General features: G+C 38.4%; 3 protein-coding genes across 4 annotated transcripts in view; 1 reads left to right on the top strand and 2 right to left on the bottom strand.

Moving 5' to 3' along the window:
- ZNF214 (zinc finger protein 214) overlaps window positions 1–7,521 on the top strand; it is a 16,681-nt gene extending 9,160 nt beyond the window's left edge. For both annotated transcript variants that reach the window (XM_040457005.1, XM_040457006.1), the window contains 2 exons: window positions 4,309–4,470; window positions 5,569–7,521. In XM_040457005.1, the coding sequence (XP_040312939.1) occupies window positions 4,309–4,470; window positions 5,569–7,265 (1,859 nt within the window). In that variant the 3' untranslated portion in view covers window positions 7,266–7,521. The remainder of the gene's footprint in view (window positions 1–4,308; window positions 4,471–5,568) is intronic.
- Window positions 7,522–21,009: 13,488 nt separating this feature from the next.
- Window positions 21,010–52,749, bottom strand: ZNF215 (zinc finger protein 215). The gene is made up of 5 exons (XM_040457007.1): window positions 52,440–52,749; window positions 42,520–43,090; window positions 34,447–34,532; window positions 32,920–33,052; window positions 21,010–22,911 (listed from the first exon to the last, which is right to left on the bottom strand). Exons 2-5 carry the CDS (start codon window positions 42,917–42,919, stop codon window positions 22,004–22,006), a joined length of 1,527 nt encoding a protein of 508 aa, XP_040312941.1. The 5' UTR covers window positions 42,920–43,090; window positions 52,440–52,749; the 3' UTR covers window positions 21,010–22,003.
- Window positions 52,750–58,835: 6,086 nt separating this feature from the next.
- Window positions 58,836–59,945, bottom strand: OR2D3 (olfactory receptor family 2 subfamily D member 3). The gene has a single exon (XM_040457017.1). It carries the CDS (start codon window positions 59,928–59,930, stop codon window positions 58,986–58,988), a length of 945 nt encoding a protein of 314 aa, XP_040312951.1. The 5' UTR covers window positions 59,931–59,945; the 3' UTR covers window positions 58,836–58,985.
- Between the last annotated feature and the right edge of the window lie 2,611 nt (window positions 59,946–62,556).

The raw sequence follows: 62,556 nt of genomic DNA on the forward strand, positions 1-62,556 counted from the left end.
CGCCTCTTGTTTCATTTTCTTATAGTATTTGTCAGACCTTTGGTATTATGTTGAAAGCAACAGTAATGGTAGTCATTCTTGTTTACCATAATAAAAGGAACACATACAAAGATTCTACATTCAAGTTCTGATTTTGATGAAGGTTCCCAATATGTAACCTTTACCTATTTAGGGAGTTTATTTCTACTTTGCTAAAAGTGTTTATTTTACTTTATTTTTTATTTTTATTAAATTTTTTAAAAAGTTTATTTGCCTATTTTGAGAGACAGACAGAGATAGACAGCATGAGCAGGGGAGGGGGGCAGAACAAGAGACAGAGAGAGAATCCCAAGCTCTGACAGTGCAGAGCCCAATATGGGGCTTGAACTCACAAACCATGAGATCATGACCTGAGCTGAAATCAAGAGTCGGAGGCTTAACCAACTGAGCCACCCTGGCGCCCTTGCTGTAAGTTTTTAATTTTTTTTTTTTTTTAACGTTTATCTTTGAGATAGAGAGACAGAGCGTGAGTTAGGAAGGGCAGAGAGAGAGACGCAGAATCTGAAGCAGGCTCCAGGCTCTGAGCTGTCCGCACAGAGCTGATGCGGGGCTTAAACTCACGGACCGTGAGATCATGACCTGAGCCGAAGTCGAAAGCTCAACCAACCCACTGAGCCACCCAGGTGCACGCGCACCTCCCCCCCCCCACCCCGTTGAAAGTTTTTAAAGATCGTATATAGGTGTTGAACATTATGAACTTTATAACATGATTTTTCTGCATCAGCTAATTATGGTTTTCTTCTATAGTCTATTAATATAGTGAATTATGTTGATAGATTTTCTCTATCATGTTGAACTGTCCTTCCTTCCTGTAATAAACCATGCGTAATCATGATTCATATTTTTAATATATTCCTGAATTCAATTAGTTAATACTTTATTTAGGATTTTTATAGATTTATAAAATTTACAAGTGGGATTGTAATTTTACTTTTTGATATTGTCTTTATCTGCTCCTGGGGTCAAGATTACACTAGCCACATACTGAGCTAGCAATTTTCACTTTCTCTTTTCTAAAACAATTTGACTGTAATAGTAATTAACCGCTAACAGAATGCTTGGTAGAACAATGGTATGTTATTTATTTATTGCAGTTTAAAATAACACACATTTTTTCATGTCACTCAGTTTCTAAGGGTCAGGAATCTGGGAGCAGCATAGCTGTGTGGTCCCAACCCAAGGTCTCGCACGGGGCTGCAGTCAAGCTGTCAGCAGGACTGCAGTTATCGGAAGGCTTCACTGGGGCCGGAGGATCTTCTGCTAAGATGTTTCACTCATGTGGCTGTTGGCAGAATGCCTCATTTCACACTGAGGACAGAAGCCTCAATTCCTTGCCACATGTCCTGTTCAAGGCTCCTAAGTATTTTCACCACATAGAAGGTAGCTTCTTCAAGAGAGCGTGATCTAAGAAAAAGGGCAAGGAGGAAGCTGCAGTGCCCTTAAGAGCTAGTCTTGAAAGTTGCATACCATGTCTTCTTCCCCTTCTGTTTTTTTATGTAATATTCCTCAGAAGTGAGTCCCTAAGTCCAATCCACTTTCAAGGGGTCGGGAACACTTCTTGGAGGGAAGGGAATCATATAATTTGTGGACATATTTTAAAACTACCGCAAATAAGATGGACGTATATATGTACTGAAACGTGAAGTTGTACATTATATATTACATGAGAAGTGCAAACCAGAATTGTCATGTCTTTGTTAAGAGAAAATTTCAGTGGGGTGTGTATGTACGTTTGTGTGTATGAATGAATAAAGGTCAGAAAGGACACAGTAAAAACTATCCTGGTTACTTCTCAACTTATTTAGGGAGGGTAGACTTTCAGTTTTTACTTTTTATTATTATTCAGAATTAATGAAAATTTTATGAATTTGTTTTCAGTAAGAGTGACTAAACTCTGATTCTCTAGTGTATTTTTTAAAGCAATTCTTAAACATTTTTAAAAATAATCAAAGCCAATAACAACAGGCCAACAGACTGAGTTTTACTTTTCTGTACTTTTTACAAAATAAGGAACCAGTGGGTTCATTTATTTTCTGTTCTAATTCCAGTTTTCACTCCTGTAGTCTGGGCTTCTGAGCATCGCAATTTACTTATTTCATCTAGCTAGCTAGCCAGATATCTATGTATATTCATTTGTTTATGTTAAAAGAGACTTACTATATTTTTTTAAGTCTATTTTATTCATTTTGAGAGTGAGAGAGAGAGAGAGCAGGGAGGCTCAGAAAGAGAGGGATAGAGAGAGAATCCCAAGTAGGCTGTGCACCATGTAGTCTGATGAGGGGCTCAAACTCACAAACTGCGAGATTGTGACCTGTGCTGAAATCAAAAGTTGGACTGACCCACCCAGGCGTCCCATAGACTTATTATATTCTACATTTTTAACATTTATGTTATAAACATTTAAAAATGAACAGCATTGAATTTTCTCATTCTTGAGTTCTTATTTGTGGTTAATATTTCATTGTTGACGCATGGATTTTCATGTAGGTTTTTTGGAAAACAGTACCTGGGTGGTATACTTTAAATCCTTGAATATTTCAATACATCTTCCTTCTGTCCTTTTGTTAACACAATAAGGATGTACTTGGAAATCTTGATTTACATCCCTTCACCAAGTTGTGTTTTACTTCTTTTACAGTAGGCCTGGGTTTAAAAACCACTATTTTGCAACTGAATGACTTTATACAAGTTACTTAATCTTGCTAAATGTTGGTTTCTGGGGCACCTGGGTGGCTCAGGTGGCTGGCTAAGCATCTGACTTTGGTTTAGGTCATGATGATCCATGAGTTCCAGCCCAGTGTTAGGGCCCTCCAATCTCAGGACAGAGCCTGCTTTGAATCCTCAGTCTCCCTCTCTCTCTGCCCTCCACCCCCCACCCCTCAAAAATAAATAAACATCAGAAAAGAGAAATTTAAATGTTGGTTTCCTTATTCCTTTAGTGTTGATAATTATACCTTCTAGGATTGTTGTCATAGTAAATGAGATAACAGCCCTTTTCACATAACCTTTGGTATTTAACTGCTATAATTATAATGACTTGATGGTCATGATATTCTAGTTTTCCTCCATTAAAAGTATGTATTTTCTTTATTGTAGTATTTACTAAACATTTTTAATTGAATTTTAGAATTGAGACTATGTCATCAAAGAAATGTGTCACATAACCAACTTATGAGCTGTTCTTTCCACTAAGAGAAGTATTTTTAGGCAGTCTGAATACATACATTTATCTCTTCTTTCTAAAACTGCATGATGATAAAAAACTAAAAAAAAATGATGAAGTAAAGAGCCATTAGCAAATGAGAAATTTCAACAGTAACTTGGAAGGCAACAGGAGCAACAGTGGGAAGAGCTGCATAGGGCTAAAGACATTCCATCCTGGAATGCTCCACAGGGGAATAAGCATAAGAAGGATTTGATGAGCCCTGTGAACTTCAGGGAAGCTGAGGATACATCTTTAACATTGGAAGCAGAGGGTCAGTCAAAAAAGAGGATCCTAAAGTATTTCCAGAAAAGAAAGAAAAAGTTGGTTGCAAAGGAATTAAACAAACAAAAAGTCTTAGAAACAACAATGAAGGCTTATGAACAGTGAAATGATTCTGAGAAAAATTCTTTTTGCTCTAGAATTCAATATCCAGCCACGTGAATGATGACAAGGACTTCAAACATGCAGTGTAACCATGCTTGGAGATTCTCCTTTAAACCAAAAGTGTATCTTGAAAACCTTGTCTGTGTCTCACCTTTGCTTTTTTCAGTGGCCGTGGACTTACCATTCATAAACTAGATTGAACTAATTTGGGCCTGTGCCTCCCAATTAATGGAGAAATTCACAAAAGAGGAAGAATCATATAATCTTGAAAATGGAGCACTAAAAAGAATAGCCAGCCCAGATTGGAGCAGGAAGATGAACATTTCCAGAATAAAAAGGGTTGGGGGGAATTGACTTAAGTTTTTTCAACTATTATTTACTAATTTTTAAAATAGGGATGATAATCGTATCTACGAGAGGGTCACTGTGAGGACTACTTAAAATAATATGTGAAGTACTTAGCCCAGTGGTTAGCAGACAGATGCTATATAAGTGTTTCTTAAGATGGAAAGCCGGGTATCCAGCTTCAGTGACTGGATACATTATTTAGCCATCTGCTATTGTTATGTCTCCTCTTACCTTTCTTGTTTTTCTTCATTATTAAAGTTCTTTATTTTTTTATTTGCTTTGTTACTTACATTACGTGCTGAATGGCTTTTGCTTTCCATCTTCTCATTTAGATCTCTTCTTCCTGGAAAATCTGATCTTTGACCAGATGGCAGTAACATTTGAAGATGTGACAGTTATTTTCACTTGGGAGGAGTGGAAATTCCTGGATTCTTCTCAAAAAAAGCTCTACAGAGAGGTCATGTGGGAGAATTACACAAATGTCATGTCAGTAGGTAAAGTTATCCCACCTCTTAGGTAATAGAGTTAGTTTCTTCTGGGACCAGTTTTGTTGAGTATTTTGGTTCTTTGTCTAGGTATTGTATTGAGATAGGAGAAGTATCCTCAGAAATGGGTCTTAAATCAGATGACAGATAGAAGATAGAGCAAGACATCTTCTAAGACACCCAGGCTATGTATTGATAGGTATTTGTGATTATTCTTATTTATTTTCTGGAATTCACTTAAAATACAGATCTCCACACATAATTCATTCTGTGTGGTTCTAAATTTGTTCTCTCTTCATACTATTTGTACAAGTTAGCTTTTGCTATATAACAAACTACCTCAAACTAGTGACTTAAAATAAACCTTATTATTTTCCATGATTCTCATTGGTTAGATGGAACTTCTATCATAGAGTGATTTGACTGGGGCTGGATGGTCTAAAATGAGGCTGGACAGTCTGACTCACATGTCTGGCAGTGGGTCGATATCAGTAGGGATAATGGAGATGTGTTGACCATAATCCTTCTTCAAGCAGGTTAGCCCAGGCTTGTTTACATATTGGTGGTCACAGAATTTTCAAAACCAGCAAGAGAGAGGACAAGCCCCAGTGTACAAGCACTTTCAAGTCTGCTTGTATCACTTTTGCTATTGTCCCAGTAAAGAAAGCAAATTGTATAGCCCAGCTAAAGTCAGCATGGAAGGGGAACACGCAGAGGTACAGAATTAATACAGCCATTTTTTCACACAATCTATCACACTCTCTAGAACAAAAAAATAGAAATATTTTATTTCTCATAACAATGCCCAAATAGAGTAATCTAATTAAATCTGTTTTTAAGATGATTTCCATGAAGCAGTCAGCCTTATTTTTTGATATCTAATAGTACGTGGTAGTAGTAGATGCTTAGGATACATATATGGATCGAATGAATAAGTGAATGAAGGGATTCACATATGAATAAACAAACACATGAATTTCAGACCTAAATCCTAAGTCCTAATCCTTCTTTCTGGATACACATATATTTCTGGAGGTCAGTGAGATACTTGGAAATTTTTTAACACCACCTTCATCTCACCACTGGATAATCTGCTTATTCTTCTAGGAAACTGGAAAGAGAGTTACAAACCCCAAGAAGAAATATTCAGATATTTAGAACATGAAAATCATCCCTGCTGGCAAGGCTGGAGGAGTGCCAGCACTCAGATATATAAGAATAGAAGCTATGTGGAAACCATCCAAGGAATAGATTCCAAAGACCTCAAGCAACAAGACCTTTCCCACCGTCAAGAATGGTTGATACTCTCCACGCAAGTACCAGGGTATGGGAACTATGAGCTGACTTTTGAAGGCAGAAGTCCCAGGAACTTAAAATATACAAAGTTTATACCCTGGCAGTCCTTAGAAACAAAACACACCCCTCAAGACTATGCTAGAGAAATCTACATGAATGAGTCACATGGTTTTCAAGGAAGCAGATGCCATCTTGGCATATCTAAGAAAAATCTCTCTCTGGAAAAAGAACAGAAGCTCATAGTTCAGCATTCTTGTGTCTCAACAGGGGAAGCCCGTCCAGAGTACATTGGGGAGATATATCAACATGACTTACTGAAAGACCGTATGGAAGAGAAATACTGTGGATGTAATAAATGCAAAGAAATTTATTATTGGAACTCGCAGTGTGTTCTCCACAAGACAAATCAACTTGGAGAAAAGTTCTATCAGTGCTCCATCAGCACAGCATGCTTCTCTCAGAGATCAGACCTATATAGACATCCAAGAATTCACATAGGTAAGAAGCTGTATGGATGTGATGAAGTTGATGGTAACTTCAGTCAGAGCTTAGGTGTTCACTTTCATCAGAGAGTCTGCACAGGGGAGGTTTCTTATATATGCCACATGTGTGGTAAGAGCTTCAGTCAGATCTCTAGCCTTCACAATCATCAAAGAGTCCATACAGAAGAGAAACTCTATAAATTTGAGTGTGGTAAGGACCTCAGTAGAAATTCATTACTTCACATTCACCAGAGACTTCACATAGGAGAGAAGCCTTTTAAGTGTGATCAGTGTGGTAAGAGTTTTAGTCGGAGTTCAGTGCTTCACGTTCATCAGAGAGTCCACACAGGAGAGAAACCATATAAGTGTGATGAGTGTGGTAAGGGCTTCAGTCAGAGCTCAAATCTTCGAATTCATCAGTTAGTCCACACAGGAGAGAAGTCCTATAAATGTGATGACTGTGGTAAGGGCTTTACCCAGCGCTCAAATCTCCAGATTCATCAGAGAGTACATACAGGAGAGAAGCCTTACAAATGTGATGACTGTGGGAAAGACTTTAGTCACAGCTCTGATCTTCGCATCCATCAGAGGGTCCATACAGGGGAGAAACCCTATACTTGTCATGAATGTGGGAAGGGCTTCAGCAAGAGTTCAAAGCTTCACACTCATCAAAGAGTACACACTGGAGAGAAACCCTATAAATGCGAACAGTGTGGTAAGGGATTCAGTCAGCGTTCACATCTTCTCATTCATCAGAGAGTCCACACAGGAGAAAAGCCCTATAAATGTGATGATTGTGGAAAGGGCTTTAGTCACAGCTCTAATCTTCACATCCATCAGAGGGTCCACACAGGAGAGAAGCCTTATCAATGTGCTAAGTGCGGCAAGGGTTTTGGTCATAGCTCAGCTCTTCGAATTCATCAAAGAGTCCACACAGGAGAGAAACCTCATAAATGCCATGAGTATTATAAGGGATTTGATCCGAATTCACATCTTCACAATAATCACGGACAGGAAAGCTTATAATTATGTTCATTTAGTTAACCGCTTTAATCAAAGCTTAACTTTAAGCCCAATAAATGCTGCTGGGAAGAAAATTCTATAAATAACCCAAGTAATCCCAAGCAACGTTTATAGTTTTCCCTAACTCCCACTAAGAAGCATTTGCTTCAAGAAGAAATCCTTAGGAGGATGCCTATGTATTTAAAATTAAAGTGTATTTACTTTTTCTATTAATATACATAGCCATTATAAAATATATGAAAGATTCAAGAAAACTCTTCATCCTGTTCTAGTCTTTTTTTATACATTTTTATGTGCATGAAATCATACTGTATATTTAACTTTGTATTTTCACTGACTTCAAAACATTTACTTACACTTTGGTTTGAATGGAAATTGGCTAGCTAGCTATGAAACAGCATCTTGACTCCCTGTAAAGTCCCTAGGAAACCACAGGAAAAAAACACAAAACTTGAAACTTAACTGAGCAATAGATAACCTATTGCTCAAATGTGGGAGCATTAACTACAGGGCCAGTACAATTCAGTTGCTTATGACATAAGGTAAGAAAACATTGCATGACCCTTTATCTGAGATAGGATGTCTTAGAAATGTTATCTCTGTCACTCAAAAGCCAGGAACCATTCTTTTGTTACAGGGGTGCTGTGCTGCATTTGAGGTGCACTCTCACACGTCCCCCTTCCCAGGTATCCCTCTCCCCAGGTTTCCACATTTATTCATAGGTTCAGACACCACGTAACAAGAAATGCAAAATTTAATGTGTCTAAATACGGGGTGAAAGATGTTGATAAAAGCTGATAGAAGTGAATGCTAGATGGGGCACCTGGGTGGCTCAGTCGGTTGAGCGTCCAGCTTCGGCTCAGGTTATGATCTCGTGGTCTGTGAGTTCGAGCCCCACATCTGGCTCTGTGCTGACAGCTTGGAGCCTGGAGCCTGCTTCTGATTCTGTGTCTCCCTCTCTCTCTGCCCCTCCCCCACTCATGCTCTGTCTCTCTCTGTCTCAGAAATAAAAAAAATTTTAAAAAGTGAATGCTAGATCTGTTCAGATTTGTTCAGAATTAGAGATTTAAGCAGTAGACTCTGCTTTAATCTCAGTAGAACAAAGTGGTAATAGAGAAATCGCTACTGGAAGCAGAACTGAACTCAGAGCTATGTGCAAAATTGAATAAGCTAATGATGTAAGATGAGAGAATTTGGCCATTATAAAATGGAGTAGTCAGTAGGAATACACAAGTCCTAACTACTCATAATATAAACATGTTTAGATATCACTGCCCAAGAGAAACTAAATTAAGGGGACCTGTTCAGGGAAATAACAGGAATTGCAGTACCAAAGAAATAAAACCATTGTGAAGAGTTAAAAATCGATAGCCCTGAAAATCAGCTATTGCAGTCTCCTGGAGAAATTGTCAAAACAATTGGTGTCCTGAGTAGCATGAGAGAAAACCTGTAATCAGTAAAACTAGAGCAGAAATCCCTAAGTAGAGAAGAGCCTCTAAAATAAAAAGAAAACGAAGGACTACAGGGAAATTTAAAATGGATCAAAGTGAAAGGCAGTAAGGAGTAATTTGAATTAGCACTACAGAATATCAAATAATGAATAAATTAAAATTTTTTCTTAATATTTTTATTTTTGACAGAGTGCCAGTGGGGGAGGGGCAGAGAGAGAGGGAGACACAGAATCCAAAGCAGGCTCTGAGCTATCAGTACAGAGCCCGACATGGATTTTAGACTCACGGACCATGAGATCAGACCTGAGCAGAAGTTGGACGCTTAACCGACTGAGCCACCCAGATGCCCCTAAATAATGACTAAATTTGAGATTTTCAATGTATACAAAAAGGATAGTGAGATGGGAATAATGAGACAAGACAGATATGAAGTGCAAAGAATGGAGATTCAATGTAGGAATTAAAGGTGTTTTTTTTTTAATATGAAATTTATTGTCAAACTGGTTTCCATACAACACCTGGTGCTCATCCCAACAGGTGCCCTCCTCAATGCCCATCACCCACTTTCCCCTCTCTCCCACCCCTCATCAACCCTCAGTTAATTCTGTTTTTAAGATTCCTTATGGTTTGGCTCCCTCCCTTTTTTTTTTCCCTTCCCCTCCCCTATGGTCTTCTGTTAAGTTTCTCAGGATCCACATAAGAGTGAAAACATATGGTATCTGTCTTTCTCTGTATGACTTATTTCACTTAGCATAACACTCTCCAGTTCCATCCACGTCGCTACAAAAGGCTGTATTTCATTCTCATTGCCAAGTAGCATTCCATTGTATATATAAACCACAACTTCTTTATCCATTTATTAGTTGATGGACATTTAGGCTCTTTCCATAATTTGGCTATTGTTGAGAGTGCTGCTATAAACATTGGGGTACAAGTGCCCCTCTGCATCAGCACTCCTGTATCCCTTGGGTAAATTCCTAGCAGTGCTATTGCTGAGTCATAGGGTAGATCTATTTTTAATTTTTTGAGGAACCTGCACACTTTTCCAGAGCGGCTGCACCAGTTTGCATTCCCACCAACAGTGCAAGAGGGTTCCCATTTCTCCGCATCCTCTCCAGCATTTATACTCTCCTGATTTGCTCATTTTAGCCACTCTGACTGGAGTGAGATGATATCTCAGTGAGGTTTTGATTTGTATTTCCCTGATGAGGAGTGATGTTGAAAGAGAAAGAAACTGATCCCAATCACAATAAAGGTGTTTCTAAGAAAGATAAAAGAACATGGAACATAATCATTGATCACAGAAATGAAGACATTTTACCTGAGCTAAAAGTATATATACTCACTAGATTTTAGGCAAAACCAATATAAAAAGCATGCTTAGAAACAGCTTAGGGAAAAAAGAATTGCAATCATGCAGAAAGAAAAATTCTGGTCATCTACAAAGCCAGTGAAAAGAGAGAATGGATAAAGAACTCTTTACCAGTAAATGTCAAAAGACTGGAATGACACCTTCAGAATTGTGAGATTAAAAAAAAAACTTGTTATCACCTATTTTTTAAATCAACCAAATTGTCTTTATTGTCCAAATTGTGCAGGTAACAAATAAGAAAACAGAAAACATCATACATGTTCGTTTCTTAAAGAGAGGTCAAGAATGTGGAGATTATGACATAAAACTGGTAATGAGTACTAAAATCAGTTAAGTATGCAGTTAAGTCAGAATTGTTAATTCGTTTACAAAATGTCAAAGATTTTAAATAGCTGTGCAAGAAAATCTTTAACAGTTTATATATAAATGCCTCATTGGGAGAATTGGGTTGTCAGATAAAATAGAGAACACCCAGTTTAGATTTCAGATATACAATGAATTTTTTAATATAATATATCCCAAATATTGCACAGGACTTGCACTAAGAAATTATTTGCTTATGAAATTCAAATTTAATGAGGCATCCTGTGTTTTTATTTGGAAATCCACAACCCTGTGGGGGTAAGAAGAGCAAAAGAAAGTGTGCTACATTTCTGATCTTAAATAGCAGGGACCCTACATGAGTGTAAAATATATATATTTTTTACAAAGTTAGGAATTGCAACTAACAGAACTAAAGCACATATACCTTTCAAAACAGAGGAGAAAATAAAAACAGAGTATTCAGTCCCCATTGGCAAAAGACAGAAAAAAATTAAAGCAAAATTATATTGATCAGTAAGTACCCATTATTGATTGTTCAATATTGATTTACTGGTTAATTTTATTGATATAAAATAGGCAAAGGTTTATTAGGCAAATATAAGGGAGTGCCTACAATATGTTTTTAAAAAGTTTTTTTTTTTTTCAACGTTTATTTATTTTTGGGACAGAGAGAGACAGAGCATGAATGGGGGAGGGGCAGAGAGAGAGGGAGACACAGAATCGGAAACAGGCTCCAGGCTCTGAGCCATCAGCCCAGAGCCTGACGCGGGGCTCGAACTCACGGACCGCGAGATCGTGACCTGGCTGAAGTCGGACGCTTAACCGACTGTGCCACCCAGGCGCCCCTACAATATGTTTTTTAAATTAATAAAAATAACTAAATCCATAAAGCGAGTAAAAATACAAAAACCAATAGTTTCCTGAGCTCTTGCTATAATCAGAAAATATAATGGGTGGAAAAAAATATGGCTTGTAGTAACACTAAAATTTCTTTCTAAAAAAGAACAAATAATGCAATGAAAACAATGAAGAAAATAAAAGAATAGAGAAGTCTTATGATTTTTTAAGAGGAAATGTTCTTAAATTAATCTATAGCTTTATTGCAAATTTCACCAAAATCCCAATGAGATTTGAAATTTAAAAAAATCTAGTCTTTTAAGAAAAACAGACATTGGAGAAGAGCAAAGATAATTTAAGATTAATGAGATTGCCCTAAAATATATTGAAGTTAAAATAATGGAGAATTTTATTGTACACTTGAAAAAAAATGTTCAGAGTGCTGTCAGTAAATCACTTAGAAACAGAGAAGTATATGGATTACATATGTATATGTAACATATTTAGTATATATGCATATATACTTTACGTATATATTATAAAGATCTATGAATAGGAGAAGGATTATTCAGTAAAGGGCGCTGAGAAAATTATTTAACTCTTTGGTGAAAAATAAAATTAGGCTTTCATCTCATGACCTACATCGTATATATATTAATCTAATATATATTAAAGCACAGATTTTCAGGCTGGATTCCACGAACCTCCATGTGGTTTCACGAAAGCTGGTTTATCAGAAACGAACTACAAATTCAACCCCATCTTTATCTGATTCTTTATCTTTATCTTTATCTGAATATGATTATCATATTCAAGATTAGCGTTTCTTTTTAAAGAGGATTGTACTGCTTTAAAATAAAATGTTTAAAATTCACCAAAGTGGGTTTTTTTTATGGTTGAAAACATGCACAACACATACGTATTTTCTGAGAATTAGAAAATATACCTAGGAATTTGGCCACAAAAGTTTTTAAACTGTAGGTGAAAAACACTGAAATCAGAAAGTAGGAAAAATATTTTTCATGATTAAGACAGTTAAGAACTTTTATAAACTAATAAGGAAGATAGATACCTATCTACTAAAGATTGGCAAAAGACATCAGATTAAAGCAATGAAATGCCACTTTTATTAACAATTATAATAGCTATTTTCAGTGAGAGTACAGAGTGATGGATACTTACTACTTACGACGAAGGTAAATTGATAGACTTTGGAAAAGCTATTTGGCTAATCATAAGCCTTAAAATTGTTGATATCCTTTCCCTCAGTGATTTCACGTCTAGGCATATATTTTTTGGAAATAGATTACACATTATTAAAGCATTTCTATTTCCAAAGAAGAGACCCACTTCATTTATCTAATTCAAAAAATAGAGCTATAGAACAAACATGTTTTAAAATCTCACAGAAAAAAATCCAAGGACATAAGCTTTCATATGGGAATTTGCTCTAGAATTAGTGGCCATTAGACAAAGCCACTGTTTCAAAACCGTGTTTCTCTTTGGGTAGCCTCTCTACTGTCTACACACTGACCTACTCTTTGCAGGTCTATAATTGCCACCACATCCATGAATATGTATTTTTTAATTCCATTGCCAACCACTAACTTGTAAACTTCCTTCTGGGTCTCCCCATTCAGATTTCTGAGTGGGAGAAGTTGACTGGCTCACTTTTCATTACTACCTCTACACAAGCCTTTGCGGCAGGCTAAACCATAGGCTACTGGAAAGGCTTTGGATTGGCTAGCTTTGTTGTCAGATGTTCACTCTGGTCCCTTCAGACATGCCCAGGGATGGATAATAAGGCATAAAACATGGCCTTGAAGGGCTGATGTTCCAAAAGGTTTCCCCAGAAAGTGATGGGTCTGAGCCAAGCATTCTGAATTACATTAGAACACAAAGATATTTATTGTTCAAGATATTTATTGCAGTATTTTTTGTTGCCCTCCCCCCCCCAAAACAGGGGAAAAGTTGAATAAATTATGATGCATCTATATGTGTAATGTTATGCAGCCAGTAAAACTTATATTTTCCAAGAATCTTGTAATGATGATATACTTATGGTGTTAATTGAAAGTATAAGATATAGAACTATATATGGGGTAAGATTCTATCTATCTATCTATCTATCTATCTATCTATCTTATCTATGTTTATACACATATTCCCATGGGGAAAAATTGGATATATACCAAAATGTTATAGTGGATAGGATGGATTGTGGCTATCTTTATGTTCTTCATACTTTTCTGTATTTTTTAAATATTTTTATTGGTGTCTTCATAAATAAAAATGGCATTTTTACATATAACATTTAAAATGTTAATGGTTACATGATATTCCATTGTATTACTGTATCATAATGCTCAATTATATTATCAGGGATTTGGAATTTTTTTTTAAAGATTCCATTTTTAAGTAATCTCTACACCCAGTGTGGGGCTCAAACCCACAACCCCAAGATCAAGAGCCATGTGCTCCACCAACTGAACCAGCTAGGTGCCCCTGGACTTTTCATTTTTATATCATGAATTTAACTGCCATAAATATCATGTATGAAGTTTTTGATTATTTTTGTCAATTTTTATAATAATTTTCTATATTCAATTATTGGATTAAAATATAGGTCACAGAAGTATAATTTGTGCAAAGAAATGAAATTATTAAATTACATGATGTAGACAGTCAGCTACAAGTAGCCTAACACTGTTGGTGTATAAAGTGTAAAAGTGAAAGGAGAGGTTAGAGAATGGCCAGATCATGAAGGACTTCCTGTGTCAAGCTAAAAAAATTTCTGTTGGTCATGAAGAGATACTAAAGAATCTTTTTTAAAAAAAATATTTATTTATTTCGAGAGAAAGTGAACAGAGGAGGGGCAGAGAGAGAGGGAGAGAGAAGATCCCAAGCAGGCTTCACACTCAGCATGGAGCCAAATGCAGGACTTGATCCCATGACCATGAGATCATGACCTAAGCCAAAACCAATGCTCAACTGAGCAACCTAGGCACCCCAGAAACATTACAGAATCTTAAACAAAGGTGCAACACTATCATTTTGAAAAGATGACTTTAACAACAATGTGGAGATTGGCTATGTTGTTAGAGTAAGAAGAGAATGAGTAAGAACGGAGGTCACAAGACCATTTAGTCAATGAGTTTTGACAGTAGGAAGCAGTTTTTTATTTTATATAAGTTTTATTTATTTTGAGAAAGAGAGACCCCACGAGCGGGGAAGGGGCAGAGAGAGAGAGAATCCCAGGCAGGCTCTGTGTCACTCACACAGAGCCCGAGGCAGGGCTCAAACCCACAAAACTTTGAGATCACGACTCAAGCCAAAACTGAGTTCAACACTTCACTGACTGAACCACCCAGGCACTCCCTTTTATGTTTTTTAAATTTATTTTCAGAGAGAGAGCATGCACGAGCACATGAGAGGGGGAGGGCAGAGGGAGAGGGAGAAGGAGAGAGAGAGAATCCCAAACAGGCTTCACGCTGGCAGCGCAGAGCCCAGATGTGTGGCTCTAAATCACAGTGAGATCATGACCTGAGCTGAAACCGAGTCTGATGCTTAACTAACTGAGCCACCCAGGCGCCCCAAGCCAATTTTCTTTGTTAATTGTTTTCATTTTTCCCTTAGTGTGCTCACCAGAGTAAATCTGGAAAACATACTCATTAAAAAAATAAGGCTAAAGATAGTGTGAAAAGCCACTGGAGGGTTTTACAGGACATGATTTAACTTTACATTTTAACAGGGTCACTCTGAAGGGTCTCAGAATTGACTGAAGGGAGGGACTGGAGCCAAAGCAAGGATTCCAAGGAGGTACTGCAGTAATGTCTACAAGAGAGAAGTGTTAACCCAGTGTTAACAGAAGTGAGAGATATAAATTTTGGATATAATTTGAATATGATGAATATGTCAGAAAGTAGTTTCAAAATTGGGGTTTAGATAGCATTTTAATACGTAAAAAGCAGGCCAAAATAGTTTACAGACAGGAGGAATTGGTTGTAAAAACTTGTAGTTGAGCACAGTGTTTTAGAAGAGTGAAATTATTCTGTCTAGATAAATGATTTCATGTTGGAGTTTGAGCTACTCCTCAAGATATAGGGTTTTTTTCATCTGGATAATATAAAGCTCAAATTGTGCCATGGGACTAGTCAAACCCAACCTTGGGGAGGAGTTAGGGTGTGATTCTAATCTTAGATTGAATAAATTGAAATAACCTGGGGAGGAGGAGTTAGGGGAAGGGAGTTGGGTAAGTGTTTCAAGCGGAGTGAGCAAAATATGGACTCTTAGGAATTAGTACAGCCTGGTGGTTAAGAGCTAGGTTGCCTGAGCTCACATCAGTTACTATGAAAACAAGATATATTTCTACCTAATGCCAAATTTATAATCATTGGATCAGTGTGAACTGGGAGTCATGCAGACTATCATCAGGCCAACTATCAGAGTCAGGCAGATCTGCTAGAAATGCCTAACAAATTAATTAAATCTTAATACCTACTGAATATTGTACTAGGCTATGCACATGGCTGAAAAAATATGCAATCCACTCCAAATGGTAATGTGCTTTGTTCATCTTCGCATGTTCTAGAACTTAGAATACAGACCACTATGAGTCAAGTGTACAGGTGTCTTCCACTAAACATTAAATTCTAAATTAATTAGAACTTTAACATTTTTTTTTTGAAAAAAGCACAGTGGCTGAAAGACCTGAAGGACTCTGTGTTTAACCTAGGGTCTTTTATTGATGGCATGGCATTCAGATAATCATTTGTTTTCTCTGGGTTTAAGTATCCTTAGCTGTAAATTACAGAGATAGAAGTAGGAGTCTTAAAGCCGCCTAATGAACTTTTATCTCTAGAATAGTGCATACCACATAATAAAGTAGAACTTTCACAGCACACTCATTCTGTGAAATCTTAACAGTTTGATATCATTTCAAGAAGGTCCTATTAAGTGCACACTATAGTCAAGGGAATTCCTGGCTCTAAAATGTCCACCCCAAGTGGAGAGGTCCAGCTGGAAACCTCACAAAATCTTCAGACATCAAATGACAACGGTTTTCATGGCACTGCGGACTAGAGGTCATGGTACACTTCTAATTACAAGTGTAAGAGAAGAGAAGCCCAAAAGTCAGAAGGGTTACCCAATTTTCCGAGGAAAGCTTGTGGTTTCCAGGACCACAAAGCCGACTTGGATGCAGAGGAAAAACGACCTAGTGGGCAGAATCCCACCACGCTCAAGCAAGAGGATGGATGAGTCTACAGTTCTGGTCTCCCTGCCCCGCCAAGGCCCCACGGGGGCAGTGACTTCCGGCTGGGATAAAACCTCAAGGCTATCTTCATTTAAGAGTGCCTTAGGGATAGAGTCCAGTACTGTTTCTATAGTGGGCTGGCCCTTGGAGCCTCCCAGCCTGCCTTGCCCTCTCACACTGGAGGTGCTTCCAGGGCAAGCCTCAGAGGTTTAGGCTTGATTTCTTGTTTTTGTTGATAGGCTGAAGCTATGAATTGTAGACACACTTACTACACATTAGGTCTCAGTCAGAACTTCCAACGTGAGCTCAGAACAAATTCTGGGAATGAGGGACAGGTTTGGAATCCATCTATCCCCTCAAAGGGGTGGGAGTTCAGACCACTTTATAGTGTCTCTCCTAGAGAAGTGATCTCTCAAGACTACAAATGGGGCTGTCCCTACATTCTCCTCCCTCTGCTCCCCCTCTTACACATTTTCATTCAGAAGTCAAACCCGCTGAGATGTTACCATTTTGCCTCAATGAAGATATAAAGGAAAATTCTGTAATCTCTTATGATTTTCCTTACTTGCTAGGGTGGCACATAATGTCTATGGCAATTGTGGATCTTTCTTTTAAGTTTCAGCCATTACAACATCAAAATGAAGTAATGAGAGCAAGAGAAAACAACTTGGATATCAAGTACTTGGTGAATATTGATAGAGCAGAACTAGTACTGGTAAATTACTAAATTCAAAGCTCACATCTATGAAGATGATAGCAAATAGAGCCCAGTAAAGGCCTCTAATCAAATTCAATCATAGTTCAGGGTGAACAATAGAAGTATTTTTTTTATTAAAAGAAATACAGAAACTTGAAAAAAGTACTGATGTTATAGTGGGATCCTTAGTATTCATTTAAAAGCGTCTTCATCATTTTACAATGAGATGTAAAAAATAAGTGGTCAGGTCTATTTCCTACTTACTCAGTACTACTATTTGTTGCTGGCAAGTATAATACTTTTTATGGAATACTTGCCTCCCTCCAAACCACACTAAGTAGTAAGGGGTACAGTCTAAAATAATTGTGAGAGGATTACTGTAATGCTATAGACGTGTAAGTATGTTGAATTTAGCACATAGATTTTCAAGTCTTCTCAGTCTTGTCAGAGGTGGCTTTCTAGAGGAAGAAACCTCTTTAGTTGAACCTGAAGGAGTGAAAAATAGCTGGATAAAGAGGTCTCCATGAATAGGAAATATCATATGGAAAATACTAGAGCTAAACATATGCAGTAGATGGGAAGCTGAAAGCTATTGCATGACTGACACATAGAGTGCAAAGGGTGCAGTGCAAGAACATTAGAACGTGAAAGGCAAGATAAGTCATTTCAGAGTTTAGATTTCACCTAAAAGTTCATGGGGAGTCTTTGAAAGGTTTAAGCATTTATGTGCAATAATCAAAATTTGTATTTCAGAAAGCTCCTCTGCCTGCATTTTACAAATTTTCAAGGCAGAAGCACAGTTGAAGTAATGTAAGGGAGAAGACAGTAACCATAAATAGAAATATAGTACCAGTGTGTGTGTGTGTGTGTATGCAGATAGGTACAAGGAAGAGTATAAAAGATTTAGTGAGTATATTCACTAAGGTACAGGGCAACCTGTGGTGCAAAAGAAACTAACAAAACAAAACCAGTAGGTTATATATGACTGAAGTTTATTTCTAACAATCTGGAGGGAGATGGGTGGGCCAGGATTCCATTGTCAACACTGGTTTCCACTTGTAGTCCAGTGCAGTTACTACGGTTTTCCTTGTTTCCAGCCAGCAGGAGAGGGAAAGGATTCAGAATAGAATGATGCCTAGCTGTTTGAGTGCAAGACCTGGAAGTGACACACAACACTTCTGTTCATAAATAAATATATAAAAAGTTAGGTGGCTGTGTGTCCAGCTAAAATTCTGTAGCAGTGAAAGTGGAGTGAATAAATATATTGGATAACAACTAGCAGAATGCCTTAGTTATTCATGGGTTATGGAGTATGGGCCCAGGGAGAGGAGGCAGGTTTTTGAGTCTGGACAACAGGTCCATTCTCTGCCCTGAGGCTGAATGGCCTATGGGCCATCCCTATGGAGATGTCTTATAGGTCTAGAACCTGGGGAAGATATTTTGGCTTGAGATCCCCCATGAAGAGATAATAATTGAAGACAAGAACCCTGAAGAGCAACACCACATGGACAGATTGTCAGATACCAAGGAGGAACTACTGTCAAAGATGTGAAAGGAAAATCAGGATACTGTAATGACATAAAAACCAAGGGAAGGAAGTACCTCAAGAAAAAGGGAGCCATTAATAGAGTTAAACACCATACGGAGATGAAAGTGAGGGAAGATAAAGGCTGAAAAGTATGCCCTGTTCCAAAAAAGAAGCAGTTGATTACTTTGTTAGCACTCTTTCATTAAAGGTAAGAGGACTATGGGGGCGCCTGGGTGGCGCAGTCGGTTAAGCGTCTGACTTCAGCCAGGTCACGATCTCGCAGTCCGTGAGTTCGAGCCTCGCGTCGGGCTCTGGGCTGATGGCTCAGAGCCTGGAGCCTGTTTCCGATTCTGTGTCTCCCTCTCTCTCTGCCCCTCCCCCATTCATGCTCTGTCTCTCTCTGTCCCAAAAATAAATAAATGTTGAAAAAAAAATTTTTTTTAAAGGTAAGAGGACTATGACCAGATTGCAGGTTGTTGAGGAGTCAGTGGGCAGTGAACCAGTATGGACAAAACTTCCTAGAAGTGTGGCTGGCATGGAGATGAAAGAGAACTGTAATTGCTATGGGTAGGGGAGCAGAGAGGTTTTTGTTTTGCTATGTTCCTTTTCTAATTTTTCAAGGTAGAGGTGATTTAAGCATTTGTATATCTTTTTTTTTTTTAATGTTTATTTTTGAGAGAGAGAGACAGAATGTGAGCGGGGGAGGGGCAAAGAGAGAGGGAGACATAGAATCTGAAGCAGGCTCCAGGTTCTGAGCTGTCAGCTCGACGTGGGGCTCGAACTCATAGGCTGAGAGATCATGACCTGAGCCAAAGCTGCACACTCAACTGACTGAGCCACCCAGGCACGCCGATTTAAGCATTTTTAAATACTGATGAGAAGATGCCAAATATAGAAGCTGAATTTAAAGACCTAAAAGGAGAGGTGATTGTGGGAGTGATTATTCTAAGAAAGTGAAAAAGGCAGGATTTAGAGGACATGGTATGGAAGGACAGTTCTTCCATGGTTACGGAGAACTGCATTCTGAAGGCTTGATGGCAGGATGTGGAGATGGTTTTGTCTGATGGTACCCAACTTCTTCAATGGAAGCAAGCTGATCGTAGGGGAGCTGGGTGTGCTGATTTAAGAAGGTGAGGAGAGCAGGAAGGGTCTAAAATAGGGTGGGAAATGGAAAGGACGGCAGTTGGGGGAAGCAGAAGGATTTCTGGTAAGCATCAATGCCCAGTAAAGAGCTGGATGACTACTTCAGACCGCGCACATGGTGAGGTACATGGTGCCAGAAATGTGTTCACTGTAAAAGCTGAAAGAAGAGTCCTATGTTTGTCTTCTACGAATTCCCTGGGCACACGGCACAGATTTCTCTCACAGCAGTGATACAAGTCTATGGCACAACATGAGCTGTTAGTCCTATCCTTACAATCTAATATAGCTCAGTATTTTTCCCTGAGGACAGTTTACACATTTACACTTAAAAAAAATCAGTTGCCTTCTATACACTATCAGAAAAAGAAATTAAGACAAAAATCTCATTTCAAGGGCACTGGGTGGTTCAGTGGGTTAAGCATCTGAAATCAGGAGATTTCAGATCAGGTCATGATCTCATGGTTCTTGGGTTCAAGTCCCATGTCAGGTTCCCCGATGAGCATGAAGCCTGCTTGGGATTCTCTCACTCTCCCTCTCTCTCTGCCCCTCTCCGTACACATACTCTCTCTCAAAATAAACAAATAAATAAAACAAAATCCCATTTACAACTTCATGAAAAGGATAAAATACCTGTGGATAAGTTTAACCAAGGAGATGAAAGATCTGTACGCTCAAAACTATCATTCATTGATTAAAGAAACTGAAGAAGGCACAAAGATCTTCCATGCTCATTGACTGAATTATTGTTAAAATTAATATTGTTAAAATTACCCAAAGAATATAAAGATTCAATGCAACCCCTCTCAAAATTCCAATGGCATTTTTCACAGAAAAAGAAAAAAATCCTAAAATTTGTATGGAACTACAAAAGATCCTGAATAGTCAAGGCAAACTTGAGAAAGAACAAAGCTGGAGGCATCACACTTCCTAATTTCAAACTATATTATGAAGCTATAGTAACCAAAACAGTATGGTACTGGCATAAACACAGACACACAGATCAATGGAAGAGAACAGCGTGCCCAGAAATAAACCCACACATATGTATGGTCAATTAATTTACCACAAAGGAACCAAGAATATACAATGGGGAAAGGACAGTTTCTTCAATAACCAGTATTAGGAAAACTGGACAGCCACATGCAAAAAAGAAAATGGACCACTATCTTAAACCATACACATACACAAATAAAAAATGGATTGAAGACCTGAAACCATAAAACAAATGAACACAGAATAATTTCCACCTTAACTCATCATAAGTGTTCACACTCCAGTATACCTTTTCTGTTTTTGAATAAGATAGGAGTTTTACAAGCCACCATTCATTCACTGGGAATGTCTCCAATATGAACCTTTTGAGGCAGATTAAGATAAGCCTCCTGGCTGAACACTGTTTGGGATCCTGAAGTAGCTTACAGAAGAAAGAGGAAGTTCTAGTATCCAGAGTATTATTTAATACAGAGCATTAACACACTTTACTGACCTCTTAATGTTTGGAATAAATGATAGACCCAAGGCTATGGATGTCTTTCTAGGCTGTATCCCAAAGAGTACTTTTAAAAATACAGACTTGAAGACTACATGTAGATTTGTTACTCTACTTCCCATTGCAGTTGATAACCCTCCACCAATTCTAGGTCCCACTCAGCACCAGGACAGCCAAGGATATTATCAAGGATGGAGTAATTTGCTGTCACTGTGGTCTCTGTCATTAATTCAGAGTTCAGTTCTTCGTCAGTAGTCTTCCTATATTCTTGTGAGCTCGTGGTTTCTCATGACCTTCTCATAAGGACTGAAAGTTTGAGTTTTATTAAATATCAACTCTAAGGGTATTGCTTGGCTCCTCCCTACTTCAATAAATTAGGTGAATATATGGAAGCCATAGGTCCCATTTATGAAATAGAAATGATGATGGCCATGATATCAAAATCATGATAGGCAAAGACTTTATGGTGATATATATAAACTCCATACCCTTGTGTCTTCCTTTGGGAGACTGGAAAAGCTCAGACAGATATATGCCCAATAAAATATTTCCCTCTAATATAGTTCTCTCATATCAATTAAAGAATAATCCCTGACAAACGTTTTATTGCATTTACTACATTCACAGGATTCCCTCCAGTATAAATTCATTGATGTAGGTAATCCTGGGTTTCTTCCTTCTCTTGAGTATGAAGTTTTTGGTGTTTTTTAAGGTTTGAACTCCTATTGAAGGTCTTCTCACATTCTCTACATTTGAATGGTTTCTCTCCTGTATGAATCATTTGATGTCGAATAAGGGAGGAGCTCCGGCTGAAGGATTTTCCACAGTTAACACATTCGTAGGGATTATCTCCAGAATAAAGTCTTGAATTTTTATTACTATTTTTACTCTCACTGAAAGCTTTTCCACATTTATTGCCTTCACAGACCTTTGCTTCAGTATGAATTTTTTGATGCTTAGTAAGATTTGTACGTCTGTTGAAGAATCTCCCACACTCACTACATTTATAGGGTTTCTCTCCTGTGTGAATGATCTGATGTCGAATGACGGATGAACTCCGGCTGAAGGCTTTCCCACATTGATAGCATTCATAGGAATTCACTAAGGTATGACTTTCTGGGTGCTGAATGTCTATACTCAGGCTCAAGGCATTTCCACATTTATTATATTCTAAATGTTGCTTACCTACTGAATCTAAATTAAATTTGAAGTTAGTTTTAAACTTATCACATTTTGAGAACCCCTTTTTCATAGGAATTCCCTGTTGTATATCAAAAATTGAATTAACTGACTCAACATCTAAGCTTTTCTTATTCTCACTACCTTCAAAGTTTCCCTCCTCAGTGTAGACTGTCTTGTGAACAAAAGCTTCTTCCGGCAAATTTATGTCCCAGTGTTCCTGGTTCCTGTATAGCCAATCATCACTCATCCAAGCATCTGAAGAAGGGGGTCCACTTTTGGTCAGTCTTCTCATAATTTCTCCATGAGACGATGATTCTCCAGAAATTCTCTCCTTTGTAACTGAATCTTGGTTTTCTGAAATTACCTCTCTGTCTAAAAAGAAATTAAAAATTCTATGAGCTAGCAGAGGGAAATTGTTTAATTAGGAAAGGGATGCTAAACCACATAAGGAAATATGCAGATTTTATGGGTCTTAAATACAGAATGGAAATGTGAGGTGAGATTAGAAAAGGAGCAATATAGAAGAAATAAAAGGGACAAAAGTATTAAAAAGGAGGTTAGAAGATCATAAAATATGAGAACAGCTATTCAAGTATATTAATGAGAATACATAGAGCTTGGGTAAAATATCAGCATATGAACTGGGATAGGGAGGCATTTCATAGTTCGCATTGTTACTGGTTCATAACTAGTCTGTGTGGATTACACAGTCTTCCTTTCTCTAGCATCTTGTCTTTGTCTCTTTTAACCCATGCTGTTCATCAATAAATACACCCTTCTGAAACACCAATTTAATCATATCTTTACACGATCTCGCGGTCCCGTGAGTTCGAGCCCCGCGTCAGGCTCTCGGCTGATGGCTCAGAGCCTGGAGCCTGCTTCCGATTCTGTGTCTCCCTCTCTCTCTACCCCTCCCCCATTCATGCTGTCTCTCTCTGTCTTAAAAATAAATAAACGTTGAAAAAAAAATGTTAAAAACACATCTACATTGGGGCGCCTGGGTGGCGCAGTCGGTTAAGCGTCGGACTTCAGCCAGGTCACGATCTCGTGGTCCGTGAGTTCGAGCCCCGCGTCAGGCTCTGGGCTGATGGCTCGGAGCCTGGAGCCTGTTTCCGATTCTGTGTCTCCCTCTCTCTCTGCCCCTCCCCCGTTCATGCTCTGTCTCTCTCTGTCCCAAAAATAAATAAAAAACGTTGAAAAAAAAATTTAAAAAAAAAAAAAAACACATCTACATTTACAGGCTCCACACCTTAACCAGCTAAAACAAACTTGCAATCAGTGTCTCTATTTCCATACAAGCTGCAGTTATTCCCCATATTTAACAAAGGCAGGAAAAAAAAAAACTATAATCAAAGGTAGCAGAGAAACCACCCTTTTTCTGGGCTCAAAATCACTCCTGATTCTAATAGCGCTATGATATTTCTCTAGGTATTTCCTAGAATGCAAAACTTCACCTGTTCTAGTTAAGATTTAATTCTCTTGTTTTCACCTGTCTTCAGTTTGTTTCATTTAATAATGTCCCACTTCCCTTCTCAAAATTGCTTTCTCACTTAGCTTCTGTATAAATACTTACATTCTAGCAACTTTTTAAAAACTAAATTTCACTGACTTCCCTTTATCCTCTCACATATAACTTCAGGTTTATCTAATGCATTTACTTCCATACTTCATTGGTAGCCAAAACATATCTTCCACTTGGTAGTCTCACATATATTATCGACCCCTGTTTTTATCCATCTCCAAGACAATGCCACTCAACTATCCTACTGCTCTCTTCCAACTTAACAAATGAGCCTGAGAATTTCATCTTTCATGTGGAAAGAACTTCCCTCAATGTCCTCACTGGTTTAGTGAGTCACTGTCCTTCTAATATTTACACTAGAGTCCACGAAGAGATCTTGAATAACCATTGCTCTTTAGCTTTCATATCTAATCTGCCCTGAGGTACTATTTTTTTATGAAATGATGTTTACCTCAAAGCAGCTCCACTGATATATCCAACTTTGTCAAATACCTATTAATTCTGCCTGGTTTAGTCTAATTTCTAGCAGAAATTATGTCTGTGTAATACAGTGGAAACTAGACCATTAAGTCAGAATCTCCTGGGGTGGAGCCTAGGAATATAACAAGGGTATCAACTGTAGTTTCGCTGTTTCTGCCTCACCAGCATAAACTGGGTGTGTGGGCAGATAACCTATAGGTCTTCAGTGAGAGAGGAATCTCTTCCAAACCTGGACCTAATTTAGATGGTGAGATCCTGGACTTCAAGCTTGATGCCATAATGAGGTCTTAGGAGAGAATAAATATATTTAATAATGGGGAAAAAAATAATTTGTGGCCAGAGGACAGATTATAGATCAAAATGGCTGCACATTCATAAAAAACTCACAGCTAACATCATACTCAAAGGGCGAAAACTTAGAAGCTTTCCCCTAAGGTCAGGAACAACACAAGGATGTCCACTCTCACCACTTTCATTCAAAATAGTACTGGAAGTCCTAGCTGCAGCAATCAGACAAGAAAGAGAAATAAGAGGCATTCATACTAGTAAATAAGAAGTAAAACTCTATTTGCAGATGACATGATACTGTACATAAAAAACCCTAAAGACTCTATCAAAAAACTACCAGAACTGATAAATTTAGTGCAGTTGCTGGATGCAAAATTAATATACAGAAATCTGCTTCATTTCTATACCTTAAAACAAAGTAGTAGAGAAATTAAGGAAACAATCCCATTTACAACTGCACTAAAAATAAAATATGTAGGAACAAATTTAACCAAAAGGGTGAAAAACCTGTACTCTGAAACCTATTAAACACTGATGAAAGAAATTGAAGTTGACACAAAAATTCCATGCTCATGAACTGGGAGAACCAATATTGTTAAAAATGCCCATATTATACAAAACAATTTATAGATGTAATGCAAGCCCTATCAAAATATCAATAGCATTTTTCACAACACTAGAACAGATACCATATGTTTTCACTCTTATGTGGATCCTGAGAAACTGAACAGAAACCCATGGGGGAGGGGAAGGAAAAAAAAGAAAAAAAAGAGCTTAGAGTGGGAGAGAGAGCCAAAGCATAAGAGACTCTTAAAAACTGAGAACAGAGGGTTGATTTGGAGTGGGAGGGAGAGGAGGGTAGGTGATGGGCATTGAAGAGGGCATCTTTTGGGATGAGCACTGGGTGTTGTATGGAAACTAATTTGACAATAAATTTCATAAAAAAAAAAAGAAAAAAAGAGAATCCTAAAATTTGTATGGAACCATGAAAGACCCTGAATAGCCAAATCAATCTTGAAACAGAAGAACAAAACTGGAGTATCATAATCTCAGATTTCAAGATATACTACACAAAGCTGTAGTAATAAAAACAGAATGGTACTGGCATAAAAAATAGACATATAGATCAATGGAACAGAATAGAGAGCCAGAAATAAATCCATGATTTTATGATCGATTAATCTACGACAAAGAAGGCAAGAATATCCAACAGGAAAAAGACAGTCTCTTCAACAAATGGTGCTGGGAAAACTCGACAGCTACATGCAAAAGAATGAAACTGGACCATTTTCTTATTCTACACAAAAATAAACTAAAAAACGGATTAAAGGGGCGCCTGGGTGGCTCAGTCAGTTAAGCGTCTGACTTCAGGTCATGATCTCACAGTTCATGAGTTCGAGCCCTGCATCAGGCTCTGTGCTGACAGCTTGGAGCCTGGAGCCTGCTTCAGATTCTGTGTCTCCCTCTCTCTCTGCCCCTCCCCCACTTGCACTCTGTCTCTGTCTCTCTCTTTCTCCCTCTCTCTCAAAAATAAATTTAAAAAGGGATTAAAGACCTAAATGTGAGTCCTGAAACCATAAAATTCCTAGAACAAAATATAGGCAGTAATTTCTCTTACATTGGCCGTAGCAACATTTTTCTAGGTAGGTCTCCTTTGGCAAGGAAAACAAAAGCAAAATTAAACTCTTGAGACTATACCAAAGAATCTTTTGCACAGTAAGGGAAACCATCAACAAAACTAAAGGATAGCCTACTGAATGGGAGAAGATATTTTCAAATAGTATATTCAATAAAGGGTTAGTATCCAAATATATATGGAAGAACTTGTACAACTCAACACTAAAAAAACAAATAATCCAATAAAAAAATGCACAGAGAACCTGAATAGACATTTTTCCAAAGCAGTCATTAGATGGCCAACAGACACATGAAATGATGTTCAATGTCACTCATCATCAGAGAAATGTAAATCAAAACCACAATGAGACATCAGCTCGCACCAGGCAGAATGGTTAAAATCAGAAACACAGAAAATAACAGTGTTGGCAAGGATGTGGAGAAAAAGGAGCACATTTTGGGGGAATACAAGCTGGTGTAGCCACTGTGGAAAACAGGATGGAGGTTCCTCAAAAAATTAAAAATAGAAATACCATATGATCCAATAATTCCACTACTGGTTATTTAGCTTAAGAAAATGAAAGCACTAATTCAGAAAGATGTATGCACCCTATGTTTACTACAGGATTATTGATAATAGCCAAGATATAGAGGCAACCAAAATGTCCATTCATAGAGGAATGGATAAAAAAGATGTGGTATGTATATATAATTGAATACCACTCAGTTATAAAAAAGAATGAAATCTTGCCATTTGCAACAACATGAATGGATCTAACAGGTATCATGGTAAGTAAAATAAGTCAAAGAAAGGCAAATACCTTTATGATTTCACTTATATGTGGGATTTAAGAAACAAAGGAAAACAGAAAACAAACAAACAACAACAAAAAAAAGAGTCTTAAATATAATGAACTGATGGTTACCAGAAGGGAGGTGTGTGAGGGAATGGGTGAAACAGTTAAGGGGATTAAGAGTATATTATCATGATGAGCGATGAGTAATGGAAAGAATGAATGAATCATTATGTTATGCACCTACAACATAACACCATATTTTAACTATACCTCAAAAAAAAAAATGGATGCACATTCTTTTACACTCTCCTATAGAGCAATGGAGTTAATTTTTCTTCCCCTTGAAAATGGGCTCCTTCTGTGACTGCTTAGCCTACAGAATGTGGTAAAAGTGATACTATGCCACTTCTGGGCCTGGCCTTTAGGAGACTGACAATTTCCAATTCCTCTCAGGATACTCCCTCTCAGAACCTGGCTGGCATGCTATGAGAAGCCCATGCCTCAAGAAGAGGCCACATGGAGGTACTCTGGTCCATGGGGCCAGCTAAGTTCTCTGTGACAACCAGCCTCAACTTCCAGCCCTGTGATGAGCCATTTTGATCATTCCATCCCATCAGAACACTGTATCTTCAGCCAATATCGTATAGATCCTGAGAACTCCTAAGTCAACTCACAAAACTGTGAGGATTAATAAAATGATTGCTGTTTAAAGTCAGTAAGTTTGGAGGTAAGTTTTTAGAAACAAGAGGTAACTGAAACAGTTAACTGTTCCAGTAGCATTTACTGAATGGCAAAATTCCTAAATGTATTTCTCTAAGCAAGTTTGTAATGTTCGCCTCATATTTCTATAACTCATTTTTCATATAACTCTATTATTCCCATTTTTAAAATAACTTTCATGTATTTTGTTATTTTCAAATCACTTAGTTCTAACACATAGGAAAATTACCAATATTTTTATTTTACATCTAGCCACCTTATAAAACTCTTAACAGATATAGTAGTTTTGACAATGAGTTTCTTGGATTTCTAGGTAGAAAGTTACCATTTACAAATAATAGCCTTTTTTCCCTCTTTTCTACTAATTAAATTTCTCGTTTTTTGGTCTTTTTGTTCATTAGTTACATATTTCAGGTCAACATTCAACAGGTTGAAGCAGTGGCTGCTAACTTCCAAGAGAAAGAAGTGGAGTCCTATTACAGGCTAGACCCATAACTGGCAATGTCACTTCTGCAGCATTTTATTGATTAAATAGCTCAGTGCCAGCTGAGATTCAAAGGGAAGAGAAGCAGTCTGCATTTTCTTTTTTTTTTTTTGGTTTAACTGAAGTATAGGTGACACAATGTTACATTAGTTTCAGGTGTACAAAGTCTACATCTTGATGAAGAGAGCGACAAAGATTCTGTAGCCACCTTTAAATCACTATAATCCATTAACGGTTTTGGAAAATAAATGACATTTACAGAGGCAAATTCCAGATTGACTGAAGTATTATATTTAAATGATGAAATAGATGAAGTCAGAATAAAATCAGGAAATATGTTTCTAATTTGGGGATGGAAAAATTCTTATGCATAAAACTAACAGATATAAAGCACTGGGGGAAAGATATGTGATAACATAAATTTTAAAAATATGTATGGCAGACACCATAAATAAAATAATAAAAAACCTGCAAGATCTCATTTGTCGTAACTATGATCAATAGTGAGAATTTACATAAATTTTATTATATATTCTTTTTTTTTTTTTCAATTTTTTTTTCAACGTTTATTTATTTTTGGGACAGAGAGAGACAGAGCATGAATGGGCGAGGGGCAGAGAGAGAGGGAGACACAGAATCGGAAACAGGCTCCAGGCTCTGAGCCATCAGCCCAGAGCCCGACGCGGGGCTCGAACTCACGGACCGTGAGATCGTGACCTGGTTGAAGTCGGACGCTTAACCGACTGCGCCACCCAGGCGCCCCTAAATTTTATTATATATTCTTAAAAACCTCTAAATTCTTAATAGATAATGGACATAAAACCATTTGCTGAATCACAAGTGACCAAAACAAATAAAATAATTTTCAGCTTTTTCATAATCCAATATACATCTATCTATCCATTTTTTTCCCCTTTGGTCCTATATATGTGCAAAAGCTTGATATAAAGGTAGGGCAAAAAGAGACATGGTCCCTACCCTCAAGGAACATAAAGCCTAATGTGGGAGACAATGACCTATACAGATACAAGTAAAATATAATTGTGACAAATGATAAAAAGAGAAGATTATGGTGCTATGGGAGTATATAACAGAAAAAACTAACTAGTAGGAAATGTGAAACTATCTGAGATATGAGAGAAGACCAGGAGTCAACTAGGCAAAGAACAGGAGAATGAGATGAGAGATGATGATGGACTACATGGACTACAGTAGTGGCACTACGTATGGAGAGAAGTGGAGACATTCAAGGGACATTTAGAAAGATAAACACACACACACACACACACACACACACACACACACACACACCCCAAGTACTAGAGAGGTGAAGGAAGGAGAAGTTGTGTCAAGGATAATACTCTATACTTGTGTAACAGGATGAATGGCAGTGCTGTTTACTCAGGGAATAGAAAAAGATTGGAAAGGAAAAGTTATGACTTTGGTTTTATGGAACTGAAGTTATCTTTACGACAGCCGAGAGAAATGTCATGTCCTTCAGAAAAGAAGCCTGGGCTGGGGATACAAATTTGTAAGTCACCTATACACGTGTGGTAAGAGAAGGTGCAGTTGTGGATGTGATAACCTCAGGAAGAAAATACAGAGTAAGAAAACAAGACAAAATGAGACCAAATCTTGAGAAACGCTGGTATTTATTAGAGAGCTAGAGAAAGATTAATCTGCAATAGGCAGAGAGAGAATAACCAGAAAGAGAGGAGGAAAATCAGAAGTATTCCAAGAACTTACGAGTGTTTTAAGAAAGAAGAGCAGGGGCGCCTGGGTGGCGCAGTCGGTTAAGCGTCCGACTTCAGCCAGGTCATGATCTCGCGGTCCGTGAGTTCGAGCCCCACGTCGGGCTCTGGGCTGATGGCTCAGAGCCTGGAGCCTGTTTCCGATTCTGTGTCTCCCTCTCTCTCTGCCCCTCCCCCGTTCATGCACTGTCTCTCTCTGTCCCAAAAATAAATAAAAAATGTTGAAAAAAAATAAAAAAAAAAAAAAAAAAAGAAAGAAAGAAGAGCAGATAATACTGTCACTTGCTTTGGAGAAGTCAGTGAAACAAAGAACGAAACATATCCACTGGATTTAGCTACAAGAAAGTCATCTATGACCTCAGTAAGAACTGTTTCAGACGGATATTTGGAATAAGAGACAAGTGAAATGGACCAAGGACCAATGGACCAGGCTTCTTTTCTGAAATGGACCAAGGACTAAAAGGTGAGGAAATGAGAAAAGTATAAAATATCTTGAGAAGTTTGGCTATAAAGAGGTGAGTGATACAGAGGTTGAAAGAACAATTTTTTTAAATCAGTAATGACCTAAAAATGTTAAAAAGCTAAATGGAGAGGGGTGCCTGGGTGGCTCAGTCGGTGAGCATGTGACTCTTGATTTCACCTCAGGTCATAATCCCAAGGTCTTGAGATATCCCAAGATATCCACGTTACCCCTGTGCTGAGCATGGAGCCTGCCTAAGATTCTTTCTCTCCCCAACTCCTGTGTGCTCTCTAAAATAAAAAATTTTTAAATTAAAAAAAACAAACATAAAAATAAATTTTAAAAAAAGCTAATAGGAGGACTAGCTAATGAGAGGCAGAAATGGTGAAAATATAAGTGAAAGAAGACAGGGAGAAATGGGGTCCAAAGGAAAATGGCAGGGGGGATGGGCAAGGGAATTTACCTTAGAAAGGACGAAATTGAGTAATCTGCGTATCAAATTAATATAGATTTCAGGTAAACAATAGCGTGCTAGGGTGCTAATAGATAATTAGTGAGTATGATTGGTATAACCTTTCTGTAGACAATATGGCACAAAGTAACAAGACCTTTAAATATATTCATGTCCTTTGATGCTGAAGTTTCTCTTCTAATAAGGCATATCCTATGGAACTTATCAGACACGCCTGAAAACTGGGCAACAACCTGAATGTCCAATGGCTGGGGGGAATGGTTAAATATGTTATGATACTTGTATATGATGGACCATTACATGTGAAGCCCCATTTCCACAGACTAGTGATAACACGTAATTGCCCTTGGTATCATATTAGGTGAGAAGAACAGAATAGAAAACAACATATTCCTGATGATCCCATTTTGGGAAAAAAGAAATCTTCATAAGCCACAGAGACACATCATTGCAAAGAAAAAAGCCTAATAAATAAAAAAAAAAAAGTTAATATTGCATAGCTTGGGGTAATGAGGTCATGGGTGAGTTCTATTCTTCATACTTTTCTATATATACTAAAATTTATCATAAGCACACAATAATTGATAATCTCCCACAAATAAAATGTTAATAAGAATAAAGAGATTATGATAAAGGTAGAAAGGGCACAAGAAGTTCTATAGTAAAAGAAGGAAAACTGGAAGATTACTAAAGTCACTCTTGCATAAAGCAGAGCTTTTTGTTTTCTTTGAAAGAATACTACTTAATGTTAGGTTGTCTAATGTTTGTTTACCTAGCACTTCCCATGCTCCAGGCACTGCTCTAAGTGTGCCACACATATCAACTCATGTAGTCCTCACAGGAACGTGGAGATAAATACTGTTATTAACTCAGTGTTACAGATGAGGAAACTGGCAGATGGGTTGCTCCAGGCCACAGAGCGTTAAGTGTCTGCGTTCCTCACCTGCAACATTCCTCCAATTACCCACTTAAGAAATCGAATCTGTGAATGAAAAGCAATGATGACTTTTTTCCTTCAAAGTTTCTGCTGTTTTATCATCACCTCCCCAACTCTTTTTTTTTTTTCAACGTTTATTTATTTTTGGGACAGAGAGAGACAGAGCATGAACGGGGGAGGGGCAGAGAGAGAGGGAGACACAGAATCGGAAACAGGCTCCAGGCTCTGAGCCATCAGCCCAGAGCCTGACGCGGGGCTCGAACTCACGGACCGCGAGATCGTGACCTGGCTGAAGTCGGACGCTTAACCAACTGCGCCACCCAGGCGCCCCGGCCTCCCCAACTCTTAACTCAAAGGCTCTTAACCTCACTGTGTGTTTAACAAACAGAAGATTCTTACAAATGCCTCATATCTGCCTGGTTCTCACCAAAAAAAGATGTGTTTGGGATTTCCTGCTCTATTATCCATCTTCTGTCCTTTCCAACTCAGAGAGCTCAACTGGTTTGGAAAATACATGTTCTTTTCATGGGGAACATGAAAAAACAACAAACAAACAAACAAACATGACACTTCAGACATTTTTATAGGGAAGAGAATTCCATCCCTATGTAGTAGTCTAAGAGCTGCTGAAAGATAAGGCCAGGGGTCACCACAGACTTGTGTATTTCTAGCTCTATATTAGAAAAGACTCTCCCTCAGATACAGCAGGAAAATCTCCTATTGTGCCCATAGGACATTAGGAAACCTGAACCCAAACCCAAGTGTCCCTACCTACTGTAGTAGTCCTATAGCTTTTTAGCAGCAGATAAAGAAACTACTGATGGGCAGCATAGGTAAACACATAGAAGTCACCTCGATGCAATGAATTCAGGTTCCTATAGTTCTCCAGCATCACGTCCCTGTACAGGTTCTTTACAGCAGGGTCCAGTTGTCCCCACTCTTCCTTGCTGAATTCCACAATCACATCTTTGAATGATATTGGTTCCTAAAATATTAAGTTTCTTTTTAATCAAAGGTCAGCCCCAAAAATATTACTAGAGAAGAAATGAATTTGGAAAGAATAGTGTAGGTGCCTAGAATATGTAAGAAATTGATGAAAATGTTTGGGGTTCTAAGTTTTGACAAACAGGTTATATTAGAGGCCTATCAACTTGGTACTTGCAAAAGGAAAATCAAGAGCAGTTTTAACCTGAAATTAACTTTCATTTTGGTTGAGGAGAAAAAGACAGTTGGAATAACTATGGAACAAAAAATTACTAAAGAGTAAAAATACTTGACATAAAAGGAATTCAGAAGAGAAAGAAAGAGTTTCAGATAGACTGACAGGAATTGTAATGAAGACGGAGGCTCTGCTAGCAGAAAAGTTAGGGCATTTCCTCTCAAGAAATATAGCCTGCTAACTCCTTACCATTCAGGTCTCCCAGCCCAGCCCTTTCCTGATTACCCAAAGTAGCCACCCTCCTAGTCAGTGTCTACTGCATTATGCTTCTTTCTTTTCTTTGTAATTATTACTATCTGCAATTATCTGATTTGCTTGTGTTTGCCTGTCTACCTCTACTGTCATTTCTGCAAAGGCAGGGATCTCCTTTCGTTTACCATCACATAACCAGCCCTTGGACAAGTGGCATGTTAGGCACTGTGTCAATATTTGTTACAAGGGCCTTCACACCATCAACTGGTGTGATGCATTTCCCTCTCCAGCATTCTCAACCTTGTCATGATGGGCACATTTAATCACAATGAGATACACAAATCTTTTCCCTTCCTCTACCTCAAAGCCAGATGTCTCTAAGATATCAGAGGACCTTGTGAGTAAATTACCTAGGTTAGTTTTGCCTACTTCCTCACCTTCTTTCCTCAACCCTCCGCAACCTGGTTTCTATTCCCATGCCTGGTACCTCCGTGATGGTAAGTGAATGGGCACTACTCAAGCTGAATTTTCCCGAAATTTTAAAGGATTTATCCTTGAAATTTTCTCATCCTTGGCTTTCACTGACATCATATCTTCTTGGTTTTTCTCTACCACTCTGGTTCTTTCATTTCAGCATCGTTTGAAGTTTCTTCTGCTCCTGCCTATTAAATGACATTACTCAGCATTCTGCCCTTGGCTCCCTTCACTTTCAATTCTAAACATTCTATGGGTAGGCTCTATTTCTCTGGTTTAAATTATCATCTACAATCCTGAGGGAACACATGCACAGAAAAATACAAAGATTCAATATTTTCCGAAGAGTGTATCACCAACGGAAATAAAATAGATCTAATGTCCTATGGAAGAAGTAATAGTCTTATGTCTTAGATGGACCTATGTTTGGCAAAAGTTCAAAAACCAAAAAGAAAATGCAGGTCATTTCAGTAGAGAGCAGAATTCTAATTCACCTGGGAATTGCTAGTCAGTGAGTCAGCTTCCATTTTCTCCTTGATGCTCCCCTTCTGGAGCGGGACAGAATCCTTGCAGGGTGTCTCTGAGGAAGATGAAGGAAAACATTATGGAGACAGATTTCCCCCGGAGAAACATTTATTGATTTACAGTAGTAGTTTTAACATGCTATTCATAAAAATCATTTTTAAAACTTTGGAAAAATAATGACATCAGGCACTATAAGCAATCAGAATCTCTAAAGGTAAGAGCTCAGGTGTTATATTTTTTATTTAAAAAAATTTTTTTAACGTTTGTTTTGAGATTGAGTGCTAGTTGGGGAGGGGCAGAGAGAGAGGGAGACTGTAGAATTCAAAGCGGGCTCTATGCTGTCAGCGCAAAGCCCGACATGGGGCACGAACCCATGAACTGCAAGATCCTGACCTGAGTCAAAGTCAGATGTTCAACCAACTGAGCCACCCAGGTACCCCTATTTTTTATTTTTTTTATTTTTATTAAAAAAATTTTTTTTCAACGTTTTTATTTATTTTTGGGACAGAGAGAGACAGAGCATGAACGGGGGAGGGGCAGAGAGAGAGGGAAACACAGAATCGGAAACAGGCTCCAGGCTCCGAGCCATCAGCCCAGAGCCTGACGCGGGGCTCGAACTCACGGACCACGAGATCATGACCTGGCTGAAGTCGGACGCTTAACCGACTGCACCACCCAGGCGCCCCTATTTTTTATTTTTTAAATGTATTTTATTTTTTAAAGTTTATTTACTTTTTTAAGAGAGATAGAGAATGAGCAGGGAGGGGCAGAAAGTAAGGGAGAAAGAGAATCCCAAGCAGGATCCGTACTGTCAGCGTGGAGCCTAATGCAGGGCTTAATTTCACAAACTGTAAGATCATGACCTGAGCCAAAATAAAAAAAACAGCTGCTTAACTGACTGAGCCACCCAGGCACCCCTAAAATTATTTTTTAATGAAAAAATCTGACAGGTAATCCAGTCCTGGGGATCCCAAGGGCTGCTGACAGGCTCTGAAGACATCTCTGGGTACTTGGAGGATAGTAGGTGTGACCTCTGAACTATCTGTCTTCCATTTGACCTGTGGAGACTAGTGTGGACAGTTGTAAATAAATGCCTTATGGCGTTAGCTGTGAAATCTTAAAAAAAAAAAAAGTCACATATAAGTAGACTCGTGCAGTTCAAACCTGTGCTGTTCAAGGGTCAACTGCATAAGAACAGATCAACTGACAGTAAAGATAGTTTTACTTCTTTTCCAATTAGGATGCCTTTTATTCCTTTTTCTTGTTTAGTTGCACTGGCTAGTACCTCCAGTATAATGTTGAAAAGAACTGGCAAGAGTGGGCATCCTTGTCTTGTTCCTTATCCCAGGGCAAAGCTTTAAGTCTTTAACCATTAAGTGTGATGTTTGCTGTAGTTTTCCACAGATGTCCTTTATCAGGTAGAAGGAATTCCCTTCTATTCCAAGTCTGTTGAATACTTTTATCATGAAAAGGCATTGGATTTTGTCAAATGCTTTTTCTGTGTTGAGATGATCTTGTGAGTTTTCCTCTTAATTCTATTGGTTTTTTTTGTTGTTGTTTCAGAATTTAAAGATTCATCAGTTACATATAACACCCAGTGCTCATCACAAGTGCCCTCCTTAATGCCCATCACCCATTTAGCCCATCCCTCCACCCACTGCCCCTCCAGCAGCTCTCGGTTTGTTCTCTATAGTTAAGATCTCTTATGGTTTACCTCCCTCTGTTTTTACCTTGTTTTCCTTCCCTTCCCTTATGTTCATCTGTTTTGTTTCTTAAATTCCATGAGTGACATTATATGGTATTTGTCTTTCTCTGACTTATTTCACTTAGCACAATACACTCTATTTCCATTCACATCGTTGCAAATGGCAAGATTTCATTCTTTTTGATAGCCAAGTAATACTGTATTGTGTATATAGGTGTGTGTATGTATGTATTTATAGAAGTAATGTATAAATATATATGTATATAAATATATACACACAATACATATACCACCTCTTCTTTAGCCATTCATCAGTCCATGGACATTTGGGCTCTTTCCATTTGTCTATTGCTGATTGTGCTGCTATAAACATTGGGCTGCATGTGCACCTTCGAATCAGCATTTTTATATCCTTTGGATAAATACTTAATAGTGCAATTGCTTCCCCTTAATTCTGTATGGTGTATAATGTTGATTTTCATATGTTGAACCATCCTATATTCCTGGGATAAATACCACTTGGTCATGGTGTATAATCTTCTTAATATGATGCTGGGTTTGTTTTGCTAGTTTTGTGATAGCTTTGTCTGTCTTTGGCATCAAGTTAAACTCATCATAGAATAAGGTAGGAAATATTCCTTCCTCCCCTATTTTTTTAAAAAGTGTGAGAAACGGGTTCTGTGCTGACAGGTCAGAGCCTGGAGCCTGCTTCAGATTCATTCTCTCTCTCCCCCTCTCTCTGTCTGTCTCTCTGTCTCTCTCTCTGCCCCGCCCCCACTTGCACTCAGTCTCTGTCTCAAAAATAAACAAACATTAAAAAAAAATTTTTTTTTATGTGTGAGAAAGATTGGTGTTAATTCCTTAAATTTTTGATAGAATTCACCAGTGAAGCCATCTAGTCCTTGGGTTTTGTTGAAATTTTTTTGATTACTGATTCTATCTTTTCTGTTGTTAAAGAGGAGTTCAGATTTTCTATTTCTTCTTGAATCAGTTTTGGCAGTTTGTATGTTTTTGGAATTTTTCTACTTAATCTAAATTAATTTTTTGGTATATAATTGTTCATAGTATTCTCTTATAATCCTTTTGATTTATGCAAGGTCAGTGGAGATGTGCCTACTTTTATTCCTGGTTTTAGTTATCTCATTCTTCATACTTTTCTTGTGTAGCTAAGCCTTTGTCAATTTTGCTATTCTTTTCAAATGACCCACTATGGTTTCATTGGTTCTATCGTTTTTCTGTTCTCTAGTTCATTTATCTCTTTTTAATCTTTCTTATTTTAATTTCTACATACTGGTGAATTTTCCAGATATCCTTCTGTTATTGATTTCTAATTCCATCCTACTGTGGTCAGAAAAGATACTTTGTAGGATTTAAATGTTTCTATTAATTGTGACTTGTTTTGGCCTAACATGTGGTCTATCTTGGAGAATGTTCCATGTGGACTTGAGAAGAATGTACATACTGCCACTATTGGGTAGAGTGCTACTTTAGTTTATAGCATTGTTCAAGTCTTCTATTTCCTTTTTTGTCTTTTTTCTAGTTGTTCTATCCACTAATGAAAGTGGGGTGCTAAAGTCTCCAACTAGTATTCTTGATCTCGTTCTCCCTTCCTTTCTGTCAGTTTTTGCTTCATATATTTGGGGGCCTGATTGTTGCAGTTCTTGCTCACTTAATTACTTTTTTGAACTGATTTGTAAAGTCTATATTCTTTGTTGTGTGTGCCCACTTAAGTCTGTTCCCTTAGCTTAGTGGTCAGCTAGTGATTCCACATAGATTTCCTTAAATACCTGGAACCAAACCAAACAAAAACCCATTTCCTAGTCTTTGCAGATGTGCTGCATGTGTTGAGGCATGCCTTCACCACTTAGCCAGATAATTTTTTTCAACTTTACCTTCACCTTTAGTTCCTGCTTATGCAAAGCCTGAAGGCCAGTCAGAGGTGAGAGTTAAGGCCATATCAGGTGTTTCTGAACATGTGCCCAGCCTTCTAAATCTCTAGGAATACACAGAAACTTTTCAAATCCTTTATTCCCCAAAGCATCTCATACCCCAGCTTTCCCATTAAATGCTTTGACAAATGACCCCTAGGTGGCCACCTCAGCCCCGGGACAGTTCTGAGTCAGATAAAATAAGGGCAATAAAATAAGGGCAATTGGGTGGCTTCTTCAGAGAGCCAAGACAGAAACTAAAAACCTTTCTCAGTCCTCTATTACCTAGCAACCTCTCCTTTCCTTCTCAATTAAACTTCAAGAATTTTCTTTTTCTTTTTTTTTTTTTTTTAATTTTTTTTTTCAACATTTATTTATTTTTGGGACAGAGAGAGACAGAGCATGAACGGGCGAGGGGCAGAGAGAGAGGGAGACACAGAATCGGAAACAGGCACCAGGCTCTGAGCCATCAGCCCAGAGCCCGACGCAGGGCTCGAACTCACAGACCGCGAGATCATGACCTGGCTGAAGTCGGACGCTTAACCGACTGCGCCACCCAGGTGCCCCAACTTCAAGAATTTTCTAGAGGCACCTGGGTGGCTCAGTTGGTTGAGCAATTGACTGGCTCAGGTCACGATCTTGTGGTTTGTGAGTTCAAGCCCTAAATTGGGCTCTGTGCTGAAACCCTTGAGCCTGCTTTGGATTCTGTGTCTCTGTCTCTCTCTGCCCCTTCCATACTCATGCTCTGTCTCTCTCTCTCTCAAAAATAAATGAACATTAAAAAAGATTTAAAAAGAAAGAATTGCCTATAGTCATTTTGACATTCATACCTCATCCATCCATTCTTTTTTTTTTTTTTTTTTTGGTGGGGGTGGGGGGGGCATGTGATAGGGAGAATAACAGACGCCAGAGATACCTACATCCCTAATCCTTGAATACACTGGCAAAAGGGACTCAGCAGATATGATCAAAGTTAAGGACCCTGAGATGAGGAATCATCCTGGATTATTTGGGTGATCATAATCTAATCACATGAATCCTAAAAAACAGAGAAGAGAAGGTTTCCCAGCTATGGTCAGTGAAAATGGGAGAGAGTGCAAACATGCATAATCAAGCAAGTGCACGTACTGTGACAACAGAATGGAGGGTAAGAGAAGGCAGTTGGAAAGGACATGGCTCAGGGGAGCCTGAGTGGCTCCGTCCGTTGAGCATCTGACTTCAGCCCGGGTCATGGTTTTGCGGTTCGTGCGTTTGAGCCCTGTGTTGGGCTTTGTGCTGACAGTGTGAAGCCTGCTTTGGATTCTCTGCCTCCCTTTCTCTCTGACCCTCCCTTGCTTATGCACACTCTGTCTCAAAAATAAATATTTAAAAAAATTAAAAATAAAAAAAGGGACATGACTCTCCACTGACAGCTTTCAAGATGGGGGTAGAAAATCACGAGGCCCAGAAAGGAATGCAGTCCTACCAATGCCTTGATTTTAACCCAGGGAGACCCATGTTATTAGACTACTCATCTATAGACCTGTAGGATAATACATTTGCATTGTTTTAAGTCACTAAGTTTGTGGTCATTTGTTATGGCAGTAGTAGAAAACTAATAAAACTAACTACAAATAAGTACCACCTCAACTCCTTCTCTGAAACTGTTCTAAAGCTTAACAATAACTTCATAATCAACAATTTCAGTAAATTACTTTCAACACTCACTTAAAAAATTTTTTTTAATGTTTATTTTTATTTTTGAGGGACAGAGAGAGACAGCATGAGTGGCAGAGGGGCAGAGGAGAGAGACCCAGAATATGAAGTAGGCTCCAGGCTCTGAGCTGTCAGCACAGAGCCTGACGTGGGGCTCAAACTCACGAGCTGTGAGATCATGATCTGAGCTGAAGTCAGACGCTCAACTGACTGAGCCACCCAGGTGCCCCTCAAAACTCATCTTAATAGGACTTTTTTGCTGCACCATTATTAACACTCACTTCCTGAAGATTTCTCCTTTCTTAGCTCAAGATACTAATATTTCCTGGTTCTCTGATGTCCTAGATTACTGTTTTCTAGCCTGCTTACCTGGCCTTTCTTCTTCTGTTTAATCCGTTATTTCTTTTTCAAATAAGGACTACTGGATACCAACAATAATGATATCATCACTGTCCCCACTCAATAATTCTTTATCAAATATCTAATCAATTACCTCATGACTTATAAGGTCCACACATTCATATGACTGGTTATACATCTTTTACATTTCTTTTAATTTCTAAATCCCTCTTCCATACCCCTACTTCTCCCTTAAAATTATTTTGTACTAGAAACTAGATTGCCTTGTAGTTTCTCAGAGTTTAGATTTTACTAATGGCATTCCCATGGTATAATTTAAAATGTTCCCCTCTCCTTTGTATTTCCTGTAATGGGTAGTTAGATCTATGGTAACTATTAAATATTGATGTTCCCCAAGGAAATGTATTTCTCCTACTTCAATTCATACCTGTAAGTCTCCAAATCTTCTCTTTCTGAACACCAAAGCCACGCTGTTAACTACGTATTCGTTTATTCATTGTGTATGGCCCATAGAGACCTCAAATTCAACATGCCACATAATTACTGTATAAATCCCCTCCCATAAAATCTGCTACTTATGCTCCATTCATGTAAGGCTGAGCACGGACATTTACATCAAATCTTATCTCATTCACCCCTTATATTCAGCCCATAATTCCTTTAGGTTCAAACTCCTATTTTCCCAATGCTCCCTCATTCTTTTCTTTTTTTTTTTTAATGTTTATTTATTTTTGAGAGAGAAAGAGCGTGAGTGAGGGAGGGGCACAGAGCGAGGGAGACACAGAATCTGAAGCAGGATCCAGGCCCCGAGCTGTCAGCACAGAACCTGATGAGGGGCTCGAACTCACGAACCATGAGGTCATGACCTGAGCCGAAGTCAGACGCTTAACCAACTGAGCCACCCAGGTGCCCCTCAATGCTCCCTCATTCTTTAACACTTCATCTATCTTAACAGATTTTCCAGTTTTCAGAGCCCTCATGTCCTTTACAGAAAAAGTTTATCAACATCTTGTTTAAAGAGCCAGATAGTAAATATTTTGGGTTTTGCAGGCAATAGTTTCTCTGCTATACCTAATCAACCCTGGTCATAGTATGAAAACAACTGTGGCCAAAATGTAAATAAGTGGGCGTGGCTGTGTTCCAAAAAAACTACCTCCAAAAATATTGGCCTTTGGGCCATAGTCTGCCAACCACTCCCTCAATACTGATATCAAAATTTTTAAGTTTATTTATTTTGAGAGAGAGAGAGAGAGAGGAAATTCCAAGCAGGCTCTATACTCTCAATGTAAAGCCTGACGCCGAGCTTGATCCCACAAACAGTGAGATCATAACCTGAGCCGAAATCAAGAGCTGGATGCTTAAACAACTGAGCCACCCAGGCGCCTGGATATCAAAATATTTTAAAAGGCAAATCGAATCGATTTCCCTACCCAATCTGCGAGATCTCATTCTCTAAAAGCCAGGTAAGCAGGCTAGAAAGCTTTCTATTTCCTACAGAATAAAATCCATGCCTCCTGATAAAGTCCTTCATGATCTGGCCCTTGATACCCTCTAGCTTCAGAAAAAAGGAATTTCTTTTCAAATGGAAAGACTCCATTACTTTTCTTTTTAAGGTTCATTTTTTTTTTCTTTTTAATTGAGGTATAATTGACACATAATGTCATACAGTTGACCCTTGAACAACACAGGCACCAACCTCCTGAGCAGTTGGAAATCTGTGTATAACTTTTAATTCTCCCAAATTTTAACTACTAACAGCTTACCACTGACAGAGCCATAACAATAAGCACTGTAACGCATATTTTATGAATGTATTACATTCTGTATTCTTATAATAAAGTAAGCTAGAGAAAAAAATGTTCAAAAAATCATAAGAAAAATACATTTACAATACTGTCTGTATTTATTAAAAAAAAAAAAATCCATGTATAATTGGACCCACACAGTTCAAACCCATGTTGTTCAAGGGTCAACTGTATTAGCGTCAGGTATACAACATCATGATTCAATTATATATATCGCAAAATGATCATAAGAAGTCAGGTTAACATCAGTCACCATATATGTTTTTTTCTTATAATGAGAACTCTTAAGATCTAATCTCTTAACAACTTCCAAATATGCAATACAGTATTATCAACTATAGTCACTATGCTGTACATTATATCCCCATGACTTATTTATTTTGTACTTGGGAGTTATATTTTATACCTTGTGATCCTCCACCCACTTGGCCCATACCCCACCTCTGGCAACCACCAATCTGTTCTCTGTATCTATGAGCTAATTTTCCTTTTTTTTTTAGATTCCAAGTAAGGGTCAACTATTCTACCACCAACTCTTTACATTCTTACCTTCATCTTTAAGCATTCCAATCACATCCTCTATGAGGGTCACCACTTCCTTGCTGTTCTTTGGATGTTGTAAATTCACCCAAGTCCTAATGTCTTCAGGGAGAATTGTCAGAAATTGTTCCAGCACCAACAGCTCTAGGATCTGTTGCTTTGTATGAACTTCTGGTTTCAGCCACTGAAGACAGAGCTTCCAGAGTTGGCACAGGGCTTCATGAGGCCCAGACACATCCAAATACTGGAAATGTCTGAACTTTTGACGAGAGGCCTCAGAGTCACATGTTTCCATGACTGGGATGGATTCCTGCTGCCAAGACACATGTGCTTTCAGGGCCTCACTTTGTTCATGTAGAGTCAGGCTTTGAGGTTTTGACATAGCCATCAACTTGTTCAGAGGCTGCATCTTCCCAGACAGAACTCCCACTATAGTTCCAATTTGTTTTACTAGAGGATTCTAATAATTCTTGGGTGAAGCACATGTGTACTATATATATATGCAATGTTTTGAACCAAGTTCTATCTCAATAAGAGAAAAGTTCCAGGAGCTTCAGATACAAAGCCAACATTCTGGTACCTGAGGAAATGAAAAAAAGATACCAATATGACCTATATTTAACGAACATGTTTTAGCATATTGCCAAAAAATAAAATATAAGTAATATTCTTAAAATTGTCCAATAAGATAAATATTATGGATTATACTTCCATTCTTGTTTCTTTTTTATAACGAGAAAATATACTGTCCCTTCCCAATCACCCACCAAAAAGAACATAAACACAGATATCACACAAAAAGTGATAAATGAGATAGTCCTTTAAAAAAAAAAACAACTCACAATTTAATTGCAATTAGGTTTCTCCTGTATCAGGTGACAACACATTTTTGCTTTAAAATTAAGCAAAACAAATATTCAGAAGGATATTTAGGTTATTAAGGCTTTATACTAGAAAAGCCTAAAAAATCTCTTTCTAAATTCTCAATAAATATCAGTAAGGTTATATAAAATGAGTAGAACAGAACACACCACTAGAACTTAAGAAACAATTATTTAAAAAATAAGAGAATAGGGGCGCCTGGGTGGCTCAGTTGGTTAAGAGTTCGACTTCGGCTCAGGTCATGATCTCATGGTTTGTGGGTTTGAGCCCCACATCAGGCTCCGTGCTGACAGCTCAAAGCCTGGAGCCTACTTCAGATTCTGTGTCTCCTTCTCTCTGCCCCTCCCCCACTCCTGCTCTCTCTCAATCTTTCAAAAAAAAATTAATTAATTTTAAAAAAAGGAGAATAAATAGGAGTCATTCATTGTTGGGGGTAAATCAAAAAGTACATTCCAATGATACAAATACAGACACACAGATCAATGGATAGAGAGCCAAGGAACAAATCTACACCTCTATGTTCAATTCACCTATGAGAAAGCAGGCAAGAATACACAATGGGGAAAGGATAGTCTTTTCAATAAGTGGTGTTGGAAAACTGGACAGCTACATGCAAAAGAATGAAACTGGACAACTTTCTTACATCATATAAAAAAATAAACTCAACATGGATTAAAGATCTAAATATGAGACCTGAAGCCATAAAACTCCCAAAGAAACATAGGTAATTAATCTTTTGGACATCAGCGTTAGCAATGTATTTATGAATATGTCTCCTTAGGCAAGAGAAACAAAAACAAAAATAAGCTACTGGGACTATAACAAAATAAAAAAGCTTTTGTACAGTAAAGGAAACCATCAACAAAATAAAAAAGCAACCTACTGAATGAGAGAACATATTAGAAAATGACATCACTGATAAAGGGTTAATATCCAAAATATATAAAGAAATTATACAACTCAACATACACATATACACACAAACACACAAATAATTCAATTAAAAAATAGGCAGAGAACCTAAACAGACATTTTCCCAGAAAAGATACACAGATGGCCAACAGGTACATGAAAAGATGCTCATCAGGAAATGCAAATTAAAACCACAAGGGGGTATCATTTCACACCTGTCAGAAAATGGCTAATATCAAAAAAACAAGAAATAACAAGTGTTGGTATGAATGTAGAGAAAAGGGAACCTTATGCACTGCTGGTGGGAATGTCAATTGGTGCAATCACTGTGGAAAACAGTAAGGAGGTTCCTCAAAAAATTAAAAATAGAAATACCATATGATCCAGTAATTTCACTACTGGGTATTTAGCCAAAGAAAATGAAAACACTAATTTGAAAAGATATATGCACCCCTATGTTTACCGAATTATTTACAATAGCCAAGATATGGAAGCAACCCAAGCGTCCATCCATAGATGAATGGATAAAGAAGATGTAGTGTGTGTGTGTACATATGTGTGTGTCTATATATGTATATACACATACACATATATATAAATGGAATATTACTTAGCCATAAAAGGAGGTGATTTTGCTATTTGCAACAACATGGATGGATCTAGAGGGTATTATGCTAAGTGAAATAAGTCAAACAAAAATGAATTCCTTATGACTTCACTTATATGTGGAGTCTAAAAACCAAAACAAATGAACAAATAAACAAATCAAACAGACTCTTAAATATAGAGAACTGGTGGTTGCCAGAGTGGAGGTGGGTGGTGGGGGGGGGGTGGGGATCAGCAAAATAAAGGGGATTAGGAAGTACAAACTTCCATTTTGAAATAAATAAGTCACGGAGATGAAAAGTACAGCACAGGGAATATAGGCAATAATATTGTAATAATGTATGGTGACAAACAGTGACTACACTTATTGTAGTGAGCATTTTAAGTACTATATGGAACTGTGGAATCAATGTTATCCACCTGAAACTAATACAACATTGTAGGCCAATTTTACTTCAATTAAAAAAAGAGTGCATTCACAGACTAAAATGATTAGAAGTTTTCACTTGTTAGGACTCATTATCGGCCAGTCTGCAATGTCCACCAGGGAAGTAATAGGCTCAGCTAAACATTTAGACTCACATGACTACCATGGGCCATATTTGGCACTAGTTGTTCAGAAGGTCTCTGGACAGAAAACACAGCTTGCTAGCCGAGTAACTGGTTGTTCTTCAGTGGGAGTCCTTACAGAGTATAGCTCAAGTCAAGAGATCTACATAGGTTGTGCAGAAAGCACATTGACTTAAAGCCTTCCCACAAGAGCCAGAGTCTTTTGTAACAACTCTATGAGCACAGCACTCAGGGTTCCCCAAAGAACTTCCCCCATTATGAGAATCATCACATTCAGGGAAGTTCAGATACAGCTTTCTACCTGATTTACAATTCTCCCAGTCTGAATGCAATTGAACTTTCAGGGTTCATTTTTTTTTTAATATAATTTATTGGGGCGCCTGGGTGGCGCAGTCGGTTAAGCGTCCGACTTCAGCCAGGTCACGATCTCGTGGTCCGTGAGTTCGAACCCCGCGTCAGGCTCTGGGCTGATGGCTCAGAGCCTGGAGCCCGTTTCCGATTCTGTGTCTCCCTCTCTCTCTGACCCTCCCCCGTTCATGCTCTGTCTCTCTCTGTCCCAAAAATAAATAAACGTTGAAAATATATATATATATATATACAATTTATTGTCAAATTGGTTTCCATACAACACCCAGTGCTCATCCCAACAAGTGCCCTCCTCCACGTCAGGGCTCATTTTTTACTATATACCTCTAAGCCAGTGGTTTTCAGGGGCAATTTGGTACCAGGGGAAATCTGACAATTCTGGAGACAGTTTTGGTTATCACAACTGGGGGCTCTTACTGGCATCGGGTCAGAGAAGCCCAGGGATCCTGCTAAACATCCTACAATGCATAAGATGGTGCTCAATAACAAAGAATTATCCAGCCTAAAAGGTCACTAATTCCAAGGTAAAGAAATCCCTGCTATAGAAAATATATAGTGACAAAGAGTACATACTTTGGAGTCATACTGACAGGAGGTTAAATAGCAGCTGTACTAGTAACTACACGTATTAAATTAAGCAAATTAGTTAACCAAAACCTGAATTTTCTCAACTGTAACATGGATATAATAATATCTATCTGACTGAATTACAGTGATTAAAAGAACTCTCATCCACTTCTTGGAAGATAATAAACACTCGATACCCATTTTGTTGAGAGTTTTTATCATAAATGGATGTTGAATTTTGTCAAATGCTTTTTCTGCATCCACTGAAATCATATGATTTTTATTATTCATTTTCTCAATGTGATGTATCACACTGACTGATTTGCAGACATTGCAAATCATTTATCTGGTAAGAGATTAATATCCAAAGTATATCAGGAATTCATACAACTTTATAACAAAGGAAAATTAGACTTGAAAATAGGCAGAAGATTTGAACATTTTTCCAGAGAAGACATACAGATGGCCAGCAGATACATGAAAAACGCTCAGCAGCATTAATCATCAGGTAAATGCAAATCAAAAGCACACTGAAGTATCACCCCACACATTTTGAAGGATTATTTCCAAAAAGAGAAGACATACCAAGTGTTAGTGAGGATGTGAAGAAAAGGAAACCCTTGTACATTGTTGGTGGCAGTATCAATCGGTGAATCCACTGTGGAAAACAATATGGACATTCCTTAAAAAATTAAAATAGAACTATTGTATGATCCAGCAATTCCATTTCTGGATATTTATCCAATAAAAATGAAAACACTAACTGGGAAAGATATATGCACCCTCATATTCATTGCAGTACTGTTTACAATAGCCAGGACATGAAAATTACCTAAGTGTCCATCAACAGATCAATGGATAATGAAATTGTGTGCATGCATGGGCATGTGTGTGTATATACATATAGGAATATTATTCATCCATAAAAAGAATTAAAATCTTACCATTTGAAACAAATGGATGTACCTTGAGGGCAATATGCTAAGTGAAATAAAGTCAGACAAAATACCGTATGATCTCTCTTATGTGTGTAACCTTAAAAACAACAACAACAAAAAACAAAATTGGTAGTTGCCAGAGGAGAAGGGTGGTAGGTGGGAGAAATAGGTATAAGGGGCCAAAGGTTATATTTAAAAAAGCCTGAAGCAATGGGCAAAATATCAATTTTCAATACTTTCCATTGTGTTTTTTAAAAAAATATTTAGAGAAAGAGAGTGTGCGCACACACGCAACCCCAGGAGGAGCAGAGAGAGGAGGACAGAAGATCCAAAGCGGACTCCATGCTGACAGCAGCCAGCTGCGAGCCCAATGTGGGGCTTGAACTCATGAACCACAAGATCATGACCTGAGCTGAAGTTGCACACTCAACCGACTGAGCCACGCAGGCGCCCCTCCATGTGTCTTATTGCAACCATATAATAACCACTTAAAAAAAAAACAAAACACAACACTCAGTAGATTTTCATATATACGTGTGTACGTCTGCTTGTTAGCAGATCTTACAGACTGGCCAAAAGTTAGTTCACAAAAGTATTTCCTGACCTCATCTATTGGCAATGTCTACCTGAAAGATTATTCAACATTCAAATAAAGATTAGTATATGGAGCAAAAGAACAATATAGAGAGGCCTATGAAAAGAGAGTGCAGAAGGAAAAATGCACAATGCTCAAAAAAGTCAAGGCAAGAAAACATTTTAGAACACGTACTGACTTTCTGAAGAAAAAAAACAAGTTTGGAAATGAGTGGAATCTGTAAGACTGAAAGCAAAAGAAAATACACAATAGCACTGTAATCTAGTTGATAAAGTTCTTTCCTATGGAGATATACATTAACAATTCTGATACATTATGCATGTATATCGGAATTGAACAATAAGTACATGCACTGCAGATTGTGAGAAGCAGCTTTCTTAATGTTTGAGTAGGAGTTTTCAGATAATCAAAGGAAAGAAGCTAGAATGGCTCAAGTGGTAATGAATTAGAGTTGGAGATATCAATATGAACTTCTGTGTAGCTTAATATAAAGGTGGTTACATGCAGAAATATTTATAGATATTTGTATATACAGGGATTAGTATGCATGCATATATTTCCTAGCTCTGTCAGCTGAGTTGGCCTAGAAGCAAGGACATCCCAGGACCAACAATAACACTTAGCTCCCAGGTCTCAGTTTCTAATACCATACTTCAATAAAAGGAACCAGGGCTCCACGGAAAAATGGCTGATTTTAAAACTGGAGAAAAAAAATATACAAGAGGTGGAGCATCTTGAAGTACTAGAAACTAAACAAAAGCTCAAAAACAAAAACACATTTACTGGGGCACATCAAAAGCACACTGGAGCCAAGCGAAAGAGCTCCCAATGGCCAAAGCTGGAACAATATTAGTAATAAATAATCTAACTATAAAATTAATGCCCATAGGCTATATTAATACAGATGACTGACTCAATCAATAAATGGGGTAGAATAGACAAATCTCCCAAATAATTTGTGTAGATATTCAGCCCTCTAGGAGGTACAGAACTCTCTATCCCTGGAGTTTGGACTCTGCATAGTTAATTTCTCACAAAAAAGTATATACAGGAAAAAGGAAAAAGAGTAAATTTATAATGGAGAAACCTAAAATATATACCTAAACAAGTGATCAAAGTTAACACCAATAATGACAGGTCATGTTGACAGTATGTACCTTTGAGATGATGTGGTAGAAATAGCACTTTGTCTCTGATTTTCCTTCTCTAAACCCATAACACCAGTCTAATCATGAGAAGGATTCTAACAGACAAATTCTAATAGATGGTCTTCCTATAAAATACCTGACCAGTACTCCTCAAATCTGTAAAGGTCATTAAAAACAAGTCTCAGAAACTGTCCCAGCCAAGAGGAGCCTCAGGAGATATGATGACTAAATGTACTGTGGCATCCCAGATGGGATCCTGATCAGAAGGACATTAGGTAAAAATTAAAGAAGTATGAATAAAGTATGGACTTCAGTTAATATATATATTTCACTGACTGTAACAAATGTACCATATTAATTTGTTACTAATAGGGGAAATGGGTATGGGGTGTATGGGAACTCTCTGTACTATATTCTCAAATTCAGTTAAGTAAGGTTTTACTTTGAAAAGTCAACACCCACATTAAAAGCCTTAGTTCTCCTCAGACGGTTTATTCAATTTATTTAGGAAAGAACTTTTTGTGGGAGGAAGGCACTGAAGCTGAACTGCCTCTTAATATAAGTGGGAAGGGAAATGGGAAGTTAGGGAGATGACTGAAATAGATGTTACACTTGATTCCTATGTTCTATTTGATTCTCACTCCCACACTGTTGGAACTGCTTATGAAACAAATAGGCAGTTTCCACCTCCACTGTGGTTACCTCATAGTACATTCTAAGTTGTGGCCTTTTCTACATTGTTTCTTAAAACTATGTTTCTCTCCACTCCCCATCTTGTAATTTTTTTTTTTTTTTACATTTTTATTTATTTTTGAGAGACAGAGCACAAGTGGGGGAGGGGCAGAGAGACAATGAGACACAGAATACGAAGCAGGCTCCAGGCTCTGAGCTGTCAGCACAGAGCCCGATGTGGGGCTTGAACTCACAAACTGTGAGATCATGACCTGAGCCGAGGTCGAACGCTTAACCGACTAAGCCACGCAGAACCCCCTCCACTCTCCATCTGGTAGAGATGTACTGACACCATTTATATGCTCCTTAGTACCCCTTTACATGTCTGCCAGACACAGGGCAAAGTGGATCAACTGAAGGAAGAATATTTGAGACCCAACACAAACCTTCTCTAAAGCTTAAGGAAAGCACAGGTTCATTAAAAAACAAAAGAAAGTTTCAAAGTGCTTAAGAGGGATCACGGAGTCCCAGCAAAAGACTAAACTATATGCCCAGATACTTTTTTAATTAACATAAAGGGAGAAAGCAAGGGTGAGGGTTGGAGGTGAGAGAGGTGAGCAGTTCACAGGCAAAATGTTAAAAAATAAAACAAAACACCAAGGAAGCACAAAAATTAAAAAATTAAAGGTGGAAAGAATGACAAGGATATCCACTATAATGGTAAATGTACTGGGTAAAAATTTTCACTATATAAACACTCAAGAGATATGGAAAACAAAAGAACTGCAAAGTTACAAATAAAGGGATTAAAAACCTAACAAGCAAATGTAAACAGTACACAGGGATAAATGAATTAAAAAGCCCACAGGGCACCTGGATGGCTCAGTTGGTTAAGCCTCAGACTCGGTTCCAGCTCAGATCATGATCTCACAGTTTGTGAGTTCAATCCCTGCATCAGGGACCACACCCATGGTGCGGGGCCTGCTTGGGATTTTCTGTCTCTCTCCCTCTCTGCCCCTCCCGTGTGTGTCCTCTCACTCTCTCTCAAAATAAATAATTAAAAACCTAAAAAAAAAAAAGCACAAGTGTATTAAAGTAGACAAAAAGGAAACTTTAAATGAAGGTACAACTTATAATGAAATACGACTTATTAAATGTACCAAATAATGTAACTGGAATATGTTTACGGCAAAATCCTCAGAAAACAAAAGATGAAATCAACAAGGACACAACAAATAAATCCTTAGCAAATAAGCTATATCCTTAACAGATAAACTAAATCCTTAATCCTTAACTAAAATTAAGTAATAATATAGTAGATATGAAAAATGTGCTTAGTGTGATGTAATGTAGTTTCTATTCAAGCACTTATGAAAATGTTTACAAAAGCTACTATGTATGAGGCTACAAAAAAATTCAAAAAGTATCTACCAGTGAACAGACTACATTTATCATCAGAATGAAAACTACAATTTGACACAAAAAACATTCTCAACTAATTTGAAATTTAAACTTTGTTTCTAAGATACACCTCAAAAGACAAAAACAATGGACATCAAAATCTATAGAGCACGGTTCAAGCTCCACTGTTAGGCAATGTCAAAGACTTACATATGTAATTAAACAATAATGAGATAAACATTCAACTCAAAGTGAGAAAAAGCAACAAAATATACTGGGAATTTATAGGTTAAGTATATAAATTAATAAATTACTCGGTATCAATAATTATAGAGCTAGAAGGACAGAGATGTTCAGGACGACATGCTTGCATTTAAGATTTCAAAAAGGGAACAGTTTGGGTGACAGAACGTCCAAGGTATGACTGTGACTGCGAGAAGCTTAAGTGGTCTGTAAGCGATGAACACGGGAATAAACAAAGTCAAGAACTGAAGTTTAAGCTCTAGTACTAACAGACGTCTTTCAGGACGATGGTGGCAGTCAGAATGAAGCGTTAACTGTGAGCCACTACCACTGGAAGGGAGGGTTCAATAAGGCGCAGGTGACAGGAATCTGGGGCGTTAAACAAGCAGGTGACACAGGTTCAAAGGATTTTATAGCATTGAGGAAAAATGGAACAGGGGCCAATTATGTGGGCAAGGTAGCATCTGTCGGTGAAGAGGGTTGTTTTAAACCTCATAGGTAGAGCAGAAGCTTGAGTTGAAAACAGCCTTGGAGATTAGCGCAAGTTGAGCAGCAGAAAGCAGTTTGCAAATGAAGCGTCTGAAATTTGAAAGACGCCTTGAAGTTTAACTGTTTGAAGGAGTAACAAGGAATGACTGGGAAAAAAGGCAAGTTGCAATGAAGGTTTCCCTATTTTCTTTTCCAGCTGATGGATCCAGTCACACTTGGTATTTCCACGAGGAATCAATACCAGTCATTCCCGAACCCACTAATGAAGATACTTTCCCCAGGTCAAGTGCCTGCAGATTGCCCCCGTTACAGAGTGGAAGAGAGGGCTGCACTAAACGCTGCTCAGGCCTGCTCTCCCACGCACCGATTTCCTTCCGCAGCCCGCGCCTTCCCCGCCACTGGTGACCCCTCCAGGTGGTCCCGCAGAGACTGCGGGGCGCGGCGCCGGAATCCTCTTAACTGCGCACAAGCCGACGCCCTCCAGCGGGATTCCCAATTCGGCGCACCCGCGTCCTCGTCGCCCGCTGACCCCGGCGATACCTGCGGGCACACCTCCCAGCCGGCACTCTGTTCACTCACACCCAGGCGCCAGTTCCGACAGGAGCCACGGAAGTCTCTGGCCTCGCGGGCGGAAAGAGGTGGTGTGGGTAATCACGCCGGAACTAAGAAGCCGTGACCACACGCGCCTATTAAACGCCAACGCCGCCGCCCCACTGGGTCTCCTAAAGGCCAAGGCGAGCCTCGGGCGCACGCACGCGCACAGGCCCTGGGAGGAGCCCCCAGCGGCCCCTGCGGCCTCAGTCTGCGGAGTAGACTGGGGGCTTCTCCCAGTCCCGCCCCCTTCCTCAGCCCCGCCCCCTCAGTAGACTTTCGTCCAACCCCAGGGCCACGAACGAATGGATGCGGGCTTCCGGTAGGGTGGAGGCGAGGGTAAGGCGCAGGGAGAATGGCATCTCAAACATTCTTTGCTTCCCCCATCCCATCCCGGAAAAGTGTCCAAAATCTTCCTCACCTTTTCCGTGCCCCCCCACCCCACTTGAGTGGAACCAAAAAATGTGACAGAATTTCGAAAGGATACCAATTTGTATATAACATGATTTTCACTGATTTTATTGATTCACTCATTCATTCATTCTGTTTTGCAACCAAGTAAAAAGTCTCGTGGAAGATCATGAGTTCAGTTTTGGCTGAGTTGAGTTTGAGATACTTTGTGACATCCAAGAAGCAATGTCAAATAGGCATACGGATCAAGGAGTCTGGAGACCTTAGAGGTGTCTGGGGCCAGCGGTGTAAAATTTGTGTCAATTCTGGGTAGATGATAGTTGATACTATGAGTGAGGATGACATTGTAGAAAGAACAAAAAAGAGAAAATACTAAAATGAAAGGGCCCAGGATTGAGCCCCAAAGGAAGAACTCAAAATAGTAAATCAGGGAGAGCCTCCCAGAAAAGGAGCTTTACATCTAGAGCACGAATTGACCAAAATAAAACAAAAGGGGAATTAGATATTTTTTTTTGCCAACCTCCTCTGTGCTCACTACTATCATAAGCAAATTATAAATATCATCTCACTCATCACCACGACACTATAAGGTAGACATTATCATTCCCCAATCTGTTGAAACTAAAATCTGGCAAAGCTAAGCTCCAAGCTCAGAACACTTCATATTTGCATCACTGCTATTCACTCAATGTTTCAATACTTAGAGAGCCATTAGTAAGTTTTGACAGAATTGTGGAATGACATTTTCCAAGATTGGGGGTATGGTGTGTGCTATGAATTGTTTGCAATGAGGCTGATCTTTATGAAAGTCACATTAAATTAGCTAGGCAAAATCAAAATTTTAACTTGTAAGTGTTGCCAGTAAATAGGCTCGAATATGATCTATAGCTGATTAAAGAGCAGAGAAATGGAAAAAGCACAAAGTAGGAAGGAGAAGGACCAGCCTTTCTCCTCTCATACCTTTCATAGATATGAGGTTTCTGGCCACTTACCTTCAGAGGTCCACAGAAACACTGACACTGCTCTCTAATTGAATAGGGTAATTTTCAGGTTGCAGTCACCTCACTAAAGGTTTTTTTTAGTTTATTTTTTAAAGTTTATTTATTTTGAGAGAGAGAGAGACGGGGGGGGGGAGGGGTGGGTGGAAGGGGAGGGGTAGAGATGGAGAGGGAGAGAGAATCCCAAGCAGGCTCTGCATTGCCAGTGCAGAGTTTGACACGGCTCGAGCCCACCAACAGTGAGATCATGACCTGAGCCAAAATCAAGAGTTGGTTGCCTAACTGACTGAGCCACCCAGGTGCCCCAGGTCCAGATATTTTTTAATGGAACAATCTTATGATTGTTCTTGCAATATATGACTTTTATTGTGAAGGTAAAACTAACTGGGACTTGATCCTTAAGATTCATACAGTTGTCTGCTACAGACTCCATTTCCTTCTAGCATCATGAAATCTAGGTCTTCTGAATTAGAACCTAATTCAGCATACAGAGAAGACTTAAATCAACACTTTTCCTAGGCCACACATTCATTCAGCAAATTTTTATTGAGAATATGTGACTAGTACAGACATTGTACTAGCAGTAGGGAACACATTAGTAAACACAATCTGGGGTGCCTGGGTGCCTCAGTCAGTTAAGCGCCTGACTTCAGCTCAGGTCATGATCTCACAATTCGTGGGTTCAGGCCCCTCGTCAGGCTCTGTGCTGACAGCTCGAAGCCTGGATCCTGCTTCAGATTCTGTGTCTCCCTCTCTCTCTGTCCCTCCCCCACTCACGCCCTGTCTCTCAAAAATGAATACACATTAAAAAAAATTTTTAAACACAATCAGATGAGGACTGTCTTAATGCCCAACAGAAGCATTCCCTATGCTAAGCTCACTGAACTCTTCTGTGTTCTTCACTCAACATTCTGTATTCTACATATTCTCATAATGTTGTGTTATGTACATTATGAGTTATACTGGTCAGTTTGGAATGTATAGGTTGTCAAGACATTAGTGGGGGTGATTTGGTTTCATAGGCCATGGGTAATGGACATTTGTCAATTTTTGGCTTCTGATCATTTGAGTACCTTTTCCATATTTATGGCCTTCTGTGAATCATGGGCTAGTAACAGCCTATCTGCCTCCACAGAAGCTGAATACACCTGAAATTCACTTTCTTTGCCTTCATTGCAGCTATTGTATAGCATGTAACTTGGACTCAATCAATTAGATACACTCAGTCTAGACTGAATTAAGAGCTAGTGACATGAAAAAGCAAGGACAGCAAACCATTTCTTTTCTTTTTTTAGAAATAGACTTTACTTTTCAAATCAGTTTTAGACTTGCAGAAAAACTGAGAAGTACCCTTAGTTCCTATATACCCACTTATCTTCCATTATTATTGTGGTATCTTTGTTACAATTAAGAAAATCAACATTGATATCTTATTAACAAAAATTCGTACTTCATTTGGATTTTCTTTGTTGTTCTTTTCTTTCCCCTTATATCCTTTTTCTGGTTCAGGATCTCATCCAGGATGCCACATTACGTTTAGTTGTCATGTCTCCTTAAGGCTTCCTTGGCTGTGACAGTTTCTCGGACTTGTTTTTGATGACCTTCACAGTTTTGAGGACTACTGGCCATATATTTTATAGGAAGCTCATGTATTAGAATTTGTCTGATGTTTTTCTCATGATTAGACTGAAGTTATGGGTTTAGGGAAGGACAATCACAAAGATAAAGTGCTATTTCCATCACATCATCTCAAGGGTATATATATATATATCAACGTGACTTATCACCATTGCTGTTAACCTTGATCACCTGACTGATGTAGTGCTTGTCAGCAGATAACTTCTTTTTTTCTTTTTCTGTCAGTGGCAGAGGAAGCACCGACGTCCCAATTTCCAGCCTCAGCGAATCAGCAGCTTCCTCTGCAGGGCCTGGGCTGATGGTGTTGGCAGAGTAAAGTGCGCCATCTAGTGCTAAACGGCAGTGATGTTCTCATGACACCCATTCTGTGACGGGATTTTGGCCTGTAGTTCTGGCTGCAGGACCAGAATTACCATTGTTTCAGTATTTTTCCTTTTAGCTTAAATCACACATAGTCAGTCTCTATTACTTACAACTAAGAACCCTAATCATATATTATCCTTATTATTATTTTGGGGTGTATGCACTAAATTTTTTTCTTTAGAAGCATTCTGACAATTTATTCCCTCTCACTATAGCAGGAGATATATCGTATTTTTTGTTGGTTTGTTTGTTTTGAGAGAGAGAGAGAGAGAGAGAGAGAGAGAGAGAGAGAGAGAGAGAAGCTTCTATTAGTAATGTGAAAAATTCCCACTGGCATCTATTTTGATGGAATGAATGGGAGCATAATTCTCTCAGCATTTGAGTTATCCATTCCTGTGTAACAAACCATCTCAAAACTTAGTGCCTTAAAACAGTAACCATTTTATTTTGCTCAGGAGTCTGTGGTTTCAGAATTTGGAGTGGGAATGGAAAGTGTTGGTAATGGCAATATTTTTTTTTTTAATTTTTTTTTCAACATTTATTTATTTTTGGGACAGAGAGAGACAGAGCATGAATGGGGGAGGGGCAGAGAGAGAGGGAGACACAGAATCGGAAACAGGCTCCAGGCTCTGAGCCATCAGCCCAGAGCCTGACGCGGGGCTCGAACTCACGGACCGCGAGATCGTGACCTGGCTGAAGTCGGACGCTTAACCGACTGCGCCACCCAGGCGCCCCGGTAATGGCAATATTAAAGATATGACCATGGAGCGAATGGCTGAGATCATTGGAGGAATGAAGATCAGGGAATTCTGAGAATACAGATATTTGAATATTTGATTTTATGTGAAAATTAGATAACTAAGATCTATAACAGGAGTAGTGTCTTGGGAAAGTGACAGTGATCCAGAGCTTAAAGTCTTCAAGGAAAAGGGGGAAGTGACTTAGGAATCTAAAATAAAGTAAAAATCTCACAATCCCACTTTCTCAGCCACCCTTATTTCTTCCTTCTTCCCCATGGTGAGACTTCTCCAAATTAGTGTTCATATATTCTGTTCACATTGTCTTACTTTTCCTCCTGTTACTGAAATAGATTTCATTTAGATCATCACAGGCAGCCAAGTCACCAACTTCACATATTAGTGTTTTGTCCTTGTCTATATCACTTCAACTAGCACATTCTGTTTGAATGAGTTTCCTCTGATCCTCACGCCCAGATTGGTGTTTGTCTATTGTAGTGCACCTCCAGTAATTTTAAAAGAATAGTAACAAATGCAAAAATGTGTATTAAAACACATTATGTGTCAGTCATTGTTCTGGATGTAGTGGATCCAATCAGAGTTGGATATGATAAAATAAGAGCTCAATAAGTTATTTTAAAATGAATGCATGGATGCGTGAATGCAAGAAATAAGAAATATAGCTACTAGATTTTATTACTTCACTGGGGAGGTCTTCTACTGAAGAGTCAGTAGTTCCTGACTCATATCCATGGTAACTGTAGAATGGTTATCATGGAATCCCCTCTAGACATGTGATTGGCTAAAAGTTGGGGAAAAATATGCAAAGGGCTGTCAGCCGGATTGTTTGGACTAAGGGTTTATGAAACCTGAAGTAGACCCCAGAATTGACCATTGTAGAGAAGTTGAGACACAGTCAGATGTGGTTATAGGCATCTAAGCCTATGAAGGGGTCAGCCTACGATTAGTAAACTCCAATTCCTCAAATTCTAATTTCTCTTTTGCTTTTGGGAGAGATATTCATTGGGTAAATAGGGCCCTTTCAAAAGAGGCTGACCAGAATGGTTAGAGGGTGCCAAAGCACATTACATGAAGGGAATTTAAAGAAACAACTGGGTGTTTGGCTGTGAGGATTGAATTTGGGCAAGTATAGAAACTGACTTCAGTGAATTGTGGTATAGTATAATGAAAGTTGTTCTAGGACTAAAACTAAGGAAAGTGGGTTCAACATAAAGGAAAGTTGATTTTGACTTACCATAAGGAAGATCTTTGTAATAGCTAAGAACTATCTATAACTGACCCTTGAACAACACAGGTTTGAATTGCATGGGTCCACTTATATATGGAGTTTTTTCAATACAGTACAGTGATGTAAAGGTATTTTCTCTTATGCTCTTCTTAATATTTTCTTTTCTCTAGCTTACTTTTTGTAAGAATAGAGTATGTAATAAATATAACATAGAAAATATGTGTTGATTGACTGTTTATGTTATTAGTAAGACTTCCAGTCAATAGTGGGCTATTAGAAGTTAAGTTTTGGGGGAGTCAAAAAGTTACATGCAGATTTTCAAATATGTGAGGGTTGGCACAATCTAGTTCAAGGGTAGCTGTATAAATGAAAGAGAATAATCCAAGAGAGTAGGGAGCTATATATTCTTGTTTCGGCAAATGCTGGACAGTTACTCAATAGAAATATTATAAACTGGTTTAAGTCTCAGGCCTATGTTTGGAATAAATGACTGTGAAATTCCCTTCTTACTCTGATAGTCTATGTTAATATGAAATTTGGGATGATGAGATTAAAAACCTCATTTTTTTTGAGCTTTCAAGAGAAAACATCATGAACTAGGAAATATTTTGCTTTTGGTACTATTTTACAAGCTGAAATGCTGAGCCATGAATGATCCCAGTATTAAAGACTCTTCCAAATATATTGGTTGTTTCTATCAGAGCCTATTCCTGGAGATTTATATGACTGGGACATCTAAATCTGAAATGTCTTCGATGTTAGGGTCATGTATGCAACTCATATTAGATGTTACTTCAAATAATCCAGTTTAAACCTCTTAGATTCAATTGTGACCATGCTTAAAACATATCCATATTAGCTGAATTAACCACAAACACAAACTCCAAAATAGTACTTGATGTGTTTCATAATCAAGAAAACCTAACTTTTTATCATTTTATTTCTCTTCTGTGTTCTAGTTTAGCATGGAGTATTCATGGATTTTAGAACATGTCCTTCACTTTTATGCTTCTTGAAATGATCTAATTCATAACTGCCTACCAAAAGCCTGCACCTTTTTTAAGGATGTTACCATAGTTCTAAAAGTCAAACCCAGAGATCACTGCCTCTGAAAAAAGGACTTTCTTCCAGCTAGTTTTCTGAGAGCCCCTTTGACATCCTTGTTTCTCAGGCTATAAATTATGGGGTTCAACATTGGCGTCACCACTGTATAGAACACAGATATCATTTTATCCCGCTCTTTTGTGGTCTTGGAGTTTGGCCGCATGTAGGTGAATATTCCTGACCCATAGAAGAGGATGACAACAATGAGATGGGAGCCACAGGTAGAGAAAGCCTTGAGCCTCCCCTCCCCAGACTGCATCTGGATCACAGTGGAGATAATATTCCAGTAGGAGACAAGGATCAGGCAGACAGGAGCTAAGAGGATGACCACGCCCATTGCAAAGATGGCCATTTCTGTGCTATAAGTATCTGCTGAAGCCAGCTTCAGGAGGGCAGGAGGTTCACAAAAGTAGTGATTAATAATGTTCTGTCCTTGATAGGGTAGTTGGAAAGTAAAGGTGGTATCCACCAGAGACACTAGTGCCCCACTGGCCCAGGATCCTATGGCCAACTGGAGACACAGCTGGTGGGTCATGATAGTAGAGTAGTGCAGGGGCTTGCAGACAGCCACATACCGGTCATAAGACATCACCGCCAGCAGTGCGCACTCTGTACACCCAACCAGAAGGAAGACAATTATCTGTGTCATACATCCAAAAAAAGAAATAGTTTTCCTCTTTACAAGGAAGTGGACCAACACTTGGGGGACAATGCTAGTAGAGAAACAGAGATCTGCGAAAGAGAGGTTTCTAAGAAAAAAGTACATGGGAGTGTGAAGTCGAGAATCCATGAAGATGAGAATGATGATGAGCAGGTTTCCAAATACAGTCAAAAGATAAATGATGAGAAAGAGAGTAAATAGCAGGATTTGGGTCTTCAAGTCCTGTGAAAGGCCAAAGAAAATAAACTCAGCCACAGAGGTTTGGTTTTCCTCTCCCATGAGATTTATGTCTGTTTACCTGTTGGTACAAATAAAAAGAACAAACTTTGGGTTTGTGACATCAAGTCCTATAGAAGAGTATCATTTAAGGCTTAGTTTAAAACCAAATTGGAGGGGCGCCTGGGTGGCTCAGTGGGTTAATTAACCCTCCAACTTCGGCTCAGGCCATGATCTTGCGGTTCACAAATTGGAGCTCTGGCGTCCTTGGGCTCTATGCTGACAGCTCAGAGCCTTGAGCCTGCTTCAGATTCTGTCTCCCTCTCTCTGCCCCTCCCCCGCTCACACTGTCTCTCTCTCTCTCTCTCTCTCTCTCTCTCTCTCTCTCTCAAAAATAAATAAATATTTTAAAATAAATAAATAAATAAATAAATAAATAAAGCCAAATTGGATATTTCTAGCCTTTTGCTATCCAAGTTGTTCTAATTAATGTTAAATAGAATCTTGTAATTCTTATTAGGTGGTTGTAATTTATTTATTTTATTATTTTTTTTTAAATTTTTTTTTTCAACGTTTTTATTTATTTTTGGGACAGAGAGAGACAGAGCATGAACGGGGGAGGGGCAGAGAGAGAGGGAGACACAGAATCGGAAACAGGCTCCAGGCTCCGAGCCACCAGCCCAGAGCCCGACGCGGGGCTCGAACTCACGGACCGCGAGATCGTGACCTGGCTGAAGTCGGACGCTTAACCGACTGCGCCACCCAGGCGCCCCAGGTGGTTGTAATTTAAATCTGCTTCATTTTCTTCCAAAACTCTTCTTCACAGTGCCACTTATTTATAGATAACTATGACAGTGTTAAAGCCTTCTTGGCTAATTCTGATATGAAGATATTAGACTTCATGTGGACTTTACTAAATGGCTTTACACATATTGTTACAAAATGACTGTGTATACTGTTAGCACTGTTATCATGCATAAAATTGCACCACTAACTGTTCAAAATACTCCATCTTTAATTATAACATAGGCTTGAAAGATGAGAAACAGCTTTCAGGCATCAAACTCAATTTGACCTCTTAAAAAACAACAAACTTTTCTTGGTTTAAAAATAAAGCCTTAGCATTTCATACACTAAGGATTGTTCTATTTTAATTAAAGAGTAAAATACTAAAAGTAAAACAATTAAAAAAACAGGAAAAATAAATTAAAATTCTTGTGATATCTAGATAGGATCAGACTGACACAAGAGCTGTCTAGGAAAATGTGAAGTTTACAACATAAACTGAAAGACTTCTGTGAGAGAATAATATCATGAATAAGATTAAAAGATAAACTATAAACTGAGGAAAATATTTGAAGGAGACATTATGTCAGACAAAAGTTAAAATACTTTATCACAGGGACATCTGGGTGGTTCAGTCAGTTAAACGTCAGACTCTTGATTTTGGCTCAGGTCATGATCTCATGGTTCGTGGGATCGAGCTGCATGAGGCAGTGCGGAGCCTGCCTGGAATTCACTCTCTCTTCCTCTCCCCTGTTCAGGTGCTCTCTCTCTCTCAAAATAAATAAACATTAAAAAATACCTTATTACATTAACATTACATATAAAACACTATGAAAATTGTTCAGTCCAAGAAATAATGGGCCAAAGACATGAACAGACTACTTACAAAGAAGAAACACAAAGCTGTGAAATTTAAGAAAAATACTCTATATTATATATTATTATAACTAAATAAGTACAACTACAACAATGAGGGATATATTTTTCACTTGGGAAATTAGCTAAGATTTCAACAAAACAATCACATCACAAAATAGTAACAGTAGTTTATTGAAAATTTAACACATGACAGGCATTTAACACATGACAGACACCATTAATCTTACTTTGCAGATGAGAAAACTGAGGCACAGAAAAGTTCAGCTACATTCCCCAAATTAAACAATTAATAAATGGCAGAATTCATTAACCATATAATGAGGGTGCAGACATTTATGTACAATGCAAGTGGGTAGGAAAATTAGTCCAATCTTTCTAGAAAAAAATTTTGTCAAATATATTTTAAAACTTAAATATTCATATACTTCGACCCAGTTCTCAATAGTATGGGGGAGGAAGATATTCTTTTTTTACTAGTCTTTTCTTCCCTGTGAGGAATAATCTGACTTGTGATACTCTAGTGTGTTGCTTGGTCCATATTTACTATTGGTTAGGGTTATTGTGCTTTAAAAGGTAATGCATGTTCTATTTTCTCACTTCTTCATGGTACTGAACTGATAAAATGGACAAAGTCCCCCTCAAGTTGTAAGGGAGGTTGAAGATTTTGAAAGACTTTAGAGGAGACTGAGTACCCCAATCCAGGCTAATCAGAGTTCTGAATTTGAGTGACATTAGGCAATTAACAAAAAGCACTGTCTTATTTTTCATGTTTCTTGTTTCTTTTCTAGAACTCTAAGGAGAGGGGGGACCTGGGTGGCTCAGTCAGTTGAGTGTCTGACTCCTGATTTTGGTTCAGGTCATGATCCTGGGGTTATGGGATCAAGTCCTGGGTGGAGTTTGTGCTGAGCATGGAGCTTGCTTAAGATTCTTTCTCTCTTTCTCTCTCTCTCTCCCCCTCAGCCTCTCCCCCACGCTAGCACTCTCTCTCTTAAAAAAAAAAAAAAAAAAAAAAAAAAAAAAAAAA

Source organism: Herpailurus yagouaroundi, unplaced genomic scaffold, assembly GCF_014898765.1.
Source record: "Herpailurus yagouaroundi ecotype Mexico unplaced genomic scaffold, PumYag 218, whole genome shotgun sequence".
NCBI lineage: Eukaryota > Metazoa > Chordata > Mammalia > Carnivora > Felidae > Herpailurus > Herpailurus yagouaroundi.

What these genes read in the sequence shown, in the direction of transcription:
- OR2D3 (XM_040457017.1), bottom strand. Translation starts at nt 59,930, where the DNA reads ATGGGAGAGGAAAACCAAACCTCTGTGGCTGAGTTTATTTTCTTTGGC.
- ZNF215 (XM_040457007.1), bottom strand. Translation starts at nt 42,919, where the DNA reads ATGCAGCCTCTGAACAAGTTGATGGCTATGTCAAAACCTCAAAGCCTG. An exon ending in CACTGACTAGCAATTCCCAG is followed by an intron (nt 33,053 to 34,446) that starts GTGAATTAGAAT and finishes TTAATATTTTAG; the next exon opens with GAACCAATATCATTCAAAGA. An exon ending in CCTGAATTCATTGCATCGAG is followed by an intron (nt 22,912 to 32,919) that starts GTGACTTCTATG and finishes ATTTCTTTTTAG; the next exon opens with ACAGAGAGGTAATTTCAGAA.